The sequence below is a fragment of the Herpailurus yagouaroundi genome, unplaced genomic scaffold (assembly GCF_014898765.1).
Source record: "Herpailurus yagouaroundi ecotype Mexico unplaced genomic scaffold, PumYag 189, whole genome shotgun sequence".
In the NCBI taxonomy this organism is placed as follows: domain Eukaryota; kingdom Metazoa; phylum Chordata; class Mammalia; order Carnivora; family Felidae; genus Herpailurus; species Herpailurus yagouaroundi.
This window is the reverse complement of record NW_024412420.1, coordinates 7,571,734-7,643,822: the sequence shown is the minus strand read 5'-3', so window position 1 is coordinate 7,643,822 and position 72,089 is coordinate 7,571,734. Positions and strand designations below refer to the sequence as shown.

At 39.1% G+C, this 72,089-nt stretch overlaps 1 protein-coding gene and 1 non-coding gene across 2 annotated transcripts; both read left to right on the top strand.

Moving 5' to 3' along the window:
* The first annotated feature begins 31,695 nt into the window (after positions 1–31,695).
* KIF2B (kinesin family member 2B) lies at positions 31,696–34,010 on the top strand. The gene has a single exon (XM_040497093.1). The coding sequence runs from the start codon at positions 31,816–31,818 to the stop codon at positions 33,880–33,882; it is 2,067 nt and encodes a 688-aa protein (XP_040353027.1). The 5' UTR covers positions 31,696–31,815; the 3' UTR covers positions 33,883–34,010.
* Positions 34,011–51,044: 17,034 nt separating this feature from the next.
* LOC121045214 (small nucleolar RNA SNORA31) lies at positions 51,045–51,173 on the top strand. The gene has a single exon (XR_005797641.1). It is a non-coding gene; the product is annotated as a small nucleolar RNA SNORA31 (small nucleolar RNA).
* The last annotated feature ends 20,916 nt before the right edge of the window (positions 51,174–72,089 follow it).

Here is a 72,089-nt window from a genome sequence, read left to right as displayed (position 1 = left end):
GTTATAAGTCAAATCACCTCAATAAAAAAAAAAAATGCTAACGCATGACTTTTCAGAGGACTTTTTTGTCCTTTTTGTCCTTTCTGGATGATCAGTGACATCCATCATCTGGATGATCAGTGACGTCAGTATTCTTTATTGTATGGCAATGCCTACACGTATGGCATATATGAATTTGGTGTTGATGAGGTCCTTGTGGATGCCCCAGAGCAGAGGAGCTCGGGATCTCATTACCCTTCCACCACAAAGGACCATCACCAGGGCACCAGGCAAAGTACCAGGCATCGTAATTTCACAGCTTCTTTTCTGTCATCAGAGATTTTCCAAGTCCAATCTCTCCTGTTTGGGGGTATGCGTGTTATTTATTCCACATGCTTAAAACAAAGCCTCACAGTCAACATCTTCACACGAAGCCTTTTGTTCACTCCATTTAACTATATATAAACTCTTTCACTGGTTCCTTGGCTCCCACCTCTAGAAATGTTACCACAACTGGTCCTCACTTTCCCCTTCAGTTTCAGAGTCTCTGTGTCTGGCTCTTTTGGTGTTTTATTCTCTCAGAAGTCATTGCACCATATCTTTTTTTTTTTTTTTTTTTTTTTTTTACAAAAATAAAGAAGGGAAAAGGGAAAGTATGAGAAAGCAGGGGGAGACAGAAAAAAAACTGAAAGTCCCCTTCCGTTTGTAAAAGGGTTCTTTACACTGAGAAACCTAATTCGTAAGTGCATGCCTCTGGATGATGCTCTAACTCTGGATAGATTTCTGAAAATGGAAGAACTCCTGAATTATTATCAGCATTTGCACAAATAAATTCCACATTTCACATCTATTGCTAACTGACTAGCTTAATCAGATGCATATCAGTTGGTGTTTAAGCCACACAGAACTATGACAGCTGATGGCTGTGTGTATTAAATCAGCAAATATTTATTGAGCTCCCTGTAGCTGTGCTCTAGGTGCTGGTGATAGGGGGGTGGCCCTGGTCTCCATCCTCATGGGGTGTATTTTCTAATGGGTGGAGGCCCCTAAATGTGAGTTATAACACTCAAAATCAGCTGAAAAGCATGGTATAAGTAACTCCTGGATCTTTCAAGTTAAATGACACACACCTAGTGTAAACAAGGGCAAAATACCTGCTCTACTCCTGCATCATATGCTCATTTCCTCTCGTCTCATGGAGAGAAAGTGTGCTGTGTTTGGAAGGAAAAGCAACCTGGAATTGGATGAATGTAAGAGTGTTATTTGGAACACTTAGGAACTGTCGATCCATAGTGTTCTGTTTTCCTCTAAAAGTGGGGAGAATTATACATACTTCACAAAGTGATGAAGATTTCATGAGATAAAATAACATAAAGTATTAGACAGCCCTGGACATAGTCACATGCTCCTTATTTTTTCTTCCTCTTACCTTTTTCTTCTGTTCTTTGCCACCATGAAAGGCAGACATGGAGATGTATTCAACATCGAAGGTGGGGCGATGCAATTTAGGCTTCTTTCTTTTTCCTCCATTATAAGAGCAATGTGCAGATTACGAGGCACCCAGGACACAGGAGAGCATGACGTTCACCACAATATTGTTATATAATGTTAAGTATTTTCCAGCAGTTTACCCCCAGCTCAATTTAAAGTTTATTTTTTTTCGGTCACCTGGGTGGCGTAGTTGGTTAAGCATCCAACTTCGGCTCAGGTCATGGTTTCAACGGTTCCTAAGTTCAAGCGCCATGTCAGGCTCTGTGCTGACAGATCAGAGCCTGGAACCTGCTTCAGATTCTGTGTCTCCCTCTCTCTCTGCCCCTCCCCTGTTTGCTCTTTGTCTCTCTCTCAAAAATAAATAAATATTAAAAATAAAATAAAATAAAATAAAATAAAATAAAATAAAAGTTTGTTTGTCTTATTTCCAAGTCAGAAGGGCTCTAACATTGACGGAATGCTTGTATATGCATACTTATTAGCATCACAAAGGCTGAAGGAACTGTTAGATTTGATGTTTAAAAAAATTTTTTTTTAATGTTTATTTATTTTTGAGACAATGTGAGAGACAGACTGCGAGCAGAGGAGAGCAGAGGGAGACACAGAATCTGGGGAAGGCTCCAGGCTCTGAGCTGTCAGCACAGAGGCCGACCCAGGGCTCGAACTCACAAACCATGAGATCATGACCTGAGCCGAAGTCGGACACTTAACCGACTTAGTCAGGCGCCCCAAGATTTGATGTTTTTAAATATTCCTGTAACAAGGAATGTAGGAGGTGCTGTGTTACACCGAGCCACCTGTTCCAAACTCAAGTCCCCCCTCGATACGCAACATGAACTTAACGGCTAGTCAATGTGAGGACAAAGGACTAGCTCCCCTGATGGAAGCTAAGCAAGTCTGAAGGACTGCCCTACCTTGGATTGGCTGGGCCACATTGTGACTATGTCACAGCTCAGCCTCTTCTCTGCCTTCTCCTGCTTCCTCCCCATCTCCTGGCACGTGTTGCTGGAGAGAATGAGCTCCAGAAAACTCGTCATACACTCATCACCATCTCAGAGGCTGTTTTCCTGGGAAATTGTCCTGCAGTGAAGTGTTGTATCTTTTTTTGTTCCACTCATTGACCTCAGTGTCCTGCTCAGGTTCATAATTTGGCAATTTGTTGTCAGTTTCATAACTCAGAGTCCTGCGGTAACATGTTCGTATAGTGCAATACCGCACGGGAATCAGAATAAACAAATGACGGCTACATTGCAACCACTTGTATGCATTCCATGAACCTATGACTGAGAGAAGCCAGATACAAAAGAGTACTTTATATGACACAAACTAAAAACTGCATCTTTATATAAAGTTCCAAAAAAACAGGAAAATCTAAAGTGTGAGAACACAGGATAGTGATTGCACTTGCCGGGAGAAGTAGTGATTAGGAGTGAGCGTGAGGGCTTTATGGTGCTGGGAATGTTGTGTTTGATCTGGGGGCTGGATGTTGTGAAACCCCTCAAACCATACACTTAATGATTTGTGCAGTTTTCAGCAGGTAGATCATATTCCAAACGAATGTATTAAAACCAAAACAAAAAAATGCATACCTGATAATATAGCCTTTAGGGAAATAAAGTGAGTCTAAAATGTAAAGATCTAGAGGCATTTTAAGAAGCTCGGAAATAGAATATTCCTGCTGTTTATCATAAGCCAGGCAATATTCGTACCAAACATGAACAACAGGCAAGCATTCAGTGGTGGATGGTTTTGTACTCTGCAGAATCATTTACATATATTTCCTACAAAAATATTTATTCCCTCTTTCTTCATGATGACAAATTATCATGGCCTGGCAGGTGATCCACCACTGAAGTATTTAGAAGGCACTTAAGATGGAGAAAAATCCAACAAACACCATTTCAAATCCATTTAAAGAAAATTTCTCTCTGAACAGCAGAAAAGCAAAGAAGGCAATTGATGGCAATTTATGACATGACAAAATCAATTAGCTTGTTATGGGATCAGCTTGCTTTTAGAATGAATGGGTTGAAGATAATAACACATTCAGTTAACTCCTTTCTATCTGTCCAGGATGGCACGTAGAAGTCATGTGATGTAATGGTTCTGCAAGAATGAAATTTGTAGCTAAGAGGTGTCTTCATTAAGATACTTCTTGAGCAGGTAAAATAAAACTGGCTTATGCATTATAAACTAGCTTATGCAGAACTGGAAATCTATCTATATAGTGGTATGCTCAGGAAATTAAATATATATATATATATATATGTATATATATATATATATTGGTAAACAACCACAGTTTAGGGAAAATGGGAACTAGAAGCTATAACCAAGCTGCTCCCTTACACACGTGCACTCTCTCTCAATCCATTTCTCCCACCCTTCCTCCCTCTCCCTTCCTCTACCTCCCTCCTTCCCTCTACCTCCTCTATTTCTTCCTCCCAACCTACCTCCTTCAGTCCATTTCTCCCTCTCTCCCTCCCCCCACCCCCCTTCTCCTTCTTTCTTCCCCCAACTCCTCCCTCCCTAACCCCAATTCTCCTCTCTCTTTTCTCACTTTCCTGCAGGAGTCACTTACGTTTTATGCCATTCTGCAAAGTAACATGGTGAATATCCCCAGGTAAATGAATGAATAAATGAATGAGATCTATGACATTCTAAAATACTTTTAAAATATGGAACTTTATGGGGCGCATGGGTAGCTCAGTCGGTTAAGCGTCTGGCTCTTGGCCTTGGCTCAGGTCATGGTCTCATGGTTTGTGAGTTCAAGTCCCGCATTGGGATCCACGCTGACAGTGCAGAACCTGCTTGGAATTCTCTCTCTCTCTCCCCCCACTTGTGCTCTTTCTCACTCAAAATAAATAAATAAACCTTAAAAATTATTTAAAATATAGAGCTTCAGTCTCACTTAATCCCATAGAAATTAATAAATAAAACAAAAATATAAAACCCATTATGGCTTCTATACATACACCAAAAGTATTTAGATAATGAGTTATAATGATATTTTTGTTTCTTTGGATTTATTCCCATGCATAGAACCATACTAAATGAAATTTTCTTTAAAATTTTGAAATATAGTCAATACCTAGATGGTGCAAACCTGATGTCTTTTAACTTCATAGAATGTATTACAATACATGACTAGAAGTTTGGGAAAATTTTTTACCTTACCAAGCACCCACATTGATCCTTTAAAAATACGCATTAAACAACCTCACTCTTCTCTCCCTAGAGCTCACAACAAAATCCAAGACCCTGTAATGGCCTAGAAAGCCAACCTTTCTCTGAAATTAATTGAAGCATTCTCCGAATGAACTGAGCCCTGATGTTCTAAGGCATGCATTGAATGTCGTGAATGAGTTATTTTGTATGCATTGGGGATGGGACTAGCTCTGCACCATGGTACAAATAGTGGATAAGAAAACGTCACTCAAACATTTTTATGTGGTTTAATTCTCTTGTACAGCTGAAAAAGGCTTCCAGACTGTTTCCTCTTCGACCATGCTCTCTTCTACCTCTCCTAACATCTTCTGGGTTTTTCTTTCTTTGTTGTTGTTTGTTTTTTGTTTTGTTTTGTTTTGTTTTGTTTTGTTTTCTGGGGTTTTCTCCTCTTTCTTCATCCTAGTCCAAGCTTACGAGCAATCTTGAGATTCTACAGGCAAACTTGACATGCTCTCACCATAGGGTATTTTCAGTTGTTTTTCCCTCTATTAGGAATGGTCTTCCCCTAGATCTCTGCATGGTCTGCTCCCCTCCCTGCTGCAGGCTTATAAGGGCATATTCTCAGCAAGGCACACCCTACTGTCTCTACTTCTTGTTTCCCACAAACACACACTGAAACGCCTTTTCTGCTATAATTTTCTTAATATTACATATCACACACAGTGTATATTCTATTTTTTTGTATTACCTGTCTCCTCTCTAACATCAGAACAAAAGCCTAATGAAAGCAGGTCTTTCATGAACTGTTGGCTTTGCTGTGTCTCCTAAAACTGTTCAAGTTCTCCATAACTATTTGTTGGATGAATAAATGAATTCATTCCATGAATGATGGAAAAGTCTTAATGATTCCATTGCTTCAGCACGCTGAAACTGAAAAAACGTTATGTTACCTAAAATTGTGATCAACCTTACAGCTCAAGTTATAGAACCCTGGGTTCTCAATTATCAGTGATAAGAATGATTCTGTTTCGAGAGAGAGACAGAACACATGGCTTTTCATGGGCTTTTACAATCTATAAATTTTCTATAAAGGAGTAAGTTACTTCTTGTAAAAATCCCTACTTGTCAGGTACAGCACCCTACATCCCTTCCCCAAGACTACAAGCCTCTCCTGGTTCCTGGTTCGACTCCCTTTGAGGCCAAACTCAGGTGTTCTCTCAGCTCCGTATACCTAGTAAATCAGTGGAGCTGTGTTGTACATTCCCAGGCTGTGAGATGTTGGGAAAAGTGTGGGAACTGCCACCTTCCAGGGCAACCAGGTAAAAGTGGGCAATATCCTTTCTATTCTCAGATCTGTAAGGGTAAAGGAGTTTTCCACTCTCATGGTAGCTACTCTTCAGAGTTGACCCCCAGTATCCTGTAGAATCCACGTTCCTGTGGATGTTCCCTTCAAAGCTGAATCTGTGCAGGGAATGTAAGACAAGCATCACTGTGCCTGGAAGGACTGGAAGCCTCTATCTTTGTCTTCCTGGAAGCCTTGGGTTGCCATGTTAGAAGCCCAGCTAACCTGCTGGAGAAAACAAATTGTAGGAGCATAAAGAGGAAGAGGACCTGAAACTACCTAGAAAGAGAGAGAGATACTTAATGATCCCAATGCCCTCACTTAGCCCAGCCCAGTCTTCTGGCTGACATCAGCACGTCAATCATGTGAGTGAACCATCTTGGATACTTTAGTCCAGTTGAACCCCTAGATAACCACAGCCCCAGTATACGGTGCCTCAGAACTATCCAGATGAATCCAGGTGACATATAGAATCATGAGGAATTATTATTGATGATAACTCAATTGTTGTGTTAGGCTGCTGATTTGGGGTGTAATTAAGACAATTAATTAAGACATACTTAACTGGGTGAGGAAGGTGAAGGATAGGGCCCTCTTTAAATGACAGACAGGGTTTTAAGACTCCTGCCTCTATCTCATTTTCTGCTTTTCAACTTGCAAGTGGTGGAAGTAGCTGAAGAGAGGGTCGGGGTGGCTGCCTCAGCACGTATTCTTCCCAGTTCTATCTTCTATCAGAATGAAGATTTTGAATTGTAAAACAAGAATTATTTTTTCTCTAATTTTGGGATTGTTATTTTTACTGGCCATGGAGAAATGTAGGCTTCCTATACCATGTCTCAGATGGGGGTGGAAGACGGTGAAAATTTAAGGTCTCCAGGGCACCTGGGTGGCTCAGCCGGTGGAGCCTCCGACTTCGGCTTAGGTCATGATCTCGTGGTCTGTGAGTCCGAGCCCCGTGTCAGGCTCTGTGCTGACAGCTCAGAGCCTGGAGCCTACTTCAGATTCTGTGTCTCCCTCTCTCTCTCTCTCTCTCTGTCCCTCCCCCACTCATGCTCTGTCTCTGTCTCTCTCTCTCTCAAGAATAAAAAATAAAAATAAAGAAGTGCCTGGATGGCTCAGTTGGTTAACCGTCCGACTTCGTCTCAGGTCATGATCTTGCGGTTCATGAGTTCAAGCCCCTCACTGGGCTCTGTGCTCACAGGCCCTGGAGTCTGCTTCGGATTCTGTGTCTCACTCTCTCTCTGCCCCTCCTGGCTCATGCTCTGTCTTTCTCTGTCTTTCAAAAAAAATGAATAAACATTAAAAAAAAATTTTTTTTTTTTAATTTTAAGGTCTGGGTGTGACAGGGCAATATCAACACTTTATATATCATCCTGCCACATCTCTTTAGATCAGACACATGTCAAACCAAATCCTCTTGGCCTCACAAACCATTCCAAAACAGAAATCTGCCCCCAGTTCTTAAACACTAGAGTTGACCCTATATTTGAGTCATTACATAAAGTATTCATTACATTATACTACCAACCACAGACAGCATGTATCCTTAAGGTGTAAAATAAAGTATTTAAAAAAAAAAAAAACTTTTTTTGGTATTCCAGTAAAATAACGGAAAAATTTCAGTAGTAGAGGCTTCACTCATTAAGATTCCTAATTAAGGTGTCTGGGTGGCTTAGTCGGTTAAGCATCAGATTCTTGATTTTGGCTCAGGTCTTGATCTCACTGTCGTGAGACTTAAGACTCTCTCCCTCCCTCTCCCTCTGCCCCTCCCTTGCTTGTGCACATTCAGGCTAGCTCTCTCTCTCTTTCAAAATAATAATAATAATAATAATACATTAAAAATATTTTAAGAAAAGATTCCTAAGCCAGCATCATTAAAGTTGAGCCCAAGCGAACAATTAGGGAGTCAGAAGTAGAATTTTACACTTTCCCTCAAATTTGTATTTGCTTTCCTTTTATTTCATTTCTATTCTGTGGGTTCTGAAATAGATCTTCCAGTTGATTTTGTCTTAAAGGAAGTAAATATAACAATCTAATCTACCCACATTCAAACCTGAATGCACAAAGTACTCTATAAAAAGATGTGTTAAATAATTCAATGAGCAGATTATTATTACAGTGAATTAAATAAATGGACGTAGTATATCTCTAATACCCTAGTGTAAATCCTGCTTTAATTCTATAATCCCAACTGGATACAACATACTTAAATGAGCACTATTAACTTGTATTTTTTTTGTTCTGTTTAGAAACATAATAACAGTTGAGAGACATTTATTAAGAAAACATCAACTGTGTTTGCACATTCTTAAAGAGAATATTAGAAAACCAGAATTTTAATTTTCATGTGCATAATTTAATACAATTACAATGGAATACAATTAGGTACTTTCAGATCTTTCAGTGTTAATTAAAAAGCTAATAACTTGAATACCTATAAATACTGAATTAGTGGGACTAATGCTCCAGGCAGTTAATCCTTTATTTGTCATTTACTGAAGATCACTTAACTGGGATGCTATCTTTATGTCAGGGATCCCTTACCAAAGACACTTCATGAATTGTAAGGTCCCTGAATCTTAGATGGTATATCTCCCAATGATTAGCTAGTATACTGCACCCTCTCTGGGGATTTTCTAACAGCCAAAGACCACTGCTTTTGACTCACTCCATTAAGGAATTTTACTGTCAGCAATTTTTCTTCTTCCAAAAATCCTAGTAGTGATTTTCAGGTTTTAGAGAAAGGAAAAGTAGCTCCACTCAAAAAATAAAAGCGGAAGGCTCCAATTCTAGAGCTCAAGAAACTTATCAATATTGGGTTTAGTTAGAAATAACATTTTAAAATTAGAAAATATGAGCATCAAAGAAATTAGTACCAGCAATTGGTGAAAATACATCAAATAGTGTTTGTTTTTTATAATGATGAAATGCATGTGTACATAATACTTACAAAATAGAATAAAATAAAATCTGATTAGCGTCATTTGGAGGATGCTAGAGAACCAAGTCATTATTCTTTTTTTTTTAAGTTTGTTTATTTTGAGACAGTGTGAGAGAGGGAGGAGCAGAGAGAGAGAGGGAGAAAGAGAGAATTCCGAGCAGGCTGCTCACTGTTGGCACAGTGCCCAAGGTGGGGGTCGATCTCTTGAACCATGAGATCCTGAGCTGAAACCAAGAGCTAGATGCTTAGCCTATCGAGCCACCCGGGTGCCCCACCAATTCATAATTCTTAAAAACTGCAAGTTAAGTGAAAGTACACACCAAAAAATTACCCTAACACTCCTTTATAAATATCTCAGAGTACCTCCTCAGGTACTCTTCTGAGAGTAATACATGGGTGAGGAATGACAGACTTAGACTATCACCACTTTGCAAACCATTATAAAATAAAGGCTCTAGGCAACAATAATCAACAGTTGCCAAAAACATTAAGAAAGGCTTTTAACTATTAGAAAGAGGATGAAGCAATCTGGTAACACCTTAATCCACTGGTCCATATTATGTCTATATCATTAAACTTTTGCTACAATAACGTTCAAAAAATAATCACAAAACTCAGTAGCATACAACAACAAACATTTATTTCTTGGTTATGAAACAATTAATTGGGTCTGTGGGTCAGGTGATGTTAAGCTATGCTTAACTCCAAATTTGAGTTGGTTTCAGGTCTACTGCAGCCTTTACAATCTATGACCCAAGACGAAAGAAGTCCCATGATGCTCATGGCAGAAGGCAGAAGTTCTAGAAGACTAAACTGTAGCATGCACACTTGAGCCTTGGTGTAGATGTGGTGTATGGGATATTCACTCACATTCCAGAGTCTAAAGCAAGGTAATGGCTAAGCTTATCACCAATGGAGTGGAGAGGTATATTCCTCTTTTGAAGGATGGTGAGAAGGAAGCATGAGAAGGAGAAGGAAATTATTTGTTGAACAGTAATAGAATATACTGCAAAATCACACACACACACAAACACACACACACACACACACACACACACACACAAGAGACAAGACATTATAAGCCTCCTGATTTCATCAAATGAGAAGTATGCAGCCCAGTCTCTGAAGTAGTCCAATCAAGACTCTTATCAAATTATCAATCTACAGGAAATAAAGGGGCAGAGGAAGATGTCAAACTGCATCACAAGGAAGCAATTGGCAAAATCTAGAATGTAAAAAATACTGCAGAGCAACGCATCTTTTTGTTGTATAAATACATGGAAAAAATAAAACATTGGAGAAGAAACATACAGATTCACAGACATTAACAGAAATCTCAGATAAATGTGATGTATTTGAAGAAACCAAATGGAAAGAAACTATTGGGCAGATTTAAACAATAATCTAGGCAGTGTTAATTTTGTTAGTTGTGACAATGGTGTTATGGTTATGGTTTTCAAAATGTTATTATACTGTATAAATACACACCAAAATATTTAATTATGAAGCGAGATTGTTCCAAATAATCTAAGGATGGTCAAGGACAGCAGGGAGGAATATAGATGAAATAAATTGTTGTGGATGATGAGTATATAGTACATTATCCTATTGTCTCTACTCTTGAAGCTGTTTTACTTTTTCTATAATAACAAACAAACAGAAATCAAAGAAAGGGACAGAAGGGAAGGGAAAGGAAAGGAAGGGAAGGGAAGGGAAGGGAAGGGAAGGGAAGGGAGAGGAGGGGAGAAAAGAGCAGAGAATTTCTTCTACCCAACAGAGGTGTATGTGGTTAAGAACATGTGGTCCTTAGCTTTCGAATCTTTTGAGAAGATCATGGTCTTTGCTTGAATCTCCTAATTTATGCCCTATGCGCAGGTCAAAATTTTTCCATCTCACTCTGATAACGCAGTGGCAAAAACTAATGCCTTTCAGTGTGCATTTCAAAGATAAAAATGTGTAAATTATGAAGTTTTCTTTTTCCTAAAAAATAAATAAACAGTAAAATCTAAGAACCTCTTGCCCCCTCCAAAATAGCAAAAAAAAACTTCAAAAACAGATGTGTTTAGATTCTTCTAAAGAATGCCTCTTGGCAAAAACAGATTGGGAGAGAGGGAAGATGGCGGCGTAGGAGGACGCTGGGCTCACCGCGCATCCTGCTGATCACTTAGATTCCACCTACACCTGCCTAAATAACCCAGAAAACCACCAGAGGATTAGCAGAAAGGAGTCGCCAGAGCCAAGCGCAGACGAGAGGCCCACGGAAGAGGGTAGGAAGGGCGGCGAGGCGGTGCACGCTCCACGGACTGGCGGGAGGGAGCCAGGGCGGAGGGGCGGCTCACCGGCCAAGCAGAGCCCCCAATCTGGCTTGCAAAAAGCGAAGGGGCCTGACGGACTGTGTTCCGACAGCAAGCGCGACTTAGCGTCTGGGAGGTCATAAGTTAACAGCTCTGCTCAGAAAGCGGGAAGGCTGGAGTACAAAGGGAAGGAGAGCTGCTGAGCCCCGGACGACAGAGCTCAGTTTGGTGGGGAACAAAGGCGCTCGCCAGCGCCATCTCCCCTGCCCATCCCCCAGCCAAAATCCCAAAGAGAACCAGTTCCTGCCAGGGAACTTGCTCGCTCCGCGCAAACACCCAACTCTGCGCTTCTGCAGAGCCAAACCTCCGGCAGCGGATCTGACTCCCTGCTGCTGCCACAGGGCCCCTCCTGAAGTGGATCACCTAAGGAGAAGCAAGCTAAGCCTGCCCCTCCTGCCCCTGTGCACCTTGCCTACCCACCCCAGCTAAGACGCCAGATCCCCAGCATCACAAGCCTGGCAGTGTGCAAGTAGCCCAGACAGGCCACCCCACCCCACAGTGAATCCCACCCCTAGGAGAGGGGAAGAGAAGGCACGCACCAGTCTGACTGTGGCCCCAGCGGTGGGCTGGGGGCAGACATCAGGTCTGACTGCGGCTCTGCCCACCAACTCCAGTTATACACCACAGCACAGGGGAAGTGCCCTGCAGGTCCTCACCATGCCAGGGACTATCCAAAATGACCAAGCGGAAGAATTCCCCTCAGAAGAATCTCCAGGAAATAACAACAGCTAATGAGCTGATCAAAAAGGATTTAAATAATATAACAGAAAGTGAATTTAGAATAATAGTCATAAAATTAATCGCTGGGCTTGAAAACAGTATAGCTGACAGCAGAGAATCTCTTGCTACAGAGATCAAGGGACTAAGGAACAGTCACCAGGAGCCGAAAAACGCTTTAAACGAAATGCATAACAAAATGGAAACCACCACGGCTCGGATTGAAGAGGCAGAGGAGAGAATAGGTGAACTAGAAGATAAAGTTATGGAAAAAGAGGAAGCTGAGAAAAAGAGAGAGAAAAAAATCCAGGAGTATGAGGGGAAAATTAGAGAACTAAGTGATACACTAAAAAGAAATAATATACGCATAATTGGTATCCCAGAGGAGGAAGAGAGAGGGAAAGGTGCTGAAGGGGTACTTGAAGAAATAATAGCTGAGAACTTCCCTGAAGTGGGGAAGGAAAAAGGCATTGAAATCCAAGAGGCACAGAGAAAACTCCCTTCAGACGTAACTTGAATCGATCTTCTGCACGACATATCATAGTGAAACTGGCAAAATACAAGGATAAAGAGAAAATTCTGAAAGCAGCAAGGGGTAAACGTGCCCTCACATATACAGGGAGACCTATAAGACTCGTGACTGATCTCTCTTTTGAAACTTGGCAGGCCAGAAAGAGTTGGCACGAGATTTTCAGTGTGCTAGACAGAAAAAATATGCAGCCGAGAATCCTTTATCCAGCAAGCCTGTCATTTAGAATAGAAGGAGAGATAAAGGTCTTCCCAAACAAACAAAAACTGAAGGAATTTGTCACCACTAAACCAGCCCTACAAGAGATCCTAAGGGGGACCCTGTGAGACAAAGTACCAGAGACATCACTACAAGCATAAAACATACAGACATCACAATGACTCTAAACCCATATCTTTCTATAATAACACTGAATGTAAATGGATTAAATGCGCCAACCAAAAGACAGAGGGTATCAGAATGGATAAAAAAACAAGACCCATCTATTTGCTGTCTACAAGAGACTCATTTTAGACCTGAGGACACCTTTAGATTGAGAGTGAGTGGATGGAGAACTATTTATCATGCTACTGGAAGCCAAAAGAAAGCTGGAGTAGCCATACTTATATCAGACAAACTAGACTTTAAATTAAAGGCTGTAACAAGAGATGAAGAAGGACATTATATAATAGTGACAGGGTCTATCCATCAGGAAGAGCTAACAATTATAAATGTCTATGTGCCGAATACCGGAGCGCCCAAATATATAAAACAATTACTCATAAACACAAGCAACCTTATTGAGAAGAATGTGGTAATTGCAGGGGACTTTAACACCCCACTTACAGAAATGGATAGATCATCTAGACACACGGTCAATAAAGAAACAAGGGCCCTGAATGAGACATTGGATCAGATGGACTTGACAGATATATTTAGAACTCTGCATCCCAAAGAAACAGAATATACTTTCTTCTCGAGTGCACATGGAACATTCTCCAAGATAGATCATATACTGGGTCACAAAACAGCCCTTCATAAGTTTACAAGAATTGAAATCATACCATGCATACTTTCAGACCACAATGCTATGAAGCTTGAAATCAACCACAGAAAAAAGTCTGGAAAACCTCCAAAAGCATGGAGGTTAAAGAACACCCTACTAACGAATGAGTGGGTCAACCAGGCAATTAGAGAAGAAATTAAAAAAATATATGGAAACAAACGAAAATGAAAATACAACAATCCAAACGCTTTGGGACGCAGCGAAGGCAGTCCTGAGAGGAAAATACATTGCAATCCAGGCCTATCTCAAGAAACAAGAAAAATCCCAAATACAAAATCTAACAGCACACCTAAAGGAACTAGAAGCAGAACAGCAAAGGCAGCCTAAACCCAGCAGAAGAAGAGAAATAATAAAGATCAGAGCAGAAATAAACAATATAGAATCTAAAAAAACGGTAGAGCAGATCAACGAAACCAAGAGTTGGTTTTTTGAAAAAATAAACAAAATTGACAAACCTCTAGCCAGGCTTCTCAAAAAGAAAAGGGAGATGACCCAAACAGATAAAATCATGAATGAAAATGGAATTATTACAACCAATCCCTCATAGATACAAACAATTATCAGGGAATACTATGAAAAATTATATGCCAAACAAATTGGACAACCTGGAAGAAATGGACAAATTCCTGAACACCCACACTCTTCCCAAACTCAATCAGGAGGAAATAGAAAGCTTGAACAGACCCATCACCAGCAAAGAAATTGAATCGGTTATCAAAAATCTCCCAACAAATAAGAGTCCAGGACCAGATGGCTTCCCAGGGGAGTTCTACCAGACGTTTAAAGCAGAGATAATACCTATCCTTCTCAAGCTATTCCAAGAAATAGAAAGGGAAGGAAAACTTCCAGACTCATTCTATGAAGCCAGTATTACGTTGATTCCTAAACCAGACAGAGACCCAGTAAAAAAAGAGAACTATAGGCCAATATCCCTGATGAATATGGATGCAAAAATTCTCAATAAGATACTAGCAAATCAAATTCAACGGCATATAAAAAGAATTATTCACCATGATCAAGTGGGATTCATTCCTGGGATGCAGAGCTGGTTCAACATTTGCAAATCAATCAACGTGATACATCACATTAACAAAAAAAAAGAGAAGAACCATATGATCCTGTCAATCGATGCAGAAAAGGCCTTTGACAAAATCCAGCACCCTTTCTTAATAAAAACCCTTGAGAAAGTCGGGATAGAAGGAACATACTTAAAGATCATAAAAGCCATTTATGAAAAGCCCACAGCTAACATCATCCTCAACGGGGAAAAACTGAGAGCTTTTTCCCTGAGATCAGGAACACGACAGGGATGCCTACTCTCACCACTGTTGTTTAACATAATGCTGGAAGTGCTAGCATCAGCAATCAGACAACAAAAGGAAATCAAAGGCATCAAAATTGGCAAAGATGAAGTCAAGCTTTCGCTTTTTGCAGATGACATGATATTATACATGGAAAATCCAATAGACTCCACCAAAAGTCTGCTAGAACTGATACATGAATTCAGCAAAGTTGCAGGATACAAAATCAATGTACAGAAATCAGTTGCATTCTTATACACTAACAATGAAGCAACAGAAAGACAAATAAAGAAACTGATCCCATTCACAATTGCACCAAGAAGCATAAAATACCTAGGAATAAACCTAACCAAAGATGTAAAGGATCTGTATGCTGAAAACTATAGAAAGCTTATGAAGGTAATTGATGAAGATTTAAAGAAATGGAAAGGCATTCCCTGCTCATGGATTGGAAGAATAAATATTGTCAAAATGTCAATCCTACCCAAAGCTACACATTCAATGCAATCCCAATCCAAATTGAACCAGCATTCTTCTCGAAACTAGAACAAGCAATCCTAAAATTCATATGGAACCACAAAAGGCCCCGAATAGCCAAAGGAATTTTGAAGAAGAAGACCAAAGCAGGAGGCATCACAATCCCAGACTTTAGCCTCTACTACAAAGCTGTCATCATCAAGACAGCATGGTATTGGCACAAAAACAGACACATAGACCAATGGAATAGAATAGAAACCCCAGAACTAGACCCACAAACGTATGGCCAACTCATCTTTGACAAAGCAGGAAAGAACATCCAATGAAAAAAAGACAGTCTCTTTAACAAATGGTGCTGGGAGAACTGGACAGAAACATGCAGAAGGTTGAAACCAGACCACTTTCTCACACCATTCACAAAAATAAACTCAAAATGGATAAAGGACCTGAATGTGAGACAGGAAACCATCAAAACCTTAGAGGAGAAAGCAGGAAAAGACCTCTCTGACCTCAGCCGTAGCAATCTCTTACTCGACACATCCCCAAAGGCAAGGGAATTAAAAGCAAAAGTGAATTACTGGGACCTTATGAAGATAAAAAGCTTCTGCACAGCAAAGGAAACAACCAACAAAACTAAAAGGCAACCAACGGAATGGGAAAAGATATTTGCAAATGACATATCGGACAAAGGGCTAGTATCCAAAATCTATAAAGAGCTCACCAAACTCCACACCCGAAAAGCAAATAACCCAGTGAAAAAATGGGCAGAAAATATGAATAGACACTTCTCTAAAGAAGACATCCGGATGGCCAACAGGCACATGAAAAGATGTTCAGCGTCGCTCCTTATCAGGGAAATACAAATCAAAACCACACTCAGGTATCACCTCACGCCAGTCAGAGTGGCCAAAATGAACAAATCAGGAGAGTATAGATGCTGGAGAGGATGTGGAGAAATGGGAACCCTCTTGCACTGTTGGTGGGAATGCAAATTGGTGCAGCCGCTCTGGAAAGCAGTGTGGAGGTTCCTCAGAAAATTAAAAATAGACCTACCCTATGGCCCAGCAATAGCACTGCTAGGAATTTACCCAAGGGACACAGGAGTACTGATGCATAGGGGCACTTGTACCCCAATGTTCATAGCAGCACTCTCAACAATAGCCAAATTATGGAAAGAGCCTAAATGTCCATCAACTGATGAATGGATAAAGAAATTGTGGTTTATATACACAATGGAGTACTACGTGGCAATGAGAGAGAATGAAATATGGCCTTTTGTAGCAACGTGGATGGAACTGGAGAGTGTGATGCTAAGTGAAATAAGCCATACAGAGAAAGACAGATTCCATATGGTTTCACTCTTATGTGGATCCTGAGAAACTTAACAGGAACCCATGGGGGAGGGGAAGGAAAAAAAAAAAAAAAGAGGTTAGAGTGGGAGAGAGCCAAAGCATAAGAGACTGTTAATAACTGAGAACAAACTAAGGGTTGATAGGGGGTGGGAGGGAGGAGAGGGTGGGTGATGGGTATTGAGGAGGGCACCTTTTGGGATGAGCACTGGGTGTTGTATGGAAACCAATTTGACAATAAATTTCATATTAAAAAAAAAGAATGCCTCTTTTTTTTAAAGTATTTTTTTTTTCTCAACGTTTTTATTTATTTTTGGGACAGAGAGAGACAGAGCATGAACGGGGGAGGGGCAGAGAGAGAGGGAGACACAGAATCGGAAACAGGCTCCAGGCTCTGAGCCATCAGCCCAGAGCCGGACGCGGGGCTCGAACTCACGGACCGTGAGATCGTGACCTGGCTGAAGTCGGACGCTTAACCGACTGCGCCACCCAGGCGCCCCAAGAATGCCTCTTAATATGCATAAAACTGGTCTATGTGAGCAAGGCACTTTAGTTAAACGGGATGTTCCTTCGTAAAAGAAATCGCTAATCTTTTAGTAACTGCAAACTATTTTGTTTCATATACCCAAGGGAACAAAGCCACTGATCAGTTATATTCATGTTTTCATAAGCAAATGTACTTATTTTGTCGAGGAAATACCAATTGTGTTTGAAATTATAATCAAAAGGCAACATAGTTTTAGAAGCCACAAAGAAAATAGAATTTCAAGAGAACCAGCATTTTAAAAGAACAGCATGTTAACAGGGAGCTCCCATTACCCTACCTCCTGCCCCAAGAAAATGGGCAATGCTTACTCCTGTGTGGCATTTCAATCCACTGTGATTTACCTGAAGGAAATCATTAATTCTTCCCAGCACTTTGAAATAATAGCCTGATGATGAGACACCTAAAAAACACTCAGAGGAAACATTGGTTGCAAGTGCCTGCCCGAATTGCTTAATGTTTGTCAAACTTGAATTGCATTTGAAAGGTACATCACTAGTTATGGATTTCCAGTTCTATTTCCACATGGGCCAGGCTTTACAGCCATTACAAGCTGTAGTTTATTACCTTGCATTATGTATGAGATGATTTTTGTGAGCAGGTACACAAACACAAAGGGGGAAAAATACAAGAAAGCAATTTCTTTTATTGCCCAATATACAGCAGTTAGAAATAATTTGGAAATTTTTCAAATAGCTCATTTTGGGAAATCCTTAGATCTACTCAGGGGTGATTATTTTCGGTAGTGTTACTAAATAATTTGGCTGTAGCTAAGACTGGCATTAATTTCTGAGGGCGTTATGTCTAGTTGTAGAATAGAGGCAAAACATCATGAAACAGGAATCAAGTTTTGGCTAAAAAGATCTTCAAGTCCAGTTTCTAACGGTAATAAGCTGTGTGTGCCTTTGTCATATAATTTAACTTCTCTGGGCCTCAGTTTCCTCTTCTCAGAACAAGATATAATACAGCCTACCTCACACAATTGCAATGAAGATTCCATGAACCCAATCCAATGATTACTAAAAAGCAGATACTCAATTTTTTTTTCCAAATTGTTAATTAAACAAGAGCTAATAACTGTAACTGAGTTTTACACATTTGGAAGGCACTGTATAAATATAACACAAAAGAACAACAGGATTATTATTTTTTGTAAGATTTGATGGTTATTATTATTACTTTTTTTTTACTGAAGAAAAGTGGGGGTGTTCTTATTACTGAGAATATTGTATTAGAAATTAAAACCATTCTCACTTTTTACCTTGATAAAGGATCAGTCAGTTCAATGAATCTTTTTATGGGAGCTTAAACTTCCAGTGTAAGAAACAAAGAACTCTTGTTAGTGTTGATATGGAATGGCTTCAAAACGATGGTGTGTTTTGACATGTAAAATGCTGTAGATAAATTGCCAAACGTGAGGGGAAATTCTCATGTGTAAAATCCAGCCGCCAGAAAATGAGCAGCTAGTGTCTTCCACAGAGTGAGAGAGAAGCTGTGCCTTACTTTCTGTGCAACTGATTCACCGCCCCAGGATCAGTAATTTATGTACAAATGAGTATAAGCAGAGGGGATGTGCATGTTCTTTACGATTTTGGCACATCGTTGCCACTTTTAATGCAAAACAGGCTCAAACCTGGCCAATTTTTCTCCACACTTTGGAAGAATCATTTTCTTTTGGCCGGAGACTCACTGTAAAAAATTTCAGGCCTAGAGAGGAGGTTTTGTTTACCAATTCAGAAGGGAGAAAGATCAAAATCTAGGCAAGAACAGAGGCGGCCTTGCAGCCTTAGTTCCACCTGGAGCCACACCTCCCACTGCAGAATGAGAGCTGGCTGCACTCACAACAAAAAGGTTAATTTTGTTTCAGATGAGTGAAACATCCCACAGCTGGAGAAGCACTTCCAGCACCAATGCCTGTGTTCTTCAGCAGTGTTTTGCTCAGAGACTTCAGTAACATCTCTGTGAGAGTAGATATAAAAACACATTAGCTACAAGCAAGAAAAGGCGGGAAACCAGGAGGGACCGTGGAGAGTGTGTGAAGAGGAAGATGGAACAGAGAAGGCTGCCATGTGAGATCCCATCTAGGAACTGCATAGCCTCAAGTAAAACAACACAAGTCCTACCTTTCTTTTCTATGAATTAAAAATACCAGATGCCGACAGTATGGAACAGTTATGAGACCCCAGTAAACTATCTTTCTGCTGTGACCTTCTAAACGTGTCAGGGTATACTCCATTCATTTTCTCCCATTACTTTTCAAAACAGAAATGTCTTTCACACCACTTAGGCTGTGAACTGGAGACAGGATGTTATGGCAAAATCCAAAATACACGGATTTTAGGGTTGTGTGTAAGCCTAAATCCCAGCCACTCGCTGTGCTGCGGTGGAAAATTATCGTGTCTGAGCCTCAAGTTTCTCATCGTTAAATGAAGATAGTAATGCCTCAGAGAATTATAAAGTTGTTTTAAAAATTAAACAGAACTGTGGGGCGCCCAAGTGGCTCAGTAGGTTAAGTGTCCAACTTCAGCTCAGGTCATAATCTCACAGTTCCCAAGTTTGAGCCCTGCATCAGGCTCTGTGCTGACAGCTCAGAGCCTGGAGCCTGTTTCAGATTCTGTGTCTCCCTCTCTCTCTGCCCCTCCCCAGCTCACACTCTGTCTGTCTCTCTCTCAAAAAAATAAACGTTAAAAAAATTTAAAAAAAGAATTAAACTGAATTAAATACATATACATATACATAATATATGGTATATACAAAATTTTACATTTTACATACATATTTATGTATACATGTACATGTGTATGTATGTATGAGAGAGAGAGAGGTACAGTTGATTCTTGAACAACCCAGGTTTAAACTTTGCAAGTCCACTTAAATGCCAATTTTTTTTCAGTAAATACAGTAGAGTACCGTAAATGCATTTTCTCTTCTTTATGACTTTCTTAATAGAATTTTCTCTAACGTTATTATAAGAATACAGAATATCATACATACGCACAGTATATCATAAACATGTTGATCAACTTACGTTATTGATAAGGTTTCGAATTAACACTAGGCTATTCGTAGTTAAGTTTTGGGGGAGTCAAAAGTTATACATAGGTTTTCAACTGCACAGGAGGTTGGTGTTCCAACCCTCCACGTTGTTCAAAGGTCACCTGTTCATAAATGCCTGAAGAGACAGAGGAAGTGAGAAAGATATTTAAGAACCTAGCCCAGGGTCTAGCACATAATAAAAATTCCGTAAGTAGTATCTATCATTATTAGTTTTAGCATGCATTTATTCATTGTTCCTTCACAAACATTTTTGAGTGGCACCTGTATGACAGGTCACTGCACTCAAGGAGTTTATTTTGTAGTGTTCAAAACACACAAGTGGCAAATTTAGAATAGTGCATCTAACAGAGAGAAACAACGAAGTGCATGGGAGAATTATCCAATGCAAACTTAAGAGCTAAGGGAAGTCTTCTTATGTAAAATGACATGTAACTTATGAAATACCTGAAGCACACAAAAGAGGTAACCAAGAGAAACAGGTAAGATGAGGAAGGTATGAAGTTCTATGTGGAGGGGACACTGAGTCAAAGAAAACAACAAACAGACTTTTTAGAGTGTGTTCTATGGGTCACGCACCATACTAAGCAATTTGCATATCTCATTTAAACCTCAACCTCAGCAACCTATAATTATAGAGCTGATACTCTCTCTATCTGACTCTGATGCATGGGCTGTTTCCCCAGATGCCATGGCATATTTGGGACTAGCACATCATGGGATTAGAGCATCAAGTTGGACAGGTGGTAAAAGCAGAAGGTGAAAAAGAAAAGGGGGAGGCACCCGTGGCTTGAATGGCACTGCTGATCGGACTTTATGGAAGGGGAGGGAGTGCCTTAGAAGTGTGGTTTAGCAAAGTCATTGTATGGTTTGGTGCATGGAATTGGCTGGATTGGAGACAAATCCAGAGGAAGAGGTCCATTTAGAAGGTTTTTGCAGTAAGCTATGTAAGAGATAATGGTGGTTCAAAGTAAGGCAGTGAAAGAAGTAACAGTAATTTGTGGACAGACCCAGGAGTTTGAAAGAAAATAAGCAATAATTAAATATGGGGAATAGGAAGTAAGAGAAGAGCTAGGTTTTGAGCCTGAGAAACAGGGTAGATTCACTGAGATAGGGAAAACAGGAGAAACAACTTTCAAAGTCAAAACTATGTAAGAAGCAAAGTGCTTAGTATATTAGGGCCATTTAGTACATACTAGATTTTTTCCCCTCTCACTCTGTTTCTGGTTCTTTTTGCCTTTCTGAAGCTACTATTATGTACAGCCTGGTTCTAGTTTCACCATTCAACATTGTATCAAATATAGATATGAATTATAATTTCCACTGTTCTCCCAGCCAAGAAAAGTCCTTATACAGGGATCTTGTAAACTAATCAGTAAAGTAATAATCTAACCATTGTCATTTTATGGCACAAATGTTCCCCACACAAGAAAAAATATTCCTAGTTTTAAAAAGATATCCATATGATATCACTTATCAGGAAAATGCATTTCAAAATAACAATGAGATATCACCTCACACCTGTCAGGACGACTAAAATCAGTAACACAAGAAACAACAGATGTTGGTGAAGATGTTGAGAAATGGAAACCTCGTGCACTTTTGGAGGGTATGCAAATTGGTGCAGCCACTCTGGAAAATAATGTGGAGTTTGCTCAAGAACTTAAAAATAGAGATGCTTTATGACCCAGGAATCACACTACTGGGTACTTACTCAAATAATATGAAAACACTAATTCAGAGGGATATGTGCACCCTGATATTTACAACGGCATTATTTATACTAGCTGAACTATGGAAACAGCCCACATGTCCACTGACTGATGAATGGATAAAGAGGATGTGGTATATATTTACAGTGGACTATTACTCAGCCTTGCAAAAGAATGAAATCTTGACATTTGCAACCACATAGATGGAACTAGAGGATATTATGCTAAGTGAAGTCAATCAGAGAAGGACAAATATGTGATTTCTCTCATATGTGGAATTTAAGAAACAAAACAAACCAGGAAAAAAAGAGAAAAAAAGAGGGAAAAAGGGAAAAAAGAAAGGAAAACCAAGAAATAGGCTTTTAACTATAAAGAACAAACCGATAGTTACAGAAGGGAGGGGAAGGGCAGGGATGAAATAGGTGATGGGAAATAAGTAGGACACTTGTTGTGATGAGCACTGGGTGATGTGTGGCATTGATGAATCACTATATTGCACACCTGAAACTAATATTACACTGTATGTTAGCTAATTGGAATTGAAGTTAACGAATATATATACACATACATATTAATTTTAATGTTTTTCAAATAAACACTTTTTCCAGGCAAAGTGCATATAACATTAATGGTATGCCTGGTGTGTGCCTGGTACATAATATATACTCAGTAAATGCACACTGAAAGAATGCTGGCTCTGAGTTCTGCTTGACCAGGTAGTTCTCAAAATCTATCTGCTTTCAACCAGAAAAGTCAAATTGATTGGTACTTGTCTGTAGAGTATTAAAAAGCAGGACAAAGTGAAAGACAATGTGAATTATTAAGTCCTCTTCACAAACCTAAAGTTCTATAATTCCACTAAGGAGTATCAAGAATCATGTGTCCCTCTGGACATATAACAGCACAAAATCATTTTTTCATTAGTGAATCTGGAAAGAAGGAAACTCTAAAGACACTCTGTAGATAAAGCCTATAGATGTCGTATAGATAAATCACAAGTTGTGGGTCATATAAAGCAGAAAGATTCAAAATGCTACCTAATACGTTCACCTTTTATCAGTCCTCAACATCTTCCATTAAGATATGGCTTATTGAATTCTTACTGTTAGGTCCTACGCTGCGTGTCACATACATTATCACACAGTCTTCACCACCAAACCATTGACATCGGTTACTACCCATATATGACAAATTAAAAAAAACAAAAAACAAAACAAAACTGAGAAAGAGATAATAACTTTCCCAGTGTTCATATTTGATAACCATGATTCTTGTCATTTTTTAACGTGATCTGACATATATTAAAATTATTATAAGTATCTATGTGCTTGTTCCAATTCAAGTCACTTTTTACAAATATCAATTTGTAAAGATTTTCTCCAAATTCCAGCTTTCTTATTAGTAAGATGTGATAAATAACATCTACCCTGTTTACTTCAAAAGTTGGCTGGGTATGTTTGTATATGATTTGTATAAGCACTTTGTTAATAATAAATACTTACATATGGGTGGAACAGTGATAGTGTTATTAGCTTGCAGATAGAAGTTAACACTAAACTATAATCTGAATTAATAGAATCTCTGCATGATTAAGAATTAGTAGCGGTAATATTAAATACAAGCTTTCTCCTAGTAATATTTTAACAGTTTTCTTACATATAAAATTAATAAAAATTGATTGTGCCTCATTAAACCATCAAATAGATTAATATAATACTTCCAGTTTTTGGTAAATCATCATAATGGCTAATTTTTATTGGTTTGATAAAATTTATCTATATAATTAATGAGACCAGTAATTACAACTCAAAATAAAACCTGACAAAATTGATAATGTTTTCTCCCATTCTCTTTGAGATAGCTCTTTTATATACTATTATGTTTTAATGAAGTAGGTAACAAGGCCCATCTCAAAGGTCCCATTCACAATGTAGAAATATTCTAGGACAACTTTCTGCCATTGAATGCATTTTTCACCTTCAAATATTCTCCCTCACAGAAGATAAATTTTCAGTGAAATGACATCAGAATTCATTAGAAACATTTAATTTTTTAACGTTTATTTATTTTTGAGACAGAGAGAGACAGAGCTTGAACGGGGGAGGGTCAGAGAGAGAGGGAGACACAGAATCGGAAGCAGGCTCCAGGCTCCGAGCTGTCAGCACAGAGCCCGACGCGGAGCTCGAACTCACAGACCGCAAGATCATGACCTGAGCCGAAGTCGGACGCTCAACCGACTGAGCCATCCAGGCGCCCCTCATTAGAAACATTTAATGAATCACCTGTGTTTCTCTAATAGTTGTGACCATACATCATGCTACTAACACTCAGATAAAAGAAGGCTATAAGAATAAATTGCAGATATTCATGCATACCTATACTGAGTCAAATCTGGATAAAAACTGATTTGTACACAAGTTTCTTATTCAGATTAAAAATAAAATGCCTTATAGATAAGGTAACACACTCACCTTGGAGAAATTAAAATGTGCCAAGAGGCTGAAGTCCAGAGTGAGGACCAAACACCTAATCTGTTTTGTGCAGACCATACATTGATCTCCAGTGCCCTTTACACTTGTAAGTATATGGAGGCATCTGTAGGCATCCATTTAACCCAAACATTTTCTCCAACTACATTTCATCATTGTTTCTGTATCATAATCCAACATAGAGTTCTCATTATTTACCAATTAGCTAAAATGCATTCAAGAATCTTTTACAAAGTGGAGATAACTTTATCACCTTTTGAATGAAGCTTAACTGTTTGCAAATTAGAAATATTTTTACTTAATAGCCAGAGAATTGAGAGATTTGGTTTAACTCTTTCTTCCTCCTCTTCCTCTTCCTCCTCCTCCTCCCTCTCTTCCTTCTCCTCCTCCTCCTCCTTCTTCTCCTTCTTCTTCTTCCAGATGAGGAAATGGAATTTCAGAAAAGTGGTGTTTCTTGCTCCAGATCAAATAAGAACCAATGCCTAAGCTGACAAGCCCAGGTCTCTTTTCTGCATGCTGAAAGCTCTCTTATTAAAGTTCTGTGGCTTGCTGGTCCTCTTAACCACACTCATGACAGCCTAATAGGAGAAACAGAATAAACAATAGAAGAAGCAAACACATTAATTACAGAGTGTGGTAATAAAAAGCAACATATACGAAGTTCTTACTGTGTTCCAGGACTTGTTCTTGTTTGTTTGTTTGTTTGTTTGTTTTCATTTAACTTGTACACATTCCTCCCAGCACCCCTGTGAGGCAGATACTGTTGAAAAAAAACCTGAGGCACAGAGAGATTACATAACTTGTTTACTTACAGTCATGGAACTAGGAAGCAGTGGAGTCAGGGTTCAAACCAAGAAGAGACAAAGACACACATCTGTTACGGGAAGGGACAGAATGACAAGGATCCAGTCCCAGGAGAAGCAAAGTATGCAAGTCCTTGATTCTTGAAAAAGCTGGGTGGGTCAAAAAACTGAACGAAGACTGGTGTGGCTGGAATATTATTTTTAAAAAGGGGGAGAAGAATGACACAAGATAAGGGCAAAGTATGCAGGGTCTTCTTGATGCCTGGCACAAAAAGTTGAGTTTTTAAGCAGTGAAATGGAAAACCACTGAAGATTTAAAAAAAAATTTTTTTTTTAACGTTTATTTATTTTTGAGACAGAGAGAGACAGAGCATGAAGGGGGGAGGGGCAGAGAGAGAAGGAGACACAGAATCGGAAGCAGGCTCCAGGCTCTGAGCCATCAGCCCAGAGCCCGACGCGGGGCTCGAACTCATGGACCGCGAGATCGTGACCTGGCTGAAGTCGGACGCTTAACCGACTGCGCCACCCAGGCGCCCCCACTGAAGATTTTTTAAAAACCAGTTTGTAACATGATCTGAATTACATGTATTCACTCTGGCTGAAAACTCCATGTTTGTTGAGATTTAACAATCGTGTCTTCATCCACGTATCCATTCATTCATTTACTTAACGACTAATTGCTAAGTGCTGAGTTTAGCATACAGCCTTACCCAATATTTGCTGCAAGCAATATCTCTTATTTACCAGATCAAACATACATTCACTAATAGCAAATGGTTATATCTAGAGGTTTCCCAACACTTGCTGAAACCTTATCACCTTGTATAATACGAGATACATGTCCTCAAAATATAAACCAATCTAGTGGTTATTTCTATTTAACCAACCAGCTGTTTAAAGAAAGTATTTTTCCTGAATCAACTGGTTATTTTGACATCATGCTCTATTCCTTAGAATCTTAGTGATCTTTTTTATTTCCAGGTATGAATATAAAAAACGTTTCAAAATGGTAAACATATGTTACTCTGACAGGCAGATACTAGGCTCCAACAGTGATAAGTAGTGCTTATCATGTAACCTACAGAGGTGCGCCTGGGTGGCTCATCAGTTGAGCGCCTGACTTTGGCTCAGGTCATGATCTCGCGGTTTGTGGGCTAGGGCCCCGTGTAGGGTTCTGCGGCTTGGAGCCTGGAGCCTGCTTCGGGTTCTCTGTCTCTGTCTCCTTCTGCCCCTCCCCTGCTTGCACACACACTGTCTCTCAAAAATAAATAAAACATCAAGAAATAAAAAAAAAAAAAATGTAACCTACAGAAATCACACTGAGACATAGTATAAAGCTAAAGATTTTCAATCTTGGTATAATTTTCACCTTATACACTTAGCCAAAAGGCAAAAGCGATCAAAAAGCATGTATAAATCACATATTTACTTCATGGTACACAACAGTTCAATTTCGTATTTATTATATATCTACTATGTACTAGGTGCTATTCTAAAGCACTATCGGAGATACAAACATAAATGGTATGCCTTCATGCTTACAAACTTTTGTTGACATGAGGTTTTGGTATCATGCAATTTTATTCATGTTATTAGGCAATAATCCCAAAGATTAGATTTTGCAACAAGCCTTTTGCAGAAACTTAAAAGTAGCTTTCCCAGTAAAACTGCATTGGGTTCCATTTGTTGAAGCAGGAATATCATCAAACATTCAAAATATCAAAGAAAGAAAGAAAGAAAGAAAGAAAGAAAGAAAGAAAGAAAGAAAGAAAGAAAGAAAGAAAGAAAGAGAAAGAAAGAAAAGAAAGAAAGGAAAAAAGGGAGGAAGAGAGAAAGGAATAAATTTCAATAGACCCTGATACAGGTATATCAAAGGATTTTTTTTTTTTATTCACAGAACCATGGGATCATAAAATCTCTGAACAGAAAGAGACCTAGAGGGCATGTAGTCCAATGCTTTCTGGGTTCACAGTAATGTAAGAATCACCTGGGGGGCTTTTTAGTAACATAGATTCCTAGGCTCTGTCTACTAGAGTTTGATTCAGCAGGTCTGGGTGGAGCCAGGCAATCTGTACTTTGTCAAAGATTCCCAGATGATTCTGATACACAGCCAGATTTGAGGACACAAATCTAGCCCAACTCCTGATGGATTTGTTATTTAAATCTGGTCTGCACTATTTTTCCAAACAAATTGTCATTTATCATTTACTTTCTACTTGGATATACACCAGGATAGGACCCTGACTCTTAGACAGCTGCAATTATCAGAAGGCTATCCATAAATCTGCAAAACGTATATATAATACACACATATAACTGTGCATATATGTATATGTGTGTGTGCACCTAAATTATTTGTTAATATGTGTCTCCAAAATAGGGCTGTAAGCCCCATGAGGGCAGAGTTGAGGGCAGTTTTCTTCACTATTTCTATCACTTAGCTCAGACCTTGACATTGAAAAGAAAGTTGTTAAGATACGTTGAATGTATACCCGATTGAATGAGGTCCTTCATTAGTTTGACCTGAGGTCTCCCTCTCAGAAACATCCACCTATTGTGCTAGTATTTATAGTTCCAGGAAACTTGGTAAGTCCCCGTTCCAGACACCAGGTATACAAACACAAGTGAAGCATTCTCTTCCCTTCTCTCCAGGGTCTTAATTACTGTATTTACCTAGAGAGAAAGATGCAGATACTTTTAACCAAAAATGGTAAAAAATGATTTTTTAACCAAAAACATGAAAAATAAATATGGAATAAAGGTGGGAATTGAGAGGCAAATAATCTCATTGGGATTGAGGTAGAGAAAAGGAAGCAATGGATGTCAAGAAATGCTTTTCAAGAGAAGTGATGCTGAGGTAAGTCAATTTCATAATTGAATGTTCACACACCTTATCTCAAAGAGAACAAACTGTGTTCCTCTTCTCTTTAAGTATATAGAGAGAGGTCTGTTCTCAACCCTTCTCTAGGACAAATATCCAAGTTCCGATGATTATTTCCCACGAAAGTATTATATATCCCTTATTGTTTTTTTGTTCCATGGCAAATTAACTTCAATATCCTGAATTGTAAAACTTAAGCCTCTAAGGACAAGGAATACAGCACGTGGCTCTCAGGTTAAAGATCTGTAGCTGAACTCCAAAGGCACCTACTTTGTTCACAAGTAACCTGATTTCTGTAGTTGTAGGTTGAGTTACAAGCAAACGATACTGATATGTACACTATAAGCAAAACCCAAGCCTCTCCCCTCAGCATGTGGAGTAAAATTGAAACTTGGAAGCTGAACAACAAATGGGTTTAAAAGGAGACACCGACAATTATTAGTTTAACCATCTCGGCTAACATCATAGATTAACTTCCGCAATCAACAGATATATAGGAATCATGTAAATATCCCCAGGTAACCAATGCTGTTTAATAAGCTGGGAAAAGATAGCTCTGAGTTGACGTCGTTGTCATAGAAACAATTGCCTATTAAATCAGTAAGAGGGCTAGAAAAATGTGGACTTATCACTTCTGGGTAAGTGCAGTGCATGGGAAAAATGAGACAATGTCAAAAGACAGAGGTACCTGCTGCAATGGTAAAATACTATTCTCATTCTAAAAGTTAATTTTCCCCTTGTTTTCTGAAGGCATATACCTAATAAGTTACCTGTCTACTCTTAAAACACACACATACAACTTTTAAACTGGAAGTGATAAATTCCATTTCTTCAAAGAGATTTGTGAAAATTTCCTGAGCTCCTCTGAAGAACGAAATCAACCTCAGGTTGCATCCATATACTGGAAAAATACAGACCCCCAAGGTGATCAAACAAACTGAACAGCTGCTAGATGTCCATTAAAACAGTGCTCGAAAGGCACTCATTTGATGCATTTCTCCTGGGAGGTTTGTATCTAAAATGAAGCTAGAAATCACATTCTGTCCTGTAAAGTAACTCTGACAGGCCCAACCTGGGAGCAGGTATGTAATTAATAAATGAAAATTACTAAGCTCATTTCCTGTACTTACTTCCTTTCATAGTATCCTCTCTTGAGGGGGCTATACCTGATACTTGTTAGGCTTCTGAGAAAAAGGGGATTTGAAATAAAGAGAATATACCCAGTTGCTTGTCAGGCATAGGCTTCTAACAGGTATATAGAACAAAAAGTAGAAATGGTAAGCTCCTTGAGGGTAGGAATCCTTTGGAAGAGGAAGTAGCATGTGGTAAGCATTTCATATAAATAGATTGCTTGGTTATATTCAGTCAAAAAATACAACGTCTCCAATCTTCAGTCTCTAATCTGGAGAAACTGGTCATCTACCAAATGGTCATTCAGGTCTTGGCCAAAAATGATACCGTAACTTGTATCTAGGCCTTTACAGTTTGACAAATGCTATATTTACCTCATTAGTAAAAACCCACAGTGTTTTCTTAGATGGACTGTTTCCTCAGAATAAATTCCACAAAATGGGAAGGGTATGGAGATGGTTACTGAATTCTGAATTTTGTATTAGTAGATGAAAACGATACTGCTGCAAATGCAGTTTGAGATCATAAGAACTGTCAACAAATGAGGAGATACAGAGAAGCTATTCTAGTCTGAGAGCTCAAATAGTGATTCCCAAGGCCTGTGTTCCCAGAGCCAGCAGCATCAGCATCACCTGGGAACTTGTCAGAAATGTAGATTCTTGACTCCACCTCATACTTCCTGAATCAGAATCTCGGGGCGGGACCAGCAATCTGTTTTAACAAGCTCTTGTAGGTCAATTTCATGTACCCTAATATTGAGAACCATCTGGGCTAGAAATTAGTAATTTGAAAACATACTTTGTTTGAAGGACCTCAAATTCTTCAGTATGGCTCAACTTTAGACTAAGTGTGGACAGTGGTTAAAGCTTGAGGATGTAAAGGCGGGCAAGATGGCAATGTGCACCATGTGCCCTTGTATGGAATTTGTGCTGTATCAATTAGGATGATGGAGAGCTACTGAAATGTTTGTAAGCGGAGAATTACTAAGGAATTGGCTGTCAGAATAACTCTAGGAGCAGCATGAGAAATAGACAGAGTCCCTGACTGGATGAGGCTGGCCAAGGAAATAGGGTTATAATTGGTTGGGAGATTTAAAGATGTCACGGTTATAGAAGACTTCTAGAGGCAGGGAAAGGACAGTCTAACTCCACATTAGGATGGGCTGAGGAGGAGGGAGAAGACACACAAAAGCCTGTATTAACCAGTGAGTAGAGGCACCTGCGTGGCTCAGTTGGTTGAGTGTCCGACTTTGGCTCAGGTCATCCAGGAACGGGTTCGAGCCTGTGTTGGGCTCTGCCCTGACAGCTCGGAGCCTGAAGCCTGCTTCCGATTCTGTGTCTGCCTCTCTCTCTGCCCTCCCCCCCACCCCCCACCTTAATCCTCAACTGGCCTATCTGGCAGTTGATGTCATTTTTTGTTGTTTTCAAGCAAATCATCCTACAGGAAAAAAATAATTACAATCTTGTCAAAATATATGTTTGCCTCTGATCCTCTCAGCTTCCTCTCCATTTCCTCTGCACCACCACCCCTCTCCCAGCGCCCTCCCTCTGGCCACACCTCCACAACGTCTAAAGGACACACACAGGGTAAGGAGCAGGTATTAAGATGAATTCTCTGTTTCCACCAAAAGTCCCTCTTTCCTCTCCAAATTATGGATAATGAGGCCAAAAGTGTAATGACTGAAGGATTTAGAAAGGTAAGTACTGAAATAATCCCCCAAATGGTGGTGACTACCAGAGCAGCAACACTCACGTTATAGCTATCAGAGCCTCCTGAAACGTGATAAACACCTCGTGTTTGCAAACCCAGATGCACCTAAGGAAATGCCCTATTAGCAAACTACCACAAGAACCCACTACATGGAACTCATTTTGATTTTGTAATGAGAAATCCCATTAAAGACGACTATAAATTGTGGCGGCCAACGAGTTTCGAAGGGGGTGCAGGAGCGAAGAAGGATGGCAGGTTTGAGGGCCTTTCTCCGGGATCCTGTCCTTAGAAGCCCGTGATCTGCGGCCGGCTCTGCCTTCACTTGTCCCCGCTGATCACTGGAGAGTTGAAGTTGAAGGGAATGTTCACTGGTTCTCAAACCGAAGCCCTTAGCTTTGAGGCTGCAGGGGAGAAGGGACGTTCCTAAAGCTTAGGCTCAAGCGTCCATAGAACTCTTAGCCCACTCCCAACTCCGATCCCTATGTCCTCAGCGGTAAGAGAACATTTTTTTCTATTCCAGGTGTTTCTGCACCTAGAATGACCAACGCGCCCTCCACCACCACTGCCCCTCCCACCCCCAGCTTCCATCTAGAGGCCCTAGGCTCTGCTGCCTCTTGTCTCCAACCCTTTGTGACGCCACTGGCCCCAGGAAGAGCCCTAGTGCTCCACTCACAAAGGCAGGTGTAAACCACAGGTGCGTCAGTGCTCCGGGCGCTTCAGGCTGGCCTGGGCTCAGGTCCTGCCGCTCCAACCCCAAGGGCCCCCCAAAGGCGAGCCCTGACACCTCTATCCTTCACCATGGCCAGCCAGTTATGCCTCCCCGTCGCCCCTCGTCTCACAAACTTGAAACCCTTGATGCCGCAGGCGGGAGACGTCCAAGTGGGCATCTGCGTGGCGATCCAGCGCAGCGACGGGCGCATCCACCTCGCTGTGGTCACAGAGATCAAAAGAGAAAACGCTTGGGTCACGGTGGAGTGGGTCGAAAAGGGAGTCAAGAAGGGCAAGAAGGTTGACCTGGAGACCATATTCCTGCTGAATCCCGCGCTGGCCTCCGCTCAGCACCCCACGCCGTCCTCACTGCTGCCCTTGTCTCTAGCGCCCCCTTCGGCCATCGGGGACCAGTGCGCGGCCACGCGGTGGATTGTGACCATCCCCCAGAAAAACGAAACGCCCTCAGGGGACAGCCCCGATCTGAGAGTCCCCAGCAATCCTTGCCTGATGAAGCGGAAAAAGTCTCCCTGCCTACAGGAAATCGAGAAGCTACAAAAGCAGCGGGAGAAGCGCAGGCAGCTGCAGCTGCAGATCCGAGCCCAACGCGCCCTCAATGTCAACACGGGAAACCCCAACTACGAGATCATGCACATGATCGAAGAGTACCGCAGGCACCTGGACGGCAGCAAGGTGTCCAGGCTGGAGCCCCGGGAAGACCATCAGATCTGCGTCTGCGTGCGGAAGCGTCCTCTCAACCAGCGAGAGACCACCATGAAGGACCTGGACATCATCACCATCCCCTCGGACAACGTGGTCATGGTGCATGAGTCCAAGCAAAAGGTGGACCTCACTCGCTACCTGGAGAACCAGACCTTCTGCTTCGACCATGCCTTCGATGACACCGCCTCCAACGAGTTAGTGTACCAGTTCACCGCCCAGCCGCTGGTGGAGTCCATCTTCCGCAAGGGCATGGCCACCTGCTTTGCCTACGGGCAGACAGGCAGTGGGAAAACGCACACCATGGGCGGGGCCTTTTCGGGAAGGGACCAGGATTGCTCCAAAGGCATCTATGCCCTGGTGGCGCGGGATGTCTTCCTCCTGCTCCAAACTGCAGCTTATGAGAAGCTGGGCCTCAAAGTCTACGGGACATTTTTTGAGATTTATGGGGGCAAGGTGTATGATCTGTTAAACTTGAAGAAGAAGCTGCAAGTCCTTGAGGATGGCAATCAGCGAGTCCAGGTGGTCGGACTTCAGGAGCAGGAGGTATGTTGTGTGGAGGACGTGTTGAACCTCGTGGAGCTAGGGAACAGCTGCCGGACTTCGGGACGGACATCAGTCAATGCCCACTCTTCCAGGAGCCATGCGGTGTTCCAGATCATCCTAAAGTCAGGAGGGAAACTGCATGGCAAGTTTTCCCTCGTTGACTTGGCTGGGAACGAAAGGGGAGCGGATACTGCCAAAGCCAACCGGAAGCGGCAGCTGGAAGGGGCGGAGATTAATAAAAGTCTCCTGGCGCTCAAAGAATGCATCCGGGCTTTGGGTCAGAACAAGTCCCATACCCCGTTCAGAGCCAGCAAACTCACGCAGGTGCTCCGGGACTCCTTCCTAGGCCACAACTCCTCCACTTGTATGATTGCTACTATCTCTCCAGGGATGGCCTCTTGTGAAAACACCCTCAACACTTTAAGATATGCAAACAGAGTGAAAGAATTAACTCTGGATTTAAGGCCCCACCATCTTTGTTTCTACCCGGTTGGACCTGAGATGCCAAGGATGTTGGAGACTCACGTTAGAAATTCAAAAACATCCCTTCAAAGGGATGGAGTCATTAAAATACCTTGTATCCAGAGTGAAGAGGAAGAACAGGCTAAGCACACTGAAACACTGTCCACTCCATTAGGGGAGGATACAAGGACTTCGTGGACGGAATCAAGACAACCGCCAGGGAACAACATCCAGGAGACAGCTGATGGGGTAAACTATGATGTTGATTTTTGCATTGCCCAGTTATTGTCCATTTTGGATCAGAAAATAGGTATTCTGACTGAGATCCAAAAGAAACTGAAATTATTACAAGCTGACCTCCAAAAGAAGACTGAGTGTAGTGGAGCCAGTGGCAAGAGGTCAGATGTGCAAAGTAATGGCAAGAGATAAGATCTGAAACAATGGATACACTGCTGTGGCCCCTACGTCTCTTATAAAAGAAAAAATATCTAAATTATCTAGATATAAAGATCCTCCTGGAAAGCTTAAAACATCTTAAAATATGCTTGTCAGATATGTCCTCTTTCCTCTTCCTCTGTATTTTTGTGACTCGTTTACATTTCGTGGGATGTTGGAGTTCAACTAGGAACCACTTGCCTCCCCAAGGGACATTTGGCAATGTCTGGAAACATTTTCAGTTGTCAACACTGAGTTTGAGGCAGGGTAGTGATACTGGCATAGAGTGAGTAGAAGGCCAGAGTCGCTATTAAACATCCTACGATGTACCAGACAGCCTCCCATAACAAATAATTATCTGGTTGAAAATATCAGTAGGTCCAGGGAGGCCTGGGAGGCCCTGCTGTAGAAAGAGCCTAGCTGTGATGAAACCAGATACCCTGAATGGGTGACTGGGAAGGCATCCCAATGTAGATTAAAGGGAGTAGAATTGGAACACACCAAGGGGTACACAATGGGGTAAATCTAATGATATCGACTCATGAATCTCTTTCTGTTGCACTGATGTGTAGATTCAAATGATTTCTAAGCTCTAGTCATAATGGAGAGTGGGGAAGGAAGGGATTTTCTTTAAGTGATTCTGCGTGACAGAGATTTTTATTTTCAATCTTTGAGTTGAAATTGCAAAGTACTGTGCTTCCTGAGAGTGATAAAATAAAGTGTGTGTGTGTGTGTGTGTGTGTGTGTGTGTGTGTATTTAGCATTGGCTTTGTTGACTATGGTGTCTTTAAGCCTTTTTTCCTCTTACTCTTTGCCAAATTGTGTGCCTACATAATTCACATAAAAAGCTTTCCTCCATCAAATTAGGGTAAGCAGCAAGTCAACAAAGTGGTATAAAGGTTCTGGCCTGAAACAGGAAACATCCCATGAAGGCCTCACAGGTAATGTGGGAGATACCAATGCCTTAAATAAACTGAATAAGGAAAAGAATTCCTGATTCGGTGATCACTAAGTCCCTCCTTTTGGGAAAAAAAATTAAAAGAGAGAGAAACTAATCTGCAAATATAAATATAATAAGTACTCTAATACATATCTACCTTCAGCAAACATATCTATAAAATGCTATAATAAAATCATTAAGGATCTTTTGCTTCCAAGTCTCCCAGTTCCAAATTCTTTTCTTTAAATTTTTTAAAGTTTATTTTTATTTATTTTGAGAGAGAGAGAGAGAGAGAGAGCAGGCAGGGGAGAGGAAGAGGGAGAGAGAGAGAGAGAGAGAGAGAGAGGGAGAATTCCAAGGAGGCTCTGCACTGTCAGCTCAGAGTCCAACGCAGGGCTCGAACTCACGAACCGTGATCATGACATGAGGTGAAACCAAGAGTCAGATGCTAAACCGACTGAGCCACCTAGGTGCCCCCGAACTCCTTTTTTAAAGAATAAATTGGGATGATTTGCGAAGAGAGTGCCTGGTAGACTGGCGAAACTTGGGGACAGAAAATGAGTGTCCAAATTCTGTTACTACCTTTGGCAGACATGACTTACTGTTTTCAAAATTTTTCCTCTTAAGTTGCAAAGACTTCACTGGCACTAGGAAAACTGACACAAAACTACTATAGAGTAAAATAGTAATGTCCGAGCAAAAAACTATCAGTATAAAACAATTAGAGTCATCAGGATCATCGGGTCTTCAGTAACGAGGCAATATTATGGTCTTTAAATAATTTTCTCCTCTGCTGCTTTATCTGCAGGGGTGGAGTTATATACTATTTGAAAATATTTTTTTTAACATTTATTCATTTTTGAGAGACAGAGAGAGACAGAGCATGAGTGGGGGAGGGACAGAGAGAGAGAGGGAGACAGAGGATGGGAAGCAGGTTCCAGGTTCTGAGCTGTCAGTACAGAGCCCAATGCAGGTCTCAAACTCAGGGATGTGAGATCATGACCTGAGATAAAGTCAAATGCTTAACGGACTGAGACACCCAGGAGTCTCTATACTATTGTTAAACCAAATAAAACTTTGGAGGTCTGTCCTAGTTTAGTACTAGATGATCTTTCCTTCAAAATGAGATTTTTTTTTTAACATAAATTATTTTTGTATGCAATGAAAAAGTATGGAGTTAAGCATCTGGCCTGGGTTCCAGTTTCAGTTTTATTATATAAATATCTGTCAATTTTGGCAAGTCACTTAGTCCCACTGAGCTTCTTTCTTTTATACGAACCAGGGTAATTATAGCACCTACTTCAAAAGATTGGAGGGTGGCTTTATTTTCTCCCTCCCTGTCCCCATCTTTTATGCCAATGACTAGTGCCTATCATTGTTCTTGTTGTTGTCATTGTCCTTTTTCTACTATCATCTTCAACTCCACCCCACCCCTCCCCCCACCACCACTCCTGCAACACAAGTTTGGGGAGCCTACTGGGAGTTTCAGCACCTGATATCAATAACATCCATTTTTTTAATGACATGTAACATACAGTGGAGTGCACAAATCTTATCTATATGGCTCCATGAATGTTTACAAAGTGAACACCACTATATCAACACCACTTATAGAACATAATGTCCCGGAAACGTCATTCCTGCCTCATTTCACTCTGTACTACCCTGCACCAAAGATAAGGATTCTTCTGACAAAAATCATCAAAGTTTGCCTTCCCCCCCCCCATATTTATGGGCTCATAAACTAGATCCTCTTGCATCTCTTATTTCAATTATCTATTGATAATTTTTACATTGTTCTACATTGTTTCACTGCAAAAATACCTCATAATTTACAAATTTTACTCTTGATGGGAAATTGAGTTGTTTCTGTTTTAAACCATTACTAATGATGCTATGAACATTCTTACACATGTCATTTGGTGCACATTTATATGTGAAGTATGCCTTGGAACGGAATTCTTGGATCCATAGTATGTGTGTATTCAGCATAATAGGTCATGCGCCTGGGTAGCTCAGTCAGTTAAGCGTCCGCCTTCAGCTCAGGTCATGATCTAGTGGTCTGTGAGTTCGAGCCCCGCATTGGGCTCTGTGCTCACAGCTCAGAGCCTGGAGTCTGCTTTGGACGCGGTGTCTCCCTTGCTCTCTGCCCCTCCCCTGCTCATGTTCTGCCTCCCTGTGTCTCTCAAAAATAATAAAAACATTAAAAAAAAAGGTTTAAAAATAAATAAATAAATAAATAAATAAATAAATAAATAAATAAAACATAGGTCATGCCAAGGAGTTTTCCAAAGAACTTGGACCAGTGCTACACAACCACCAGCATTTTATAAGAATGATGGGTCCTCCATATGTTTGCCTGCACTTAGTATTGTTATTTTATAAAATTCGAATTTTATACTATCTGACGTGTATGGAAATGTATCTCCTTACGTTTTTTTTCCCCCCTGATAATTAAAGTTGAATATCTTTATGTATGTTTACTGGCTATTTTGCCGTTGTCTCCTGTTCAATATATGCATTCTGGATGCAAATTCTTCTTTAGATATATGCATTGGAAATATCTTCTACCAGTCTGAGGAATGCCAATTCACCCTCTTAATGACATTTTTTAATGATCAGAAGCTTATAGATTTAATGTTCAATTTGTCAATTTTTAAAATTTAATGGTTAAGCCCTATTTGGGAAGTCTCTACCCCAAATCATGAAAGTATTTTCTTTAGTTGTCTTCTAAAACTTATGGTCTGGGCTCTGACTGGAGCCAGTTCCTGCTCATCTGCCTCCAAGGCAGCAGCAGAAGGAGCTAGTTGCAGGACCAGAGCCAACTGAGACTCCATGCATAGGGTATGAGATGCCCTTGGGTCTTCATCTGGGACCATGTTTGGCAAATCTGCCATGAAGACATGGCCTCGCCTTCTCAAAGCAACTCTCCTCAGTCATAGGTTTCACTGAAATTTCATAACTTCTGACCTGGATCCCAAAGTTCCCCCAAAAGGCATTTTTTGTCTGTGGATGGTTGATAGATCACTGTTTATTGAAAAGGACAGGAACGCCTGGGGGGCTCAGAAGGCTAAACATCTGACTGCAGCTCAGGTCATGATCTCATGGTTCGTGGGTTGGAGCCCCATATCAGGCTCTGTGCTGACAGCTCAGAGCCTGGATCCTGCTTCAAATTCTGTGTCTCCCTCTCTCTCTGCCCCTGCCCCACTTGTACTCTCTCTCTCTCTCTCTCTCAAAAATAAATAAAACATTAAAAAAGAAAATAAAAGCACAGGAGCTGGGACTTTCTATTCTACCATCTTGCTCACCCTATGAGTCTTATCTCACCCAGAGTTCTCTTTATGGGAGGACTTTACTGATTCAATGTATTTAGTGGATAGAATATGATTTAGATTTAGTATTTTTTCTTACACAGTTTTAATAGGTTGTATTAATTTATTATCATAGAACTATAGTATACTCATTATCTTTAATGGTCATATTATTGGTTCCAAATTTTTCATTCCTGATATTGTACTTTTTTTTTTCTTAGTCAGACTTGTCATATATTTATAAGTTATATCAGTCTTTTCAAAGGAACAACTTCTGGCCATTTTATTTTCTCTATTGTTATAGCTTTCCATTTTGTTGATTCCATTTTTCCTCCTTTGTATAATTTCCACTTTTTGTCACCTTTTTGAGCTCAATACTTAGACCATTAATGTGTCAGCTTTTTTTGGGCTTTTAATATTATAAATTTCCCCTACATACTGATTTATCTACATAGAGTAAGGGCATGCCACATTGATCCATAGTTCTGATTTGCCCTTAAATTTAGAGGATAGCATGCATCACATCTTCACTGAAATTCACCATCATGGAAACTTGCCTTCTGAAAACTATGAGCTTGCTAAATTATCGACTGAGTTTTTAAGTCACTTTTCAACTGTTTTCTGTTTTTCCCTTTTGAATATTGACCTATGTATGCACAGCTTTGGATTCAGCAAATAGCTGAAGGAGAATTTGCACAGGAAGTGTATGTCTCATTCCTCTATGCTCCCCTTTTCTCCAAAATCATTCCTGTTGGCTTGTAGGCCGGAACTTCCATCTCAGCCTCTGATGAGACTTGGTTCCTGTGAGGTTGCAGCAATATTTACTTGGCTAACGCTCATTTGGTCTTACTGTTTTCATTCAAGAATCAGCAAATGCCTCAAGGGGAAAAGACAGCAGCAGTGAATGTAATGGCTATCTCAATGTAGTTGTCTTTGTGATTTTTTTTTTTAATAGCTTTGGCTTTTAGTCTATTCACAGAGTTATGCATCCCTTACCACAAATTTCAAACATTTCATCACTGCCAAAAGAAACCTTGTACCCCTCATGCATCACCCCTTAATTCCCATATCCCCAGCCCCAGGCAGTCACTAATGTACTTTCTGTCCCTGTGGCTCTCTGCAATTTTGACCCCTTTTGTCCTGCCTTGTCCTTTGATTATTGTATTCAACTTTACTGTGCCCTTGGTAGGATAGCTTGTTATTCTATCTTGATGACACTATATTTGATGACATAAATAATTATGCATTTTTTACATGACATTGTAGACGAACTACATATTTTTAACAGCATTTCTTACAATAAGTTCTAATCAATCTCAACCAAATGAAAATTTCCATTCTATGTTGAAACTTAGCAAGTAAGGGAGAGCCGCATATCAAGATAGGTAACTAATGGCACCCATTGTTGGAAAATGGATACAGGACAATGTTGAATTTGTCTTTTGCCACCTAGAGAGATATATGCTAATTATTAATGAGCTTTGATCTGGTTTTTTGCTTACTCAGTGTAGGTTTGGAAATTAAGGGGGCGTGCCTGGATGGCTCAGTTGGTTAAGTGGCCATCTTAGGCTCAGGTCATGATCTCTTGGTTCGTGAGTTCGACCTGCATCCGGCTCTGTGCTGACAGCTCAGAGCCTGGAGCCTGCTTCGGATTCTGTGTGTGTGTGTGTGTGTGTGTGCCCCTACCCTACTCACTCTCTGTCTCTCAAAAAAATGAATAAACGCCAAAAAATTTAAAAAAAAAGAAATTAAGGGAAAATGGAAGAAATTCCTGAGTGCAATTCATCCACAGATCTTAACCTTCCTTAGCAACAGCTGTGTAAACAAACTTATTTATGTGTATATATACACACACAGTTTTACTTATATAGTTAGATATTTCCCCTGGATTGTTACATTCACATCTGTAGAACACAAAAGCTCTCCTTTAGTAAAACAAAAGACAAAACAAACAAAACAAAAACTAAAAAACAAAAAACAAACAAACAAAAAAAACACAAATTGCAGTCTTGCTAACTGGTTTTAGTGTATTGGCCTCTACTGAGTTGCCATTATTCCTTAACAAGTGCACATTAATGTCTCCACCATTGCTAATTTTTTCCTGAGAATACATGTGGTCCTTGAAACGATCTCAAAACATGTAGCATAGAATTGAACATGAACTTCAGAAAACAAGACATTATGTAAATGAAAAAAAAAAACCTCAGAAAATTAATTGGGGTCCACTAAAAAGAGACTTGCTGGCTGTTCAAACAGATGTCCTGAAGTTAAAGAGGAGGGTTGTAAAGTAAATTAATGCCTTAACAAGATTGTTTGGAAAATGGCAGAGCTCCTAAAGTGAGAAAAATAAAATACTCTCAGTACTTTGGAAACATTCATTGGCACACAGAAAGTTGACATGCTAATTACAAGCTTACATCTGTTAATTAAAGGAGCTTTTCTACATTCCTGTAGTGGACAAACTTATTTTGAATTGCTGCGTAACCTTGCAATTAATAAAACTGCTTTTAAGATACTGAACTTAAGGTTTCATAATTTCAAATCCTCCTTCCCACAGTTAATCTATGATAGTAACGTTTCACAGGATCATTCTATTACTTTTTCTCAGGGAAATTATTTTCAACGATCTACATAATAAAACGGTATGAGAGTCCTAGATAAATATTTATGTGTTGGTTCAATGAATAAGTGAATTATCTTTTCTTTGAAGTTCGATTACTGATTTAAAATATCAAGTAGCAGAAACACAGTGTCTAGTATGTGTTTCTTTTAAAAATATCAAAATTATCTGTTACTAAAAGTGTAGAATATTATCTTCAAAGCAAACTTGTCATTGATGAAGAATTTGTGTGATTCCTTTTATTCTCCAAAAGAGCAACTGCTGAGAGAAAACCTTAAGGCATCATTTTCCTGAAATGTGATTGTTTCTTCCTATTCAGGCCATTTCCTTTCTAATCTTAAATAAAAGTAATCTCAGTAATTAAAAAGAAAAAAAAAGAGGATTTTAATGGCTTAAAGAAGATATGGAACCAAATCAATGATTGGGGATAAAAATCGGACAGACCCAGGCAGCTTTCTCTATTTGTGTGTTTGAGGTGACCCTCAACTTGAATGAAGCTGTCTCCCAGGCAGAGCTAGAATACAAGGGCTTGAATGGTCACAGAGGAAACAAATGGAATAATTGGGAGGAAGAAAAATGGGAGAAATCATCAAAGCAACAAGTACAAAGGGTTTTACCCTGAACTAATTGAAAATAAAAGTTAATGACATGGTTCCAGTTAATATACTACGCTCAGGCTTATGTTTGCCATGAGGTTTGTGAGGACAAAAAAAGAGAAAACTGTACTGGACCACAGCGACTCTAAATTGTCAATCTTATACTGACTCTCATTACATGATTCTAAATGCTGAGATTGAAACCAAATGAGCTAAGTGAGCAACAATGCCAGATTTAGAGTCAGTAACTGCGTATAATTTCTTCACCCCCCCTTTTTTTATATTTTAAGTTATTTATTTATTTATTTATTTATATAATTTATTGTCAGATTAGTCTCCATACAACACCCAGTGCCCTCCTCCCTACCCATCACCCACTTTCCCCCCCTTCCCCACCACCCCCCATCAACCCTCAGTTTTTTCTCAGTACCAAGAGTCTCTTATGGATTGCCTCCCTCCCTCTTTAGAACGTTTTTTTTTCCCTTTCCCCTCCCCCATGGTCTTCTGTTAAGTTTCTCAAGATCCACCTATGAGTGAAAACATGATACCTTTCTCTGACTGACTTACTTCACTTAGCACAATACCTTCCAGTCCCACCCACGTTGCTGCAAATGGCCAGATTTCATTCTTTCTCATTACCAAGCAGTATTCCATTGTATATAATTTCAAGCTTTGCCATTGAGTAGCTATGTGACTTCAGACAAGCAATTTGACTTTCTGTATTCTTCATTATTCTTAAATCTTTTTTTTTTAAAGTCTAGAAATGCAACACTAATTTCACAGAGTGATATTGGAAAATCAACATTAAAATGTTCAGTAAAAGATTTTATTGATAATCTTCTGGGATGCTAAAGATAGAAACATGGGCATATAATTATCTCTGCCTTTAAGGAACTTATCATTTAAATGAGGAGACAAAGCCTTGCACAACTGAGAAATACATTTAAAAAATGTGTTATCCTGGTATAAAAGGTACTATGGGACAACAGAAGTTGATGGTTAATTTAGCCAAAGGGGTATTGGAAAACTTCCAAAATGATCCACTCCTGAATCTGGAATGATGAAGGAAGAAACTGGTAGATCTAAAATGAAAAAATGGGGGTGCCTGGCTGGCTTAGTCAGTTAAGTGCCTGACTTCAACTAAAGTCATGATCTCATGGTTCATGAGTTTGAGCCCCACATCAGGCTCTCTGCTGTCAGCACAGAGCCTGCTTGAGATTCTCTGTCTCCATCCCTTTATACCCTTCCCCTGCTTGTTCTCTCTTTCTTTCTCTCTCTCAAAAATAAACTTTTTTTTAATAAAATAAAAGGGCCACCTGGGTGGCTCAGTCAGTTAAGCGTCTGACTTCAGCTCAGGTCATGATCTCATGGTTCGTGGATTTGAGCCCCGCACTGGGCCCCACGTCGGGCTCTGTGCTGATAGCTCAGAGCCTGGAGCCTGCTTTGGATTCTGTGTCTCCCTCTCACTCTGCCCCTGCCCTGCTCACACCCTGTGTCCCTCTCAAAAATGAATAAACATTAAAAAAAATAAATAAAATAAAATAAAGTGAAATGAAAGAATAGATATTCAAAGCAGTAAGTAGGCTGAATTCTTTGGTATTAGGAAAGGAAAACCAGCCAAAAGCTGGCTCAACACTGTCATTCTCAATAAAATGTAGGCTCTTTGAGAGCAGGGACAATATATTACTTGGTTTATATTTTTAGCATCTCACATGATCCCTGACACTATAGAAACTCAACACTCGTGTGGGGATATTTGTATTTTCTGTCACTTTCACCTAGCTAGGGTTGACGGAAAAGTATAGATCTTTGTTTTAAAAAAATCAATATATTTTGAGAAATTATTCTGTCTAGTAGCAGAAAGTAAAATCTTTGCATGGGCAGTTGCCACAAGTGAATGTCTTGTCTTTAGCCTTTGCTTATCTGACAGTCTAAAGAAGGAGTCATATCCTCACATTGGCCCCTACCTGGCCTCAGCTCTCCAACCTGACATCTAGCAAGCAGCTCCATGGAACACCTGCTAATGCTAGTCATCTGTCTTAGCCACAAGGCTCCTCTAGGTCCTTTGGCATCCACTGTCACATCTCTGCCACAGTCAGCCCTACAGGAAAACATTTGGTTCTTAGCTGCCACCTACCAGAGATGCACCCTGAGGTCCTGGAGGCGTGGATTCAGCCACTGCTTGGCCACATGCAGTTCTCTCTACACTTGCAGCGGACTCATAAACATCTTAAAACCCAATCAGGAACTGAACATAGGACTCCTTGGGTCCTTAAATCTTTGTAGGGTTGACCACCACCTTTTAGGGTATGTTTCAAAGAGAAGATGATACACAACATACTTCTGCCTCTGTTATCCCTCTCATGTTCTCTCCCATTCAATACCTCGTGGAATCTTATTTGGGCAAGCAGGTAGGAAAAACTGTTGCTTAAAGAATAAACTTTATAGCATGAGTCCTATAGGTCCATATTTTAGAAAACAAAAGACTCTCCCCCTTGCACTTCTGAAAGCGTTTTCTTGCAAGACTATTGTCTCTAATGTCCATTCCAAAAGTCGATTTTAATATCCAGAAATGGAATATTGCCACTAAATTCTATGTTAACAACCCTCTCCTAAAAGGTGTGATCCTATAATTTCCTAGCTGCTAGGGTAAGGAGTGAGAGTACAAGGAAGTGTGTTTCAAAGATGAGGCCAATGAAGGAAAAGGGGGAGCTACATCAGTCAATAATTCATTATATTCACACATCTGCCCTCTTCCTCATAAGAAACAAAGGACCAAGGGAAGAGATGATGTTATTCTTATTGACTCCTGTGTCCCCAGCACCTAAAACAGCACCTGGTACATAAATGACAATAAATGTTAAATGATGAATTGTACATAAGGTGTCTCAAAGATTTCCCACCAATGCAATCATTCAGAAAAACATTCAGGGATTAAAGGGCAAGAGATATAAATCTGAGAACATGAGTATTTAAAAGAATATTTATAAGGATAGTGGAAAATTATCAGTGAACAAGGATGAGAAGGAGAGGTCAGAAAGGTAAAAGAAAAACCAGTGGGGGCAGGGGAGGGTGGGAAATTGGCACAGAAAACACTGGAGAAGAGAATTTAAGGAGAGAATAGTTTACAATGTTAAAAAAAGTAAAACCACAGATTGAATAAAATAAACAAGAGTAGGTCGGTGGTTTCTGACAATGTATAGGTCATTAATAACATCTGAGATCTCAGCCTGAATGAAATGGTTGGTCCAGAGGTCATTTTGCAAGGGGTTGAACAGGCAGAGAACAGTCTGAGTAATGAATGTGAAAGTGCTTCATAAATTCTGAACCCCTTTACAAATACAATTAGGATACACAGCTGGTTAGTTTTATTTATTTATTTATTTATTTATTTATTTATTTATTTTGTCTTCGGGCATACACTTCCTAAGGCTTTAGCAGACTATGTTGCAATCAATGGAGAACTTAAGGAAACAGATGTCCTTAAATTTTAACAGTCTTCTTGGACCTTAACCTAATTCTTCCATATATGTCCCACGTGTAAAAAAGCACACTATCATTAAACAATCTCTGAATAGTCCCCACTGTTAGTGCCAGGTCATCTCCCTGATGCCAAAAGTTTAGCAGCTGTAGCTTAGCTTCATGAAAACTTCTGGTTTGTTCAGGCAAAATTGATACACATTTAAATATGGCCTTGACTGCAGCCATGAGATTTGGAACATAGGCTACCACTTGGCCATCCCTCAGAACTGGACCGGATTGCGTTCGTTTCAATCCCTCTTCTTTCTTGCCTCGTTTATCTCTGGTTTCCATCTTGTATAGATTCCTTGTCAATCAAGTCAGCTTGCCACATGCAACACAGACTTAAACTATTATTAATCATACTCTGAGAGGTTTCTTTCTCTGCCCTGAGCCCATACTTCTCAAAAATCCTTATTCTTAATCTCCTTGTAATGACATCTAATTGTCAAAACGTTAATATGAGGCATAAAATAGCAGTTTTATTAGATTAGTTACATATAAATGATTCAGAAAGTAATGAATTGAGTATATTCTTTTTTTAGGGACACTGGCAGGTATTAATATTTAAAAGATTTCGCCACTCTTTGAGATTTTTCTACCAGAACCCTGCAACGTATCTGTTCGCCCAAGAATTGTTTATGAAGAAAAGTCATCAAATGAAGTAATTTCGTATTTATTTTTATCGGCAAAACAGTGACATCTATTGTTCAATGTTATATAAAATAGAATTTAAAGATCAAAAGCAAAGATCTGAAGCATTCGTTTCAGAATAATAACTCTCTTAAAACTAATAGGTAATACCTAAACATTCATTTTTAATATGAAATCAAATCCAGCTGATTATTTAGGAATATGAACATTTACTCACTATTCAAAAGCCCCAGGATCTGTCTAGTTGCTAAAAAATAGGGAGGGAGAAATAAGGCAATAAAAATATGGGATGTGATTCTTAAAGTTAGCTGCATTTTACAACAGATGTGTTTTTCTCTTCACAAATCACTCAAATACATACAAATGAAATTTGTGAATGCCCAAACTGAATGCTGAGTTCAAGGCAAGTTTCTTTTTCCATCTTGCCCCTGTTGTTAGGTAAATCTATGAACTATAAAAGTTGTTTACCGTCTTGGCTACAGTTTATTGTTTAGAAGAGAACGGGGCTTGACCCGAAGATGATCAATTTCCTTCTAGCTCTTGCTTTTTTCTAAGATGTCATTCACAACCATTCAATTAAGCAAAATTTTTTAAAGTTGACAATACCGAGGCCATGAGGAATCAGAATTCTCAAACACTGCTTGTAAAAGCATAAATCACTACACTCCCTTTTCAAAGCAATTTGACAATATCTTGTAAATTTTAAGATGGACATATCCCATCATCCACCATTTCCATTTGGTAAGCACTCCAGAAAGAATTTTCACACATATATGCAAGGATATATTTTCAAGAAATACAACAGTGTAATATTGAAAATGTTGTAATAAATTATCTATTACAAGAGAGTAGATAAAATCTTGCACATATATCTATTGACATACTTTAAAACATACAACGGTTGAATTAGAGTAGAGTCTACCAACATAGGTAAATCTCAATCAAACAATATTAATAAAAGAAACAAGTTCCAGAATGATATGTGCCAAGTGATCTTATGTATCATGTAAAAGACCTGCATAATATTCTATTCATTTATATGGACACATCATATGTAAAAAAGTATACAACAATCATGAAGATAATAAATACCCCTTTCAGGAGAATGTTCACCTCTGGAAATAAAAGCCAGTGAATGTAGTAAAAAATGGGCACTTAATTATATGGAATCTTAAAGGTTTTCCTTATTGAAAAATAGGTAACAAATCAGAAGCAAAATAAGGCAATATTAGAAGTTGTTATAAATGAATGGTGGGTGCATTGATTCATATACAAAAATTATACTTTTAAGCATGTTTGAAACCTGTGATAACTTTGTTATAAATGGCATTAAAATACTAGGTTGAAATCATATAGAAAAGTGAGTCTCTAGCTAAATGAGTTTCTTTCTGATGAGAGCCAAAATAAATAATTGAGATGATGCAGGGGAATAAAAGAGTTTAATTTTATGAGAAAACATGTAATAAACATGATATGGTTTTTTAAAAAATGATCGGCCAATTCACTGAAAATGATTATATTTGTGGTCATGTGTGAATATGACATTTACCATCACACACAAATTTACCACCAACCAGCAGAAATAAGAAATAAGAGCCTCAACACATGACCCTTTAAAGAAACCTAAACATGACACTATAAGCATTTTTCAGCGCATGACATAGTAGATAATGTTTCAAAACACGGCTACAAGAACCCTAATGTGACTTCAAAGAGCTTCTGAGCAGTGGTTCACTCTGATTGCAAGACGTTCCATTTGCCAGAAGCTCTGGATACCGCTAATGGAGAGGGAAAAATTGGAGACTGCCCATTGTTACCTGGGGTCTTGGCCCCTGAGAACAGTATGTTCTTCTGTTATCAGAATATTTTATTTTAAAATACATTTCTAAAATAATAAAAAAAATGATCAAACTGATCATCATATTTTGGAAAAATGATCAGCCTTTGAAGATGTAAGACTTAAAAAGTGTCATTTTGGAGAATAACAATGAACGGGCTTTTGTTTAGACACCTAGCAGTCTGAAAGCTCTCTCTCTTAAGACGTATGCAACCTCTATAGTCATTGTTTTCAATTAATATTTTTGAGCTTATATTACATGACAACACTCAGTTGAGTGTTCATTGACTTCTCATAGCCTTCTTAGATAAATGTCATGGAGGTCACTGAGGTTTATTTATGTGCAGAGAAAGTTGGAGGAGTCCAGAGAGGACATGCAATCCAAGCTGGGTCCTAACAGAATAGGACAAGAGGCACATATATCACTTCCAGAGTTCTCCTCCCAGCCTACCTTGTACCCTTCATTTCAAGTCTCTTCGCTGCCACTTCCTCTCTCCAGCCCTGTATTCAAGTAGGAAGGCTGGTTGTTGCTTTCTACTCACATACAAATTTGAAAACCTGTGCCATGGCTACTATTTTCTGCTCTGGGGTAATATGGAGGAAGCATCTCATGATCTCATGGTATCTCCTCACACTTTGCTGAGGGAATATGTCATGGCACAGACTACAAGAAGACATAGAAACTCAGTGGTCAATTGTCAAGTCCCCATGGACATGCTCATGTGGGAAAAGAGGTAAGAAGTTGGGCAACACCATCCATTTAAAGCATAGGTTGTAGGTAGTTTGGGGTCTCTTATCCTGCTATCTCTAAATATCTCCTTGCCCCCTATTTTAAAAAGTTACCATTCACTTTATTCATATTAAACATATTAATTGTATTAATATTAATAAAATATATATAAACTTTCTATTTCTGACATAAGGAATCACAATAAACTTGGTGGCTTAAAAGGTAGCATACACTTACAGTTCTGCAGGTCAGAAGTCTACTGTCACTGGGCTAAAATCAAAATGTTGGCAGAACTGTATTTCTTTCTAAAGGAGAATTCATTCCTTTGCATTTTCCAGCTCCTGGAGTTTAGCCATATTCCTTGGCTCGTGGCCCCTTTCCTCCATCCTGAAAGCTGGCAAAGTTGCATCTCCCTGATCTCTCCTCTATCATCACCTCTTTCTCTCTGATTACAACTTTTAAGGATTCGTGCGATTACATTGGACCAATCCAGACAATGCAGGATAATATTTCTGTTTCAGAGTCGTTAACCTGAATCACATCTGCAGAGTCTCACCATGTGAAGTGGCATATCCACAGGTTTGAGTTGTGGCCATCTTTTGGTGTAGATTTAAAAATAGTAACGGCATCAACATAAAGTGAAGATATGAGTTGAGAGGTAACCCTTACTTGCTTAGTTGTCTGGTCCTTTACATACATTATCTTAATGGAATTTTCAAAACAACTCAGGAAGTTAGATGATAATACCCAAAGTAAGCAGATAAAAAAAAAAAAGGATTTCAGAGAAGTTTAGTGATTTACCCTAAGTCACATAGTTTAGAGGCATCCATTCCAGGAGTCAAACACAGCCTACCTTCTGCAGTAGGCTTCTTAAGGCAGTAGACCAATCTAAAATTAAGAGGTGTATTTTAGAGGAAGACATATTGCCAACATGCAGAAGTTGAAAATCACTTTTTAGTTTAAATAATTTATTTGCAAATCTGACCATTAATCAAAACCTGGCATATTAGTGTCTGCTTCTCCTAGAAACGCTCTCTCAGTAAAAGACATATAGTGTGTGTCCTGATTACTCAGTTGGAAAACTCCCTGCTTTTTTGCTGTTCTGTCCCTGTTACATCACCAACCATTCATTCATCGTGAAGACATCACCAGACATCATCCTCCTGTCTCTTGCCTTTAACTATGTCACAAACTCACCTATTCCCACTGCCACTCCTTTGGTGCCCATGAAAATCTTCTCTCTCATGTCTGACTGCAATAGCCTTCTGACTGGTTCTCTTGCCTCCTGTATTGCCTGCCCCACACCTACCACCCATTTTCCCTCCTTAGAAGAAGAGTCAACTCTTTAAAATTTTCATCTCAGCCAGAAAGTCACTTGCTTGAAGCTTTTGGAAGGCTCCCCATTTCCCTCACCTCCTCTGAGACAAAGGATAAACTCTTGATCCTAATAGACCTGCCCAATTGACTCCTGCTTTCCTCTTCAATCTAATTTATCTCACAACCACCTCATACTTCTTCCTTCCCTCCTTCACACAAGTTCATGTTGTATTGACGTTCTTTCCACTTCCAAAATATCAATTTCCATCTCTCCCCCTCCATCCATCTCCTTCTTTTTTCCCCTCTTCTGTTCTCTCTCTCTCTCTCTCTCTCTCTCTCTCTCTCTCTCCTTCTCTTCTCCTCTATCCTTCACCCTCCCTTCCTCTCTCTCTCTCTCTCTTTCTCTCTGAGTCTCTCCCTCTCTCTCAAAGGTGTGCACAATCTCTTCACCTGGACTTTCCCATATCTGTTCCTCTGGAAAACTCTCAGGGAAATCTCCACATGTATGACTTCTGCACATTCTTCTCTGTGTTCCAAAATCTGAATTAGTGACCCTCATATATGTTCTTACAGCATCATGTATATCAAAACACTTTTTACTCTGTAGTTTTCTTTTCTGTTCATAGCCTCACTGTAGAACTAGACCCTACATTGGAGTATAGGGGCCATATCTTCAAATATTTGCAACTTTTGATTACATATTTGCCTTTTTCTGAGGGCACAAATACTTACATATGCATCTTTTATGATTAGGATTTCTACTATAGTCTCCAACTCAAAGCTAGTAAGACACAAATATTTAAAATTTCCGCAGCTACCGACAAGAAAAGAAGTAACTGAATTTTTATAACAGAGTTATACTTCAGATTATGGTAAATTTTTAGATTGAGCATAACTGTTAGAGTTTCTGCCATAAATTTTCATATTCTGATATCTCTGTCCATGTAGTCAGCTAGGCGGCTCCCAAATCATTGTATACATTATCTTTCTCATAAATAACTGAAGATATGTATGCTTGTCTCCCACAAAGATGAATAATTGGGAGTGTTTTGTATTCATAAGTACATCAAGTCTGAGACTAAAAGAATTAAAACAAGAACTTTGCTTTAAGTCAATCAACTTCTGGAGCCAACACAAAAACATGTTAAACTTGATGGCTATAGTATTTCTTTCCAGTTTGTTCCCTATTGTGCACAAAATAGAAGAAGGGACATGTTTCAAACCAATCTTTTATATTGAAATTATGTTTTTAAACCAAGTAACTCATTTAATGGACTAAAAAAAAATTTAGTGTGAAAACAAGTGGTTTTTCAACTGAGTGCTTTATATTTTAATTGTCTGTTTTTGAGTGATTAAACACATGCTGACTGACCATCATAACAATCAAATCAACAAAACAGCTGCAAATGTTAGTTCAGGCTTAATGTATCTCTTTTTGGCCCACTTACATTTGCTCCTGCTGGAGAACTCAAAGTTTAGTTCTCAGGTTTTGTCAAGGAAAGTAGACTTGAACTTTGAGGATAGTTGGATTGTGGAACGAAACAAAGCAATTGTCACAGGGTAATAGCAAGAGCATCATCAGAAGACAATATTGAGTATGTTGAATACATAAAATACATTCAGAATTATAGCCTGCATCTATTTGACAGACCTGAGGCAGTTACTGTCTGCTGCTACAGTTTTCACATAGATGCAAGAAAAAAGGGTCCTCATGCTTTCTGTGAGGTTGTGGCAGCCAAGATTGAAGGGGAGAATACAGAACAAATCATGGTAATATAGGGAAAAATATGGAGAGATGATTTTTGCAACTCAGAAATAACCTTTGAAAAAGTGAAACAGTGAAGAGCTTCCTTTACTACAAAAAATAATATAAAATTTGAGTTAAATATATAATTATATAATATTAATAATATATATTTATATAATATTTCACTATTGTATATAATGTACTATGATATACTAAACTATACTATATAATACTTATATTTATATAATATAATATATATAATTTATTCTATATTACAGCTATTAATTTGTTATATATTATTTATATAATAATATAAAACTTGAGTTAAATAATTATATATTATATATTATTATATACATTAACAATATATTACTGTTATATATAAAATATATATCATTAACATATTACATATAACATGTGTTATATGTAAGATATGTATATAATGCATATTATATGTTACATATAATATATTACATATAATATATATGATATATAATATGACATACATTACTTATGGTATATATTATATGTAATATATAATGTAACATATGATATATATACATATATAGGGAAAAGAAAACCATAATGCCATGTTATTCCTCATTGCTGCTATACAGTCAAATAGAACTGGTTACAGAAGTGATGTATCTGTCCTCAAAACATTACTTCTTTACTTTTTTTAAAAAAAAATTTAATGTTTATTTTTTTTGAGAGAGAGAGAGAGACAGTGGGGAAGAGGAAGTGAGAAGGGGGGAGACACAGAAGCCAAAGCAGGCTCCAGGATCTGAGCTGTCAGCACAGAGCCCAACAGGGGGCTTGAACTCACAAACTGTGAGATCATGACCTGAGCCAAAGTCAGATGCTCAACCGCCTGAGCCACTCAGGCACCCCTACTTCTTGACTTCTATTGATTTCCTGACTTTCTCATTATGTGAAAGATATGGATAGACTGAACAGATTATTTTCATATTTTCTTTAGGTTAATTCTCTTACTAAGTTCTGGGCATGAAAAAAGATTGTTATTTTGCCTTGCAAATTCTACTAGAATTTTTAAGAAAAGCATTTTATATTTTACATTGCATTTTCATACATCATATTATATCTCACACTAGTACTGCAAGGTTGACTAGTAAGAGTTTTATTTGGGCTTCCCTGGAATCAGACTCTGAAATGAGGTTTTATATGCAAAAGATATAGTAAGGAAAAGATCCCAAAGAAGTAAAGGAATCCTGAGTAAGGCTGCCCTTTTATCAGAAAAAAAAAAAAAATAGAGTGTAACTTAATCTCACGTGCATGGAAATTTTAGAGTGCAAGTTATGTTTCAGAATTTTACTGATCTGAGATAGGGATCTAAGCTTCCATATGCCCACTGCCTTCAGACACTGGCTAAGCATTTCCAATGGGGACACGTTTTTTCCAGGTAACTCTGTCTCATCCCATTTGCAAGTAAAATAGGTTTCAATAGCCCAAAGGCAAACACACACAGAAGTTAGGAGTAGGGAGGGAGACAGCAAGCAGTATTTTAAAAAGTAATCCAAAGAGATCTGAGTGGAACACAAACACTAAACACCACAGTCAGGTTTTACCAGCTCATGTTACAAGATGAAAAACTGATGTTTAGAAAGGAAATAAGATTTATCTATCACCATATACAGGTGAAGGTGTAGAACAGATGATATAAGACCCTGATTGTAAATCCTATGTGGCTCTGGCTGGTTCCCCATCCCCTCCCCCCCATTACCTCATATTATATTATAATGTTATTTAGTGTTGTAATTAACATATAACCTTATAATAAAATATGACCTGATATTTTATAGCACTCTACACATTTCTGATTACTTTGAATATTTTACTTTTGTTCATGTATGTAGTTTTATATGCTTAATTAAGCCAGAGGTCACAAACATAAAGTTCTGGCAGATAATATAAATCAGTGAATCAGGACAGATGACAGAGACAATAAAGAACTGTGCCCCCCTGGAGAGTTGCCACCTCTTAGCCCCAGATTATTGTTGCCACAGGGGAATAAAGATCCAGTGTTGCTGCTCTTCCATTTTTCCTAAGCTTGGCCAGAAATCAAGACATTTCACATACAGTCTCCTAATTTCTAAATACTGGCAACTTTTTTCCTAAGTCACAAAAAGACATGTTTCTGTGCAGGTTAAAGTATGTGCCTCATCTAGGGTTATTCAAATTAAACACTTTTGAGCTATAATTCTTGCCAAACCAAAATATATAGAGAAAAGGGTTTAATTTGTGTGCTTGAGCTCAGGATCCCTAAATGAAGCCAATGCTTCCATGAACTGTAAATCTTATGCAATTCAATCAACTTTATTTTTAAAAAGTTTCTTTTCACATGAGGTATTTTTGGCTTTGAGTCTCAGTGTGAACCACAAAAAAAGCAAGAGGAGATCTCAAAACCCTTTAACATTGTTCTAAATTCTGTCAAAGTGAGGTCACTGTGACTAAGGCAGTAACTCTTAACCTCATGATATCCAATGTCCCCTTTGGTAACATTTTCCTGTAATACCACCTCTACTTTTTCAGAATAAAATTCAAAAGATACTATCAAACACTAATATAAGTTTTAATGAAATCAGTATAAAGCCCTAACCATAACGTAAAGAGGAAAGAAGAGAAAACCAAGCTACAATTAATAGCATGTATTTCTATGTCTAAACGCTTGGACACAACTATACTAGAAGATTTAATTAAATTGCTGATGCTTGTACCTATATATAAAATATATTTGTATTAAAATATGTAAAAATTCATATGTCAACTACAAATGAAGACCAATAAAATGCTGGGTATCTGTGATCCGAATTACAAAAATACTTTGTTCTCAGTAAAATTTTTTCCAAAACAGCAAATAATTCTTGGTATAAGTTTCCAAAAATATTAATAAAGCATATTCTTCTCTTGATGTTCATAACTGTTGAGTGGGAAATGCAATGTGCATAAAAAATCAGCAAAAATACCTGGATTTATGTGTAAAATGAGTTAGGTTCTGGGTTCAGATAGTTATTAAAACATTTTTAGTTCACGTGGATAGCCATTAGGACATTTGAAAGTCATACATTACATGAGAGAATGTTTCATTATGCTTATTATCTCCTGTATTAAAAAGTTTCTAGCATCCTTTGTTCTTACCTACTAAATATTGGTGCAGTTTCCCAATTATTGTGACAACCCAGAGTCTTCCATAGGCACTAAATTATTGCCTAAGGAGCAGTACTTTCCTCTTCAGAACAAATGTTCTAAGACTTATCATGGACAGAAGTCAGATGATTAAACTAACAAAAAGTGTTGAATGAGTCAAATAAAATAGACCTCACTTTTTTTTTTTTTTTTCAAATGACAGCTAACATGGTACCTGAGAGGAAGTGAAATCTTGAAATCAGCATTGGCCAAGGCTGGCCATCCCTAAGCAAAGAGTAAAACTGTTAATCACTTCAGGTTGACAAAACAGTAAACTGAAACAATCTTTGCAACATATGTGGTTGCAGTAAAAGGTCAAGAGGAATTAAGTCAACTCGTTTCTCCTATTGAAACACATTCATGCATAGCTTTGGCAGGTGCCACTTTCTTTGATCCAGAGATCACCAAATATCCTCTTTAGCTGAAACTAGGATGATTTAATGGTATAGGCGGATTTTAGAGAAAAGGGTCTCTGATTTTAAAGTCTTGAAGAGATTACCCAATGATAATGACATCATCAATGTATGTGTGAACACAGGACTAAACAATGCCAGGTCACAGGCTCTGATACATTGTTTATAAGAGAAGTGTTCAATAAATATCTATTTTAAGTCATATTTCTATTAAGGAATCTTGAGCTAATTGCAAAAAATATCTTCCTGAAACATAATAGCAACATGATGGGGTCTGGAAAATTTAAAGCAAGACTCTGGTTTTAAAATAGTAATAGAATTATTTTCATCAAAAGTCAATAAGATTACACAAAAACATTGAAAAAGGAAAAAAAAACTAATTTCTTATATCTTCCTAAATGCCATAGGGAGAGACATGGATATATTCTCAAATCACATTGCTAGTAAAAAACAAACCTTGTTTATTGAGGAGGGCACCTGTTGGGATGAGCACTGGGTGTTGTATGGAAACCAATTTGACAATAAATTTCATATCAAAAAAAAAAAACCTTGTTGAAACAAAATCACAAGAAAAGTATTAGTAGCTAAGGGAGGACAAAAGATAATCATAGAACATCAAACACATGAATTTGACCATATAAATTGTATAGCCATTTGAAACGAGGCTGAAATCTTCAGATTATGAGTTTACTGAGGAAATACAGTAAGTAAAGAGTTTGATGTTAGAACATAAATTTAAGTGCATGAGCAAATGTTTTCCTATATATCTAGTATATAGGTTTCCCATTTTATTTCTCATCCTTCCTCAGATTTAACGATCAAAATATATGCCTTTGACAAGACGGTTGGCTGATAATTCTTAGAAATTAAATGAGAAACTCAAAGGTCAGTGTTCTAATCCATACTCAATCTCTGACACATGCAGTTGTAAGCAAGTCATTTAGTACTTCTAGTCTCCAAATGGATTTAATTATTTTAACCATTTTTAGCCCATAACACTTTATATGTACTAAAAATTATGTAAGCGAAGTATTAGTAACCGTATCCCCTTTAATTCATCAGAAGAGTGTTATATTCATTCAAAAATATTATTTAAAGGGGTTTTCTTAAGATTTATATGAAATATAGGGGTGCCTGGGTGGCTCAGTTGGTTGAGCGTCCGACTTCAGCTCAGGTCATGATCTTGCGGTCCGCGAATTCGAGCCCCGTGTCGGGCTCTGGGCTGATGGCTCAGAGCCTGGAGCCTGCTTCGGATTCTCTGTCTCCTTCTCTCTCTGCCCCTCCCCCGTTCATGCTCTGTCTCTCTCTGTCTCAAAAATAAATAAACATAAAAAAAAATTTTTTAAGATTTATATGAAATATTAAAGAACTAATGTTTAGATACATAAAATTCTCATTTCTTTTCTAGAAAATTTTCTCCTAACACAGGCAGAGATTCTCTTAATCATCGAACTAACTTTTACCAAACTCATCTGATATTATGGGTACTTTGCTAACCACTGGGGAAACATACCCAAGTCCTTGAAAGAGCTCTTATCAGGTAAATACTATACAGATTGCATATGCATGAAATTTATAAGGCAGGGCAGGGTAGGTTAAATGCCGTGAGAAACCTATGCACAGCAGTAGAACGGAACACACGTCACTGAAAGGATTATCTAAGGCTTTCCTGAGGACTTAGACCGTGAAGAATGGATAATATTTCACCAGACGGAGAGATGTTTGCATGGGGAGGGGAATACAGAGAAATTATTACATGATAGAAGAGCTTTCTATCAGAGAGAATAGCCCTAGGAAAGGTAATATCTTGGTAAATAGTAGGAATTTACATATTTCCTTGAAGACCGAATATATAGATGGAGATAATATGGTCTAAGACTGAAAAGGTGAGGTATGATAAAATCATTTAGTGGCAATTGGAAATTTCTGAATATTTAAACGTGTGAGAGTAATGTGGAGAGAACTGTAGGTTTTTGACACTACTCTAAAAACTTAGTATCATTAAGGGACCATGCAATCATGATGGGGAAGAAGACAGACATATTTGTAATATGGTGAAAAACTGCACAAGATTTAGTGACACATATCTTTCATATTCCCTTTACTGAGGGCAACATCAAGAAAATGTGAGAGAACACAAGGGTGTGATTTAAATTTCTAACACTGACTATGAACTTAATTTTTTTAATGTTTATTTTTGACAGAGAGAGAGAGAGAGAGAGAGAGAGAGTAGAGAGCAGGCTAGGGGCAGAGAGAGAGGGAAACACAGAATCTGAAGCAGGCTCTAGGCCCTGAGCTGTCAGCACAGAGCTCGATACGGGGGCTGAAACTTACAAACTGCAAGATCATGACCTAAGCCGAAGTCGGACACTCCACTGACTAAGCCATGCAGGTGCCCCTGACCATGAACTTTAAAGCTCACAAATCCTACATGCCCTCCTCAACCAAGGAAACAGGCAAATACCTCCCAGAACACTTTCTCCAGAATCTCTGGAAATTTTCTTGGCTTCCTTCAGCATCAGAAAGCTTCCATCTATGTGTTTCATGCAGAAGATATATGACTTTTGCATTTGTTTATCCAATTTCCCATGAGCTTAATCTGAATAGCTATCTAATTTATTCTCTGAGGATAGAGTAAAACAGCTTGTCTCTTTTCTGAAAATATGTGGACTGAATTATTTATTTCTAACTTCTTAAGAAGCTTATAAAATGCAGGATGAAAGGTCAGGATTAATTAAGAAAAATGGTGTGAATTCCAGCGGAAGAAATGTATGTTAATTGGCAAAAAACTGCTATAGCCATTACCCTGTTGATATTCAGCGAAACTCAATTGGACTGAAAAAAAGAATGTCTTTGCCTTAACAAGTTGTGTGTTGTGATAATGTTGATTTTAGTGTTGAAGTGCATACAATTTTTGAATAAAATTTCTCTAGAGTGCCTTTCACTGACAGTTGTGTTTCCCTTCATTATCAAAGGCAAAGGAAAGCCACTCAAGATGTTGGCAGTGAACCATTAAAGTCTGCAGACTGGGTTGTAAGGACAGAGAAAATTAGGGAAGTTGTAGCCAATACCTCATAACTCCCCCGTTCTCTAAATAATGCAACTGTAATGATTATACCTTTTATGCTAATGAGAACTTAGCAGGGCTTCCCATTCATTTAGAAGTATGCATTTGCGCTGACTGATGCTCATTGGGTTAATGTGTGGTAAAGTCTGAGTGCTGATCTGGGCATCAGAAAGTAGGGGCTCTTCTGTCTCTTGATTTGAGTCTTCACCTTCTCTTCTCAGTCTACCCTTGTACAGAGGGCATTTTATCTTGGATATATTACATTACTGTCTTAAACAACATGTCCTAAATAAACCTCATAATCTTCCTTTCTGAGCTGAATTTTATCTCTAGTTTCTCAACCATTTTTTTCATTTCAATACTTATATATATATTTTGCCAGATATTGCCCCAAGTTTGAAACTATAATAACAAATATGTAGACGACTGTCCTCAGGGATCCTACAACAAAATAGAAAAAGACAGGCATGCAAATACATGTGATACAACACAAGCCTAATATGTTACATGCTGATAGAAATATATAAGACTTTCCCAGTCCTTTAATCCCTGTATCTTATCTGTCATCTGATTCTGGCTATTCTTCCTTAAAAAAATTTTTTTTAATGTTTTTATTTATTTATTTATTTATTTTTCAACGTTTTTATTTATTTTTGGGACAGAGAGAGACAGAGCATGAACGGGGGAGGGGCAGAGAGAGAGGGAGACACAGAATCGGAAACAGGCTCCAGGCTCTGAGCCATCAGCCCAGAGCCCGACGCGGGGCTCGAACTCACGGACCGCGAGATTGTGACCTGGCTGAAGTCGGACGCTTAACCGACTGCGCCACCCAGGCGCCCCATTTTTATTTATTTTTGAGACAGAGAGAGACAGAGCATGAGCAGGGGAGGGGCAGAGAGAGAGAGGGAGACACATAATCCAAAGCAGGCTCCAGGCTCTGAGCTGTCAGCACAGAGCCCAACGCGGGGCTCGAACCCACGAACAGCAAGATCATGACCTGAGCTGAAGTCGGACGCTTAACTGACCCAGCCACCCAGGCGCCCCTGGCTACTCTTCCTTCAAAGAGTAGGAATGGCTACTCATTCTTCACGGGAATGAACAGAAACTCTAAAGAAGGCAGAAATGGTGCTTGGACATAGTAGCTACTCACTAAATATTATTTAAAAAACCTGCTGAATGCCTGAAATAGTAATCAGAACACTGTAGGTACTGAATAACTATTTTTAAATGAATAAACATAATATTTCTTTTCATTCAGCTCTGATGGAAATAAGTGATCACTACCTTTTATTTGAACTATTGTAGAAATTCCTTCATCTCAACTTCCCCTTTTTTCAGCATCCAACAATAAAACTACCAAATACATTGCCCCTAAACAACTTGTGTCTAATACAAGCATAGACAACCTTTCTCTTTTAAGAGTCACATAGTAATTCTTTCCAGCTTTGTGTTCCATATTTTCTCTTTGGCTACTACTCAATTATGCTATTATAATGCAAACCTAGCTATCGCCAGTAGGTAAATGAATTGGCAATTTGTCCTGAGTTCCAATAATAACTATTCACAAAAACACGCACTGGATCTGATTTGGCTGTAGTCTGGGAACCTCTGACTTAATAGCTATCTGAAGTTCAGAAAGCATTTTTATAGACATTATCTTATTAGATTTGTATGACGACATTGTAGTGCTTTTGCACACTTTCTCAACAAACAGTAATTGATTTCCTATGTTTAAGGAATTAAGTTTAGGTGTGTCTGGGTGGCTCAGTTGGTTAAGCGTCCAACTCTTGATTTCAGCTCAGGTCATGATCTCACGGTTTCATGAGTTCAAGCCCTGCAACAGGCTCTGCACTGACCCTGCAGAGCCTGCTGGGGATTCTCTCTATCCCTCTATCTGTCCCTCCTCCTCTGTCCACGCTCTGTCTCTTTCAAGGTAAATAAATAAACTTAAAAAAAAAAGGATTTGGGCTTTGGACTAGGACTAGGAGAGGAATATGCACAATTCCTACCCTAGTAGAAGTCGTAGTCAAAACTAAAGAGGCAAGCCTGTAAACAGGTAGTTACTACACCCTGAGATGAGTGTTAAATTATTAGTATACACAGAAGGCTAACAGAAGAGTGTAGGTGTTAATTATCTTGTCCTTGTTTTGTGCTACAGTACTACTTAGGTCTTCAATAAACAGATCACACAGTTTTTTGGAACTGTCCAGAGAAAATACATCAAACTTCAAATTCCACTTCTCCCAAGGTACTGGGTGCTGATTTATAATCGCAACTGTATTTCCGGTGCCAGTGTAATTCTTTAAACTAGTAGCTTGTGGAAGCGGCCTGCCCCCACTCACTCTGACTTCTCTAACATCTGTAGGAATAAAACACACTCGGGTCTAATCTTTTGGCGCAAAGCATACACATACTTCCTGAAGATCCATCTTTAGCATCAAGAGAGTGAATTTGGGAATAAAAGAGGTCTGATTTCAAATTCAGACTCCCATCACTTATGAACACAATGATGCCAGGGAAACATCTCTTGTCCTTAGTTTCTGCACCCATAAATTATATCAGTAAGAAGAAGAGTAAGAATAATAATAATACATTCTTCTTCTCCTCTTCATCCTTCTTCCTTTTCCTCCTCCTCCTTCTTCCTCTTCCTCTTCTTCTTCTTATTATTATTATGGAATTTGTGACAGTAACATAAAATAAAATAAAATAAAATAATAATCAAATACATACCTGGTATTTTGTAGGCATTTAGTACCTCCTAGTGTTCCCCACTTGAACCTAATGCATAAAAAGCTATACCTTGGTTCTGATCCCATTCCAGACCCTGTTCCTGTATGCTTCTGCCTGCTGTAAACTAGGGAGTCAGGGCCTCAACAGATGGTATTTTCATCCATGCCCCTGGATTGTTTTCTGATCTTTGCTCTATGTCTAGGAAAAATAAAGTAAATTATTGAGATCTAAAATATAATTTTCCATTATAAGCAAAACAAATCATTCAAGATAATAATCTCAATGGCCTTAATATTAGTAGTAGCAGCTATGCTTACTGAGTGCTCATTAGACTCCAGGCACTGTGGTAAGTGAAATGTTCATTATCTCATCCAATCATTACAAATTACTACTAATCCTAATATTATTCTGGTTTTTTTTTTTTTTTGTAACGTTTATTTATTTTTGAGACAGAGAGAGACAGAGCATGAATGGGAGAGGGTCAGAGAGAGAGGGAGATACAGAATCTGAAACAGGCTCCAGGCTCTGAGCTGTCAGCACAGAGCCAAGGCGAGGCTCGAGCTCAGGGACAAGATCATGATCTGAGCGGAAGTTGGACGCTTAACCGACTGAGCCACCCAGGTGCCCCAATATTATTCCAGGTTTAAAGTTAAAGAATTAAAAAAAAAAAGTTTAATGTTTATTTATTTTGACAGAGAGAGAGAGAGACAGAGCATGAGCAGGGGAGGGGCAGAGAGAGAGGGAGACACAGAATCCGAAGCAGGCTCCAGGCTCTGAGCTGTCAGCACACAGCCCCACGTGGGGCTCAAACCCACAGCCATGAGATCATGACCTGAGCTGAAGTCGGACGCTCAACCGACTGAACCACCCAGGTGCCCCTAAACTTAAATTCTTTATCTTTAGGGGCGCCTGGGTGGCTCAGTTGGTTGAGCCTCCGTCTTCAGCTCAGGTCATGATCTTGCGGTCTGTGAGTTTGAGCCCTGCGTCCGGCTCTGTGCTGACAGCTTGGAGCCTGGAGCCTGTTTAGGATTCTGTGTCTCCCTCTCTCTGCCCCTCACCCGTTCATGCTCTCTCTCTCTCTCTCTCTCTCTAGGTCAAAAATAAATAAACAAACAAACAAAAAAAGAATTTAAGTTTAAACAGGTTAGGTAACTTCACTGCAGCAAACAGTGGACTTCTCCAGATAGCTACTTTTAAAAGTCATAGCCCAGGGGCACCCGGGAGGCTCAGTTGGTTAAGCTCTGACTCATGATTTCAGCTTAGGTCATGATTCACGACTGTGAGAAAGAACCCCACATTAGGCTCCATGCGTAGCATGGAGCCTGCTTAAGATTCTCTCTCCTTCTCCCTCTGCCCCTCCCCTGCTCATGTGCTCTCTCTCTCTCTCTCTCTCTCTTTCTCTCTTTCCAAAAAAAAATTCATAGTGCAAACAACTGGTGAGCTCACCTATCAAACCATCACAAGAGGCCTTTGCACAATTAATTTGGAATAGCAAGCTCATTAGGTATCCACCTACCTACATAACTACAAGTCTACATACCTATCTATGTGTCATTTTATCTAACTCTCTACCATCCATCCATCCATCCCTTTATTCTGATTAAAAGTATTATTAGCTATCGTACTCTTTCCAAGTATAAATATGTCACTCTAACACACAAATAACTTCATTGATACCTAAGCCTAGACAATTTTCAAGTGATGCATTTTCATCCTTATTTTAACATTAGTGTTTTCTTTCTTTCTTTCTTTCTTTCTTTCTTTCTTTCTTAGCTGGTCTATGCTGTTATCTTGGTGTCCTTCAGAACCATATTCTCCCTTTGATTCCTTCTTCTTATCCATTCCAAAAGCTCGTGGAAGCATTTTAATTCTAAATTTACCAGCACTTTACATGCACACACACCACGTGGCTAGACAACACTTTACAAAATTTAATGCTTTCAAAGATCGGCTTGAAAATGCATTTCAGGGAAAGGTGATCATTTTACTTGCTGATAATGTTACTTTGAGGTAAACAACAGCACAAACTTGACGATGAAGGGCAACTGGCAGTTCTGCCTACTTCAGAGTTGAGTAAACAATTGGAATTGGTAAAGATTATGTTGAATTTGCAGTGGTTTTTAACCTTGTCTTCACATTGGAATCACGGAGTAAGAAGCTTTTTTTTTGTAATTAAACTTTTTATTTTGAGATATTATGCACTTGTGGGGAACATTACAGAGAGTTTCTATGTATGCTTTACCTGTTCCCCAAATGGTAAGAGCTTGCAAAACTATACTAAAATACCACAGTATTGACACTACTCAAATTGGGATATACCACAAGAATTCTCATATTGCCTAAATTGCCCCTCTTTTAATTCCTGGCAACCATTAATCTCTTCTCCATTTCTCTAGTTTTAGCTTTTCAAAAATGATATATGCAAGGAATCATACAGTATGTACCTTTTGGGAATGAGTTATTTCACTCAGCTTAATTCTCTGGAGATTCATCCAAGGTGTTGTTGCATGCATCAGTGGTTTGTTCATTTTTATTGCTTAGTATATTCCATGATTTGGATGGACCGCAGTTTAAGCATTCACCAGTTGAAAAATATCTAAGTTGTTTCCAGTTTGCAGCCGTTACAAATAAAAGTGTTGTAAGCTTTTGTGTACAGGTTTTCACATAGGCTTCATTTCTCTGGTATACATACATACCCACAAGAGCAATTGCTGGGTCACATAGTAGTCGCATGGTTAGCTTTTAAAGACCACACCAGTATGTTTTCAAGGGGGCCCATCAGCTTTATATTCCCATCAGCTTCCTATGAGTGATCCAACTTCTTCACATCCTTGCAAACATTTGTGGTCTCATTATTTGTGCTTATTTTAGGCATTCTGATAGTGGTAGCTCACTGAGGTATTAATTTGCAATTCCTAGCAGTTAATAATGTTTAACACATTTTCATGTGGTTATCTGCTATCCATACATCATCTTTGGTGAAATGTCTTTCCATTCTTTCTCTCATTTTCCAATCTGGTTAGTTTTCAGCTGTTGAGTTTTGAGAGCTTTCTTTAAAAAAAAAAATACTAGTCCTTGGCCACATATGTAGTTTGCAAATATTTTCTCCACTACATAACTCATCTTTTCATCCTCTTAAAGAGATTCTTCATGGAATAAGTTTTGGGTTGTTTGTTTGTTTGTTTGTTTTTAGTTTTAGTAATGTCTAATTTGTCAGTTTTATGAATCATATATTCAGCGTTAAGTCTACTCTTTTCCAACCCTAGATCCTAAAGATTTTCTATTTTTTCCCTAAAAGTTTTATAGCTTTACACTTTACATTTTCAGTTCATTTTTATATAAATTGTAAGATTAGATCAAAGGGTTTTTTGTTTCTTTGTTTGATTTTGTTGTTTTGCCTATAGATTTGTTGAAAAAGCTATCTTTCCTCCATTAAATTGCTTTGCAAAATGGTGAGAAATAGGTTGAATTTTGTGATTTTATTTCTGGGTTCTGTATTTTGTTTCATTATCTATGTGTCTATCCTTCCACCAATACAAGTCTTAATTACCATAGCTATATAAATCTCTAAATTGGGTACAGTGATTCTCCCCCCCCCCCTCTCCTTTATAAAACTGTTTAAATTGGGGAGCCTGGGTGGCACAGTCGGTTAAGCGTCCGACTTCAGCCAGGTCATGATCTCGCGGTCTGTGAGTTCGAGCCCCGCGTCAGGTTCTGGGCTGATGGCTCGGAGCCTGGAGCCTGTTTCCGATTCTGTGTCTTCCTCTCTCTCTGCCCCTCCCCCGTTCATGCTCTGTCTCTCTCTGTCCCCCAAAAAATAAACAAACGTTGAAAAAAAAATTAAAAAAAATAAAATAAAACTGTTTAAAATTTTTTTTAATATTTATTTATTTTTGAGAGAGAGAGACAGAGACGGAGACAGAGAGACAGAGCATAAGCGAGGGAGGGGCAGAGAGAGAGGGAGACACAGAATCTGAAGTAGGCTCCAGGGTCTGAGCTGTCAGCACAGAGCACATTTTGGGGCTTGAACTTATGAGCCATGAGATCATGACCTGAGCTGAAGTCAGAAGCTCAACCAATTGAGCCACCCAGGCGCCCCTATAAAACTGTTTTAGCTATCATTATAGCCAATTCCTTTGCCTTGTCATATAATATTATAATTTTGTCTATATCTGAACCAAAATTTTTTGCTGAGATTTTCCAGAAGTTGGATTAGCCTTTTATATCAATTTGGGGAGAATTGGCATCAATGTTACATTAAGCATTCCTATCCATGAAGACAGAATATTTCTCCATTTATTTGGGTATTTAGATATTCTTTGATTTTTTAAATCATTACTTCATAGTTATCAGCATACAAATCCTAAGTACGTTTTGTTAGATTTACATCAAAGTATTTCACTTTCTGAGCCATTATGAATTATACTGTATTTTAATTTCTGTGCCTATGTATTCATTGCTAGTATACAGAAATATAATTGATTTTCACAACCTTGCTTAACTTAGCAATTAGTTCCAGACATTTTTTATTTCTGATGGATTATCTGTAATATTTTTTTTTTGCATAGACAATCCTGTCAACTATAAATATTGACAGTTTTATTTCCTCCTTTCCAATCTGTATGTCATTTATTCTCTTCTCCTGACTTCTTGCCCTGGCTAGAACTTCAGCAGTAGTAATAGTGTACTTCCGTGCTTTGCCTCATTCTTGGGACAAGAGGAGAGCATTCAGTTGTTCACCATTAAATACAATGTTAACTGTAGTTTTTTTGTAGATTGCTTTTAGCAAATTGAGGAAATTATCCTCTTTTTTTTTTTTATCATGGAAGGGTCTTGAATCATGTCAAGTAATTTTTCTGAATCAGTTGATACCATGATGTGATTTTTCCTCTTTAGTCTAAGAACAGGTGGATTGCACTGATTGACTTTTCAGTCTGATTCTGTGTTGTACATAACTGGATCCTACTGTATATATTATTCTGCTTCTTTCTAGAGAGCCAAGATCCCAATGGAAGCAATATTACCAGTTAATTTTTGATAATTTAACACATTAGAAACTTCAATGGAATTCAAAGCAGGGTAATATTACTTTTTTCTTACAGTCCTAAAAAAGAGTGTCATGAAAGAGGTAGATATTGAACTTGAAAATAAGTTTCAATTTGACATAAAGAGCTATAGGTTAAGTCTAGAAAAGGAAACTGTATGAGTAAAGCAGAAAGTCAGTCAACATTTATTTATTTATTTATTTTTTAAACTTTATTTTTGAGAGAGACAGAGAGAGGCAGAGTGCGAGCAGGGCAGGGGCAGAAAGAGAGGGAGACACAGAATCCAAACCAGGCTCCAGGCTCTGAGCTGTCAGCACAGAGCCTGACGCGGGGCTCAAACCCACGAATCGTGAGATCATGACCTGAGCCAAAGTCATACACTTAACGGACTGAGCCACCCAGGTGCCCCTCTTGATTTCTTCATCTCAGTTGTTTCTACCATTTTTAAATTTTTTTTTCAACGTTTATTTATTTTTGGGACAGAGACAGAGCATGAACGGGGGAGGGGCAGAGAGAGAGGGAGACACAGAATCGGAAACAGGCTCCAGGCTCTGAGCCATCAGCCCAGAGCCTGACGCGGGGCTCGAACTCACGGACCGCGAGATCGTGACCTGGCTGAAGTCGGATGCTTAACCGACTGCGCCACCCAGGCGCCCCGTTTCTACCATTTTTAAAAGACTTTATGCCAGTCAGTCGTCTTAGCTTCACACATTCACTGGTACACTCACATTTTGATGCTGGGACTAGGACTCTGTCAACCATATTTCTCCTCTGCCAGTTGACCCCATGTTTGTTTCTGCCAAAACGAGGCACAAAAGGGAGACTCTCAAGCTGGAGGAAGCAAAAGCGGCCGCTCTTGCCTCTTTCCTCCATTCCCCCATTCCTGGTAGCCCTCCTCACTCTCTCTTCTTCACTCTGCTGTGGCAGCTCTTCACAGAAGCAAGAGTTGAATCCAGATTATGAGGTTTCTAAATCTCACGGACCCAGGCCTCTCCCTGACCCACCTGCATGCACCAGCTGCAGTCTGGAACCTTCTTCCCCTTCTGAGGTCTAGGTCTCAGCTCAGAGACACCAGCTTCAGTTCTGCCAAACCCTCCCCTCAAATGTCTGGGTTTCACTGCTTGGGACCCCTTCTCATCCAAGCTGCCACACTTTGATAATTCCAACCTCTTCCCTTTGGTTCTACAGCCTTGGGAGTGGTAGCTGCTTCCTGACAATGCTGCCATTGTGACACTTTATGGTTTTCTTTTTGTCTCTTCGGATACCTAGTTAACAACTTTATACCTGCTCAAATAATTGCTATGGGTTTTGTCTCTCAATAGGACTATACTACAAAAATATTTGAGATCCATTTTTTTAAATTCTTCCCTAAAACATTATTTTCTCAACAGTGTCTAGAACATATTTACATTATTCATTTTGACAGTTTATTTACTCAACATCCATTCAGTGTCAGCAACTGTGTTAAAGCTGGAGATACAAAGAAGAGGAAGACCCAGTTTCTCTCTCCAAAGATCTCATACTGCCGTAGGAAGATAGAAATGCAAATATATCACTTCAATTATGGGACTGCACATGTGACGATAAAAGATATAGAGATAAAAGATACATGTTAGGGAGTGGTAAATATTCAAGGGGCTGACAAGAAGTGGTCCCATCAGAGTATAAAGACACACACACACAGCTGAACAACTGAAAGGGATGAGGGTGCTCAAGGAAACACAAAATTGCCTGGAACTATCTGGCACCAAAAAATGGCGCTGGTTAAGTAAAGAAAGTTGTGAAGGTGGTGCTGAAAGGGGAAATTGGAGAGTTATACCACATCACAGAGGTTCTTGTTAACGTGCTGGAGATTTCTAACTTTGCCCTTTAGGCCAGAGACATTAAGAAATTAATTCACTGCAATAATTTAAATATGGGGAGACTTCACAGAAATTTCTGGCTTCTCTTGAAATATCAGACCATCTGGCCACACCAGGACCATGTTTCTATATGACAATTGGCTGGAGCTGAGTAATTACTGCCCTCTTGAGGTGGAACATATGCTTTCCAGGTGGCCAAAATCTGCTTGCTTTTTTCATTTTACATTTTTTACCTGGTTGAACTAAGTAGGCATCTGCCACCCTGTTTCACCCTAAATGAAAAATACTTAAACAAGGGAATTCCGTGTATGGCTTTAAAAAAAATCACTAGAAGAAATATAGTAAATGGTCTAGAATGGGACGGAAGGCTGGACGATGACACTCTCAAAGCACTGATACATAAAGTTGTTTTTTTTCTTTTTTAATGTTTACTTTTGAGGGAGAGAGAGAGAGAGAAAGAGAGAGAATGTGAATCAGGGAGGGGCAGAGTGAGAGGGAGACAGAGGATCCAAAGCAGACTCTGGGCTGACAGCAGACAGCCTGATGTGGGCTTGAACTCACAAACCTCAAGATCATGACTTGAGCAGAAGTCTAACACTTAGCGGACTGAGCCACCCAGGAACCCCACTATGTAAAGCTTTTAAGGATGCAATGGTAGTGGGGTAGAAATAAATGAGCTAGATTTTAAAAAAAAAAGTAGGATTAATAAGATTTGGGAAAAGGACAGATAAGGGAGAATGGGGGATGGGGGTAGGGATAAATGCATCCATTAGTTCCCGGTTTCTGGGTTTGATGCCCATAGTAACATGCCAAAAATATATCGTGAATAGTGAAGAGAAAGGGTAGGTGGACAAATTTAAACGTGAATGGGTTGAAGTGTCCATCAGATTTCCAGGTGGAAAGCCCAGTGGGTAGGTGAATACAAAAGTCTGGAAAATTGGCAGGAAAAAAAAATGGTTTAGAGGCATGGATTTGAGCCATCATCTTATGGTTAAACCATTACTTAGGAATAAAATGTGTGATTTCTGTTGTACTACGTTGCAATTAAAGGTGCCTGTTTCCTCCCAAAAGAAACCGAAACAGTTGAGATAGTATGTTCCTTAAGAAGGGATGTTGTTACTAGGAGGGCAGGGAAAACTACAAAATAGAAGTAACAGGCAGACAAAAGTACAAAAGGAGACTAGGCCCAAGTAAATTTTAAATCTCTATTGGGGGCGTTGAATTTTCCTGATGAGAAATTAAGTAAGCTACAATACTCCCTTTCAGAGTTTCATAGAAAAAGAAATAAATACGATTTCTGAATAAAGTACTGAAAGACCACACCATTTACCAGAAATTGACTTTATTTTGAAGTGCTTATATTTCCAAGTGTGTATTTATTGGCTTAATGATCCCACTAAATAGAACAATTATATCATGTCACCTGGCAGTTTATTAGCAGAGCATTCAAACTGTTGGCCACAGTTTGCTGGTTTGTGATTATTACTCTGATCAGATATATTGCAATGTGCTTATTTTCTAAAATAATCTTAGAGTTGAATTTTAGGGCTGCATTAATCCTCTGATCATTACACAGTATAGATTATTGAAGAAAACACAGATGGTAGAATTTAGAACCTAGAGAAGCCACAGAGGGTACATGGGTCCCAGGGACCTTCAGTATATAGTCCTAGTTTACACACTGCATGTCAGAAACAGAACTAGAAAACACATCTCCTGTCTTCCAGTAGATGGTTATGCAATAGAGATATCATTACACTCACTGTTGAAATTCACAGTTACATCATTAGTGGATTCTCTGATTATATGATTAGCAACTTCTCTGTTTTCATTCGTGTTTTCCACCAAACAAGGTTTCTTTTATGGTCCTCGGACAATCACCTCTGATCATTATTTAATGCACAGGACACATGCACATGTCTCAGTCCTGAGGACCCACGTGCTTCCCTTTTCTCATCTTCTTGGATACACAGGTATGTTCTGCTTTTCAAAAGTCTGCATTATGCCAGTTTACTTTTAAGAAAGACCTACATCAGTACCTGCTTTCGCGAGCCAAAACAAGTCCAAAGAAGATTTTTGCTTCTACAAAAAAACGTGAAAAGCAAAAATAGCATTCAGCACTTGTATTGCAGCGAGCCCTTCTGGAGACAGCGTGCACCCCAGACAGCCAGCAAGAGGCCCCACAAGCTCCTTCCCCAGGAGCTACATCACATCTCAGCATCAAGCTGTCCTAACTTGGGACTGTGTCTGTGAGCGTTTGTGTTTTGTCTCGCTTTATTTTGTACATCCATTACTAAGATGTGTCCCGAAGTGTCAGAAAAGCCTAACGGAGGTTAGTTTTTACATGTGAGAACACCCAAAAAATTTTCATACAAATTATTGGCAATTGTTTCTTTGCTTTATGCCATTTGGGTTTATGACATGTTTCATAGGAATACTCTACTTTCAGGTGTTGGGAGAAACCCGTATTCATGTTTTAATTAAGCAGGTGTCCAAAAGTAAAAAAAAAAAAAAAAAGTGAGTACATTTCTTCTAATACTAGTTAACTGGATATTAAGTTGTCTTTAAATAGCATAAGTGGATATAAATAATGAATAAAATGGACAGTTAATTGACTCATAGATCCCCAAAGAGATCAGTTTCTGAAATTAGTCCCAGAGGATGTTCCACACTTGCTTGTATCCTGCACCTCTGTGGGCTATTCATCTGCCAAATTACATAATCTAAGGGGTGCCTGGGTGTCTCCATCGTTTAAGTGACTTCGGCTCAGGTCATGACTTCACGGTTTTTGAGTTCGAGCCCCGCATCGGGCTCTGTGCTGACAGGTGGAGCCAGGAGCCTGCTTTGGATTATGTCTCTCTCTCTCTCCCTCTCTCTCTCTCTGCCCCTCCCCTGATTGCACTCTGTCTCTCTTTCTCTTAAAAATAATAATAATAATAATAAAAACCCAAAAAACAAATTACAGAAACTAACCTATTTTTAACCCGAGGAGGCAAGTAGGAGGTGGGGGGGGGGGGGGGCGATAATACTAGGGTACTCAGGAAATTTAATCAGATAGAACAAAGTACTGAAGACACCAGTAAGCCTAACATATTTGAACTTTCGATTTACAGTACAAGACCCAAACAATGCCAAAATGAGTTGGAGCGTATGAATAATTCCCCAAAGGTTTCCATGCATTAAACTGAAAAGGGCCACAAGTTTTAAATCTTCTTGGGGGGTACCTGGGTGGCTCAGTCAGTTGAGCGACCAACTCTTGATTTCAGCTCATGTCATGATCCCAGGGTCATGGGATCCGGCTGTGCACTGAGTGTGGAGCCCACTTAAGATTCTCTCTCTCTCTCTCTCTCTCTCTCTCTCTCCCTCTGCCCCTCTACCCTGCTTGCATGGCTCTCTCCCTCCCTCTAAAAATAAATAAATAAATAAATAAATTAATGTAAATTTTAATTTAAAAATTACAAAATAAAAATTTAATTAAAAAATTAAATCTTCTTGGAAAGTCTGGCCAAGTCACAACTATGAATTTAATGATTTATTTATTTGAAATCGGACATGTCTATATAAGTATCATTACTAGATATTCTAAAGGCCTTTTCATTTTCTTTTTTTTTAATATATGAAATTTATTGTCAAATTGGTTTCTATACAACACCCAGTGCTCATCCCAAAAGGTACCCTCCTCAATACCCATCACTCACGCTCCCCTCCCTCCCACCCCCCATCAACCCTCAGTTTGTTCTCAGTTTTTAACAGTCTCTTATGCTTTGGCTCTCTCCCACTCTAACCTCTTTTTTTTTTTTTTTTCCTTCCTCTCCCCCATGGGTTTCTGTTAAGTTTCTCAGGATCCACATAAGAGTGAAACCATATGGTATCTGTCTTTCTCTGTATGGCTTATTTCACTTAGCATCACACTCTCCAGTTCCATCCACATTGCTACAAAAGGCCATATTTCATTTTTTCTCATTGCCACATAGTATTCCATTGTGTATATAAACCACAATTTCTTTATCCATTCATCAGTTGATGGACATTTAGGCTCTTTCCATAATTTGGCTATTATTGAGAGTGCTGCTATAAACATTGGGGTACAAGTGCCCCTAGGCATCAGTACTCCTGTATCCCTTGGATAAATTCCCAGCAGTGCTATTGCTGGGTCATAGGGTAGGCCTATTTTTAATTTTCTGAGGAACCTCCACACTGCTTTCCAGAGCGGCTGCACCAATTTGCATTCCCACCAACAGTGCAAGAGGGTTCCCGTTTCTCCACATCCTCTCCAGCATCTATAGTCTCCTGATTTGTTCATTTTGGCCACTCTGACTGGCGTGAGGTGATATCTGAGTGTGGTTTTGATTTGTATTTCCCTGATAAGGAGTGACGCTGAACATCTTTTCATGTGCCTGTTGGCCATCCGAATGTCTTCTTTAGAGAAGTGTCTATTCATGTTTTCTGCCCATTTCTTCACTGGGTTATTTGCTTTTTGGGTGTGGAGTTTGGTGAGCTCTTTATAGATTTTGGATACTAGCCCTTTGTCCGATATGTCATTTGCAAATATCTTTTCCCATTCCGTTGGTTGCCTTTTCATTTTGTTGGTTGTTTCCTTTGCTGTGCA

Excerpts from the sequence above, each read along its gene's own strand:
- KIF2B (XM_040497093.1), top strand. The coding sequence starts at position 31,816 with ATGGCCAGCCAGTTATGCCTCCCCGTCGCCCCTCGTCTCACAAACTTG.